The 60948-nt window shown below is 43.0% G+C and overlaps 4 protein-coding genes across 6 annotated transcripts; 2 read left to right on the top strand and 2 right to left on the bottom strand.

Moving 5' to 3' along the window:
• The first annotated feature begins 765 nt into the window (after nt 1–765).
• ppp2r5d (protein phosphatase 2, regulatory subunit B', delta) lies at nt 766–30210 on the top strand. 2 transcript variants are annotated; one of them, XM_083696121.1, is made up of 17 exons: nt 766–869; nt 1819–1902; nt 8459–8633; nt 17278–17477; nt 21261–21371; nt 21504–21596; nt 22174–22304; nt 22538–22597; nt 22682–22790; nt 22906–22959; nt 23195–23365; nt 23615–23742; nt 24353–24454; nt 24614–24686; nt 25869–25919; nt 26054–26170; nt 26524–30210. In XM_083696121.1, the coding sequence occupies exons 1-17, from the start codon at nt 843–845 to the stop codon at nt 26659–26661; spliced, it is 1824 nt and encodes a 607-aa protein (XP_083552247.1). In that variant the 5' UTR covers nt 766–842; the 3' UTR covers nt 26662–30210. The 2 variants fall into 2 exon arrangements, with proteins under 2 accessions (XP_083552247.1, XP_083552246.1); XM_083696120.1 differs by having other exon boundaries at nt 26054–26191.
• Nucleotides 29668–32513, bottom strand: mea1 (male-enhanced antigen 1). 2 transcript variants are annotated; one of them, XM_083696123.1, is made up of 5 exons: nt 32453–32499; nt 31927–31955; nt 31453–31781; nt 31027–31129; nt 29668–30778 (listed from the first exon to the last, which is right to left on the bottom strand). In XM_083696123.1, exons 3-5 carry the CDS (start codon nt 31747–31749, stop codon nt 30615–30617), a joined length of 564 nt encoding a protein of 187 aa, XP_083552249.1. In that variant the 5' UTR covers nt 31750–31781; nt 31927–31955; nt 32453–32499; the 3' UTR covers nt 29668–30614. The 2 variants fall into 2 exon arrangements, with proteins under 2 accessions (XP_083552249.1, XP_083552248.1); XM_083696122.1 differs by lacking the exon at nt 31927–31955 and having other exon boundaries at nt 32453–32513.
• Nucleotides 32514–32829: 316 nt separating this feature from the next.
• On the top strand, nt 32830–37271 carry dnph1 (2'-deoxynucleoside 5'-phosphate N-hydrolase 1). The gene is made up of 4 exons (XM_083694435.1): nt 32830–33038; nt 33245–33316; nt 35733–35843; nt 36705–37271. The coding sequence occupies exons 1-4, from the start codon at nt 32903–32905 to the stop codon at nt 36821–36823; spliced, it is 438 nt and encodes a 145-aa protein (XP_083550561.1). The 5' UTR covers nt 32830–32902; the 3' UTR covers nt 36824–37271.
• A 203-nt stretch (nt 37272–37474) lies between these two features.
• dlk2 (delta-like 2 homolog) lies at nt 37475–49810 on the bottom strand. Its single transcript, XM_083694436.1, has 6 exons — nt 49694–49810; nt 46831–46924; nt 41296–41353; nt 40913–41043; nt 40676–40810; nt 37475–39955 (listed from the first exon to the last, which is right to left on the bottom strand). Exons 2-6 carry the CDS (start codon nt 46907–46909, stop codon nt 39120–39122), a joined length of 1239 nt encoding a protein of 412 aa, XP_083550562.1. The 5' UTR covers nt 46910–46924; nt 49694–49810; the 3' UTR covers nt 37475–39119.
• Nucleotides 49811–60948: the final 11138 nt, after the last annotated feature.

Raw genomic sequence — 60948 nt, 5'->3', positions numbered from 1 at the left:
TTAGGTATAATAGGTATTAACTCCAATTGAACTGGAATCATGTCTCTATCGCCTCTTTAGTGAGCCTGTGTTATTCATGCTAGTACTGTGGACGTCGACATGACACAAAGGTGGCGTAGCCGTGCAGTTTATCTTTATGACTATCTCTAAGAGTGCCCCACGCTACAGATAGGCCTACATAATAAACACTGCTGTTGAAAACATGGTGGTGATGATGGGTCCCCCTGTACATTGTCCACCTGCCCAAGAAACAATAACATCACGGGTTGTCTTCAGGTCAGGCAAGGGACGGACCCGGCGCTGCCTGCAATCAACTCCCGATGGTAAGTGGCAGGGTTGGGGTCAGTTTCCATACCGAGAGTAGTACATTTAGAAAATATGATTAAATTAAATGTATGAATACTATATTAATGAACACAATATTAATGACTGATTATTACTGACGGGTATTATTGACGAGTCTTGACTAAAAGCAAAGGGCTACACACAAACAGATAATACAGAAATTATAGACTACCAACGTGTGTTATTTGATAAGAATTCGGAATGTGTATGATGACGTATACGAAATGTGAGTTTTCATGCATATAAAAGTATTCATGAATTGTTGCTAGGTAGGAGTACATCATTTCAGAACTCGCCCTACCCCTAATATTTTAGACCATTACCCAATGAGAAAATAAGTGGTCCGTTACTAGGCAGTAATACGAGTGACAGTCAGGCCAATGATTTAGTTCTTGGCCTAGAAGGGCGCAGGGAGCTGAAGGTAACCGAGTGGTAGCAGTCGGGTCCCGAGGAAGTCTGTCACGGAGTCACCGTGGAAAAACACCAACAGCCACAAAATGCCGAATAAAACTAAAAAGGAAAAGGTAACGTAATTATAGCAACATCATGGAAACACTCCACATACTTCAACCAAATATTTACACGACGCTGATGCTTTCTTTGAATTGTATGTTATTAACCAACTAGCTAGATGTGTAGCTAGCTATTATTGTCGTCAGGCCTAGCAAGCAGAGCAAGATGCATGTTCAAACCGTGCAACTTACAGACGCACCTAAATTGTTCACACCAAATTGTGAATTCATATTTGCTTTAGCTAGTTATTTTAGCTATGATATCCGGCGATAGACAAGCCTACAACAACAACAACAATGCGTTTAACTTTAAATTATTGATGTTATCAAATCAGTTTTTGTTTTGAAATAATGTTTTACATTTAGCTAGATTTACATTTAGTCTGTTAATTGTGCTCAAGTGGATCAGAATATGAATCATATGTAATATTCACGAGTGTGAAGCCCACATTTGTTTACCGATGATGGTGTGTTGACAGTTAGCTTGCAAGCATTTTGCTAGCCACATTTCAAATGGTATTTGTTAGATGAACGCCAGAAAGATTATCATCAAGTAGTTGGCTGGTTCATGTCGTTTGTTGTGAAGTAAAGCTAAATTGATTAAATATATGTTAAACAGGTGTGCTTCGTGTTCCGATTAGTTTTTCCACCCACACTCACTAGCCAAAATATAGCTAGCTGTCCAGTTCCATAATAATCTGACTCTCATAATAAACGAATGCGACAGTCATGGCCAAACAAATGAATGTAGACATAATAATGTATTATTTTTTGTTAGAGAACTTTTATGGTAATAACATTTAAAGATATTTTGCACGCTGTATCATGGGCTTACCCAGCCACTGAGAAAAAAACCCATCCACCTGTAAGAACAGATGATAGGAGTTGTGTATATTAACTGTGGTCCTATATGGTGGATGTTCTTTGTTAATAATGTACTATAATTGCTTGTTATTCACAGGAACCAACCAAATCTGCCAAAAGCAGCACTAAAAACACGAACGCAAACAGTGGGAAAGACACTGGAACTGAAAATTCAGATGAGGTAAGATTTGCCTTACTGGGCACATCCCAATGCTTCATAATCTGACTGTAGTTTCTGCATTTTTCATCTGTAATAATGTGCCAAATGACATCACAGTTCAGTTGATGTGATCTACAGCTTTTTAATTAGTGGTTGAAAAACTGTCTTGCATCAGTGGCAACTAACTGGCCATAGGTTTGACCCTGTTGTATTTTTAAAAATATAATTCTGTGCAATGGTAATGCGAAGCCTGTGAATGAAGCAATACGTTTATTCATTAACTTTTTACTAAGACATTAAGGTTGTCTCTGTTTTACAGTGCTGTGTCCCTGTTGCACACATGGAGGGTTTTTCTCTTGGTCTGATCACCTTCTGTGAACAAAGAGAAAAACATATTTGGGCACCATTAGGCTACTATCATACTAACTCTATTGATATAAGATGCCTTTACTTCAAACACAATATCACCATAGGCTAAGACAAAATATCTGTACAGCGAAATTATTTGGTTCCAAATACAGACTTCACTCACAAAATTATATTCCCAAATTTGTTAGGCTATACTCCTACAGCTGCATTTGTAGCCAAAAAAGTCACCGGAAAGTGTAGTGCTTATTTGGTCAGTTCATCAATCTTGCTTCTTAGAGCTTTGTGTTGATTTCTCAAAATAATATTCCCAAATTCGTAAGGCTATATGCCTCCTGCGTTAGGCTACACTCCTAGCTCCACTTTATATAATGTTTAATGATTTATTGGCGTCATCTCTAAACCTCTAAACAATCTCTACGTCAAGACCCATCATTTTCCAAGTTTCATCAAAATTGTCCCAGTGGTGTAGGAGAACAAGCGTGTGTCATACGAATGGACAGAGACCGAATCATAGTCCGCTCTCAGATTTCATGACTTACTCTATTACCTACTGTAGTGCAAAACATAATGTTTGGCCCTTGTATAGACATATGGCACATCATTGTTGAGCCATATAGGCCTGCTGGTTGGGCTCATAGCAGCTCCTTGGGCACATTGTTCAGGGGGGCTGTTATGGTGCTTGAGTTGGATCCAGACTCCGGACGTTTTATCAGGAAGGGAGCGGCTGCCTCTGTGTACAGACCTCTCTGTATGCAGCTGAGCTCTCTGCAAAGGCCTGTAAAGGCTGTAACTGCCTCGATTTACTGCCCATACAATGTATCGCTGTCAATGTGGAGGCGGAGCTGGCTTATTATGCTATGCATGCTACATTTTCCTCAGTTTCCTTATTAGTATGCCTTCCATTTTGAAATTGAATGAGACATTAATTGTAGAATTTTGCATTTGTCAGGTGACATGGCAATAGTTCTGTAAAGGTCTTCAGGAGTGATACTCAATCCTGGTCATGGAAAGCCGCAGTACTACAGGTTTTTGTTCCAGCTCAGCAGTGACACACCTGATTCAGCTAATCAAGGTTTTGAAGATCAGTTGATTAATTCAATTAGGTGTGATAGCAGTAGGCTGGGACAAAAACTTGGACCCACTGTTTTCCCCTGGGTAAGATTATGAAGAACATATTTGTCTCTGACAGAATTATATTTTGGTTTATTGCTACGCATTGTTGAAAGATATGGACTTCCCTCAACCTGCAACGTCACCTGGTGTAATCATATTCTGAAGTAAAATCAAGTATTATCAATAGGATATACTAAATAACTAATGATATAACATCAAAATATAACTATTCCAATGTAGCTAATAAAGTAACAGCAAATGTAACCATTTAAATATAACCAATAGTACATGTTTTAATACATTTAATGTTTCAAATGTACCTAACAGAATGATTAATGTGGAAATGTGTTTAACATGTTTAATGTTTGAAGTTGAGTACCTAACAGAGTGATTCAAGATTGACTAATGATTAAAGTTGAAGTGTTGATCTGTATTCAAGTTTGGTAGGGAGAGAGAGGTGAATGACCTTGGGACGTGGGCCTTATCTGTAGGGTACTAAACAGGGGAAGATGTGCCCAAATATGGTGTAATATCCACCTAAGATACTTTCCAGAACAGGGGAAGGTATGGCCAAGTATGGTGTGGGGAAGGAGAAAGAAGTCTGACAGGTTAAAAGTGTTCTACCTACGAGGAGGAGTCCAGGTCCGGAGATTAAGTATAAAATGGGATGATAAGAGCATCTCAACGGGCATTTCCATATAACCCCACGGAGGACGGATCCCTAAGAGACCAGGAGGTCTTGCCCAATCGGGGTATCCACGACCAAAGCCCTTTCTGGGGAGAGTTTAGACTTGGAAGCCCCCAGTCTGGATGGCTGTTAGTATCGGAGTAGGCTCCCTCTTAGCTGTTTGGAGACTTAGCCCTCGCCCTCTCAGTAGGTGGCATTGTCCATAAGTGTCTGTGGTTGGGACTCGGTTAAAAGGCTTGCTGGAGGTTGAATGACCGCTTCACTTGTACTGGGAAGCATGAGTTGTTGAAGCCTCTCAGCTGAGGGCACGGTGCTACTCTGGAGAAATCAGCAGGGCTCATAGAGGCACCGAGAGTATTCGGTGGTTGTGCAAATGCCGATGCTGGATGGAGCCTCTCTAAATTTATACTAAGTTAGACAGAGTAGGGACAGATAGTGTAAGATTTAATTTCTTTTAATCCTTTTATTTACTTTAATTTATTTCTTTTAATTCTTAAATTACTTTATTGCTACATTGCATTACCATACTGTAACGCCTAAAGCTTAAATAAAGTACAAATCTGCATTTAAAGAAAAATAAGTATTTTAGTTCTTGTTAGAAGTTTAGACAGAATTTAAATAGTTCAAAAACAATTCAAAAAAAGTTGTTACTTTCCTTACTAAACATAAAAAGATAGATTACACTGTGTATATTACACCAAAGGATCTGAATGGTTATTCTAGCCCGTGTATTGAAATATCCCCTTTGGATGAATTGTCCTCATTGATAAATTAAATTATTGCAACCACACCAACTGGCACTCACATAAGAATAGAGCCATCGTTAACCATTGGGGCTTTCATATGCTGAGCTCTGATTTGTAGGTCATTTACAGAGCATAACATTAAGCTGAAGCAGGGGAAACTGTAGGAAGTAGACGGTTAACAGCAGGGTGAGTCTATTCGACACCAGCCTATATACATGTATATCTCTTTAGAAATCTATTAGGGTAAGACCCTTTAGACAGAGGTTTTAACCCATTAGACGGAGGGCTGGACCGGGACTCCTGTATAGGGTCTAATACCGGGAGACAACATCTAAATGAAAGTTCTTACTCATAACCTTTACTTGGTTAGACACAAAAACAAAGTGTGGTAAATCATAAAGTGGTGTAAAATATGATTGATGGATTTTTATCGGATTTGTTATGGAAATGTAAATCATGATCATGAAGCTCTGTAGAGATTCTATTTCAAATAGCCTTGCACTGCTGTTACAGACCGTAATGACGACAGGCAGTTTACTATGATGTAATGCCCACAGATACCTAAATCGTGCTCTCACCACTGCCATGCACTCCAATTAACTAATTCTCAAAATGTGCAAAAACTACTGCATTTCTCTAGCGATCAAAATGTATGATCAAATATAGAATAAGAAACAAAATTGCACACAAAAGACACAGATAGAAGGATATTGCTAATATGATTTTTTTGCTCCTTTTTTTAGCAACAGCAGGGGTACAAGATCACACTGATGTTTTAGCCAAAGCCTTCTTCAGTGTGTGAGAATCAAATACAGAATAACCATCTCCTGTTGTCCGTCACTTCAATATTTGAACAGATTGTGCCTCTAACATGCAGGGCAGTGGTCACCCTCCATTAGTCACTGAGTTTGGTTTGTTAACATTTCCTGTTAGTATTAGCATACCTTAAGAAACGGTAACATTTGTGCTCTTCAAACATCTCTATGTTCAGAGAGTGGTATTGATGACAGGAAAAGCATGGCGCTTAGTTTGACGTTGTTGTGCAGGATGAAAAGCAATTGATTTGATCTATTTTGAATCAGGCTCAGTCATGCAAAGCCAGCTATCCAGGCCATCTCTGCTGTGCCTTGGGCAAGCCCAAACATGTCTGATAGGATGGTCCATAACATACACTGCCACCACAGCATTCTTAAAAAAACATCCCCAAATGCAGACACTATGCCGACCTTGTACACTCAAACATAAACACAAGGTTTGGAGAATAGATTTTAAAAGCAACCATCCTTTATCTCCTTTACTTCAGGGTCACTGTTTTAAAACAACAACTTTGTAGGTGAAAGCAATATGGTGAATCTAGCAGTTAGTTCTCTTTTCAAAAGTCATAAAGGAATTAGGAAAAGAAAGCCATGCAGTAGTACTGGAATATATATTGTCATCATTGTATTTGCTGTTTAGACACATTTATGCACACATGTTGTCATGACACCCGAACCATGGTAATTATAAATGAATGTAATTGAAAAGGATGAATCAGGCTAATTGCCATACAGTAGGTGATGATCTTTGCAGTCTAAACTATTGCCTTTATTGCTCTGTTTGATGGGTATTCGGGCAATCTGCTCGCAAGTCTATATAGGACTCCCCTTTGATAGTGTTGTTATTCACTTCCAGATTGATCTTGTGGTCTCGTAAGACAGGGTTAGTTGTTTTAGCTGCCAGTCGATCGTACAGATCCTCTTACCACAATTCAATGAGAGTACTACAGTCGTATGAGTATCTGAGCAGCTCCTCGCTTCAACTGTTTTCCTCTTCGATTTTCCACTTCCCCCCCAGACCTGTATATATAACCAATGTTGAATGGGGAGCCATTTGGTGACACTCTTGAGCCCCCTTTTACCTTCAATGTGCAAGTGTTGCTGTTTAGATAAGGCAAATTCTCAGCTCAGCTAGTTACTTCCATAACTGTAATGATTTCACTTAAAGGAGTACCTGTACAATTAGAAATGTGTCGAGGTCATTTAATCAGGGAATCCGCCCTGACCTTCCTCTACTAGGGGAAATCCTGTAAGCTGATCTACCTGTGATGGCAGAGCACACAGGGGTTAGCCAAAACCATCTTAAGCTGAATGTCCTATTTGAGTAATTTCCGCCTAAAACCAGACCCAAACTAAACTGCTTATAACATTAGAAATATGATGATCAGATACAAAAGAAGGATTCCATGTGATAAGTAACACCTTGATGTTTTGTGTGGATATGCTCAGATCATAGTTCAGAATAACATACTACACATAACAAGGAGATAAAGTAAACAATAATCAAATTGATAATCAAATTAAAGCATTTTAAGAGGTGAAAGACGTCAGATTTACCATGGGTGAGAGAAGGAGTGTTGTCACTGTGTTGAGATTATGATGTGAATGGGGAGCCTTTTGCACTGCCAAGATGGGGTAATTGATATGACAGGGAATACCCTGAACTGACACTCAATTGCTTCAGATTTGTTAAGGAGGAGCTGCTGAATGGTGCATAGTGTTCCTCATGTTGAGTCAAAAGTAAGCACAAGGATTGTGTTTGTCCAGTTGATTTGTGGACTTCAGTCAGTTTTTTTCAATTTCAATTTATAGTTATTATATATATAGTTATTATAGTTAGTCAGTGTGGACCACATGAGAGCAGTGAATTATTCAGTTAACCTATTTATAAGAGCAGCTGCATATCCAATAACAACCTTGTTCAAGAAGAAGGATGCCATAGGGGATTTATTTGTTTTTACCATTTGCCTTCAGTTCCAAAGAGGCCTCACATAGTGATGTGGTACTTTCATGAAATAGAAAATATTTAGCCTGATCCTGTGCGTCCATGTACGTTGCTCTGAAACATGAAATAGGACAGCAGTTCTCTAAGATGTTTTTGAAATAGGACAGCAGTTCTGTAAGATGTTTTTGAAATAGGACAGCAGTTCTGTAAGATGTTTTTGAAATAGGACAGCAGTTCTGTAAGATGTTTTTGAAATAGGACAGCAGTTCTGTAAGATGTTTTTGAAATAGGACAGCAGTTCTGTAAGATGTTTTTGCCATTCTTTTGAGGCGACATTACCATAAGTAGTGGAGATTACTTCAGATGCAAGCAAGCAAGCAAGTTTCCACTCGTTGGCAATTCCATAGGCATCTTCATATGAGCAAAGGAATACAGTAGCTGCATGGCAAAATAAGCTAACAAGTGCCACATCTCTTATTGCGTCTTTGTCTGTGTTGGAAGTAGCATTTTACTTATGGTTGTCATAAAGATGAATCTACCTCTGTTTTCTACTACACAAAAGCAGATTCTTCTCTTTGTGTGCGCTCAAATTCAATGATCATTTTTACATCATTAGACAAAGCCAATCCAATTATTTTCATGGAGTCATTTGTTGCACTCGGCATGCTGACCGACGTGTGTGTGTGTGTGTGTGTGTGTGTGTGTGTGTGTGTGTGTGTGTGTGTGTGTGTGTGTGTGTGTGTGTGTGTGTGTGTGTGTGTGTGTGTGTGTGTGTGTGTGTGTGTGTGTGTGTGTGTGTGTGTGTTGTATCCATGATATGAGCATTTTTATATTTTGGGTTTTTTCATAAATTGCTTTACAGAGAACCCAAATAAAGTGTGTGTATGCGTGTCCTCTGTAGGCCCAGCAGCAGCAAGCCAGCAAGCGTCCCAGCAACAGCACCCCACCTCCCACTCAGCTCAACAAGATCAAGTACTCAGGCGGTCCCCAGATCGTCAAGAAGGAGCGTCGCCATAGCTCATCACGATTCAACCTCACCAAGAACCGTGAGCTGCAGAAGCTTCCTGCCCTCAAAGGTAACACGCTAACCATCAGCGGCTAAACCGTGTCCTACCCATAGGCCAACCTGTACCACTTGTGGTGGCTTTTATATTCATTGATGGACACTCATTCATTATTTAATTATGGAATTGGTTCCATCCACATATATTGTTTAGATTGCTACCGTCTGCATTGGTCATTGGGCATGATAATAACTTGCGTTGAGGTGCTAGAGTCTTTCCTCGTAGGACATCAAAAGGCAGGACTGCATGTCTTACCTTGAATTAATTGCTCACATGGATAACCTATATATCAGCCTCGATCTTTAGAATAATCCTGAAATGGTAGGTTATTTTAAGTGGGAGAAGTTGGATATTTCTGTTATTATTATTATTATTATTATTATTAGAGCCTGACCGATACTGGATTTTTGGGTCCGATAGTGATGCCAATTTATGGGGGGCAAAATTCACAGATAACCGATATATCTTATTGTTTTGAAGTGGAAGAGGAAGGCATTGGTAGAGCTGGCTGTCTGTTTCACCAGCTCCGTCTTTTTTAGTTATTTATAGTAGTTTATGGTAGTTTTTATACTGTTTGTTAAAACCAACATCAGAATTTAACCACAGTTTTACTACTCATGGGGACTGTTTTTATTCCTGGTGGATTTGCGTGCTGCGAGACTGCTATTGTTTACTTTCGAGAACAGCTGATCACGTTGGCTCAGCCAGCATTGGTTGTCGGCGAGCGGCCCACTGTACTGGAGGAAATAAGGAGACGGCATCGGGGAAGATATAAACCGTATCTTCCTTCTATCATCATGCGTCCATTCCTCACCAGAGAAGCAGCACAACTCTTGGTCCAGGCACTCTTGGCCGGGCTCCCCGCCTCCACCATCAGGCCTCTGCAGCTCGTCCAGAATGCTGCCGCCCATCTGGTGTTCAATCTCCCCAAATTCACCCTTGTCACCCCCCTCCTTCGCACCCTTCACTAGCTCCCGGTAGCAGCTCACATCAGATTCAAGACCCTGGTGCTCGCCTTCCAGGCAGCAAAGGGAACAGCCCCTCCCTACTTGCAAGCAATGGTCAGCCTCCAAACCCCTGCTCGATCACTCCGCTCTTCCACCTCGGCTGGCCACTTGGCACCGCCGCCTCTACGGGGATGCAGCAGTCGCGCTACTCGGTCACGGCTTTTCACTGTCCTGGCGCCCTGCTGGTGGAACAAGCTTCCCACTGCTGTCAGGACTGTAGAGTCACTACCTATCTTCTGCCGTAGATTGAATACCCATCTCTTCAGGCTCTTAACTGGCACTCCTAAAGACCTCTTCATCCACGCAAGGTTGTACAAGTTTCTCTACTGTAAATTAAATTTAAAAATAATAAAAAAAAAAATATTTTTTTTTTATTATTCCTTCTTCTAACATTGGGACTGCCAATAGCCCCTGGTCCTAGCATACATTACTTTTTCTTATGATGACTGATGATTCACTTACTTAGACAAATGTATTGTAAGTCGCTTTGGATAAAGGCGTCTGCTAAATGCTGTAAATGTAAGTGATCTAAAGGCCCTCTTCAACGACAAGAAGAGAGCCTTCAGGACTGGTGACGAAGGAAGAATTGAAGCGGGTGCAGAAGAAGCTTAAGGAGAAGCTGAAGGAGAGCAGCGACACAGACAGGCGGAAGATGGAGGACAGCCTGCAGGACAACAACATGAGAGGTGTGGAGCAGCGTGAGGAAGATTACCGGCTACAAGCAGGCTAACGACCCGCAAGTGGCTGGAGATCTGGACAGGGCCAACGAGTTGAACCAGTTCTTCAACAGGTTTGACTCAGGGGCTCATTGTCTCCCTCCACCCAGCTCCACCAACGACTCTCCACTCCGTCCTCCTTCTACTTCTCCTCCCCCTAGCTCCTCCAGCCCTGCTCAGCTACTGGACGTGCCCCCCTCCCCTCCCGTGCCTTGTCTGGGTCCCATCCAGTACCCTCTCCTTTCCTGCTCCCTCTCCAGCTCCTCTGACTCCATTCACACCTCCCCTCCATTCCCCTCCTCCGCCAGGCCCACTATTTCCTCACTTCACAACTCTTCAGCGCCCATCATTCTGCCCCCTGACACCACTGCCACAGCCAATGACCCCCCATCACCCCCCGCTCCAGTGTCTTCATCAGTACGGCTCAGGTGAAGAGAGAGCTGGGGAAACTCTGCACCAGGAATGCTGTGGGCTGATGGTATGAGCCCAAGGGTGCTCAAAGTCTGCACGGACCAGCTGTGTGGAGTACTCCAGTACCTCTTTAACCTGAGCCTCAGTCTGGAAAAGGTCCCATCAATGTGGAAAACATCTTGCCTGGTACCAGTACCAAAGAAAAGGAGCCCCAGTGTTCTGAATGACTATAGACTGGTAGCCTTGACATCCCACATTATGAAGATCATGTAAAGACACATGAGGCCCCTGGTGAAGACATCCTTGGACCCTCAGCAGTTTGCCTACCAGGCAGACATTAGTGTGGATGATGCCATCATCTACCTGCTACACAGAGCTCATTCCCATTTAGATAAGGCTGGCAGCACTGTGAGGGTCTTTGACTTCATTTTCTTTGACTTCTCCAGTGCATTTAACCCCATACAGCCCTCACTACTTGCAGCTAAGCTGCTGAGGATGCAGGTGGACTCCCACATTGTTTCCTGGATTACGAACTATCTGACCAACAGACCACAGTTTGTACAACTGCATGGATGTGTGTTGGACTGGGTGGTGAGCAGCACTGGCGCCCCCCAGGGGACAGTTCTGCCCCCCTTCCTCTTCATGCTCTATACCTCGTACTTCAGGCACAACACAGATACTTGCCATCTGCAGAAGTTCTCGGACGATTCTGCTATTGTGGCATCCATTAGTGGAGGCCAGGAGACTGAGTACAGAGGACTGGTGGACAGTTTTGTTGAGTGGTGTGAGCAGAACCACCTGCTACTCAACATCAGCAAGACAAAGGAGATGGTGGTGGACTTTAGGAGGACTAGGGTCCCCCTGTCTCCTGTTTCCATCCAGAGAGAGGACGTGGAGGTGGTCCAGAGCTACAAGTACCTGGGGGTGCACCTGGGCAATAAACTGGACTGGTAATACAGATGTCCTGTACAAGAGGGACTAGAGCTGGCTTTATCTCCTGAGGAGGCTCAGGTCCTTTTGCGTGTGCAGGACTCTGCTGAACATGTTCTACCAGTCAGTGGTGGCCAACGCAGTGCTGTACGTGGTGGTATGCTGGGGGGGCAGCATCAAGGAAGGTGACACCAAGAGGCTGAACAAGCTTATTAGGAAAGCTGTCCTCAATGTCACCCTGGACACTGTGGAGGAGGTGGCCAAATAGGAGGATGAGGACCAAACTCCTGGCCATCATGGACAATCCCTTCCATCCCCTACATGACACTGTGGCAGAGCAGAGAAGCTCCTTTAGCAACAGATTATTACAACCACGTTGCACTAATGAGCGCTATAGGAGATCTGTTCTGCCTGCCGCAATAAGACTGTCCAACTCCTTCTCCGGCTGGCTCGATCGGGGTGATCAGAGTCAGGCTGGGGGATGTTAAATCTTACTGTTCTTACTGTATATGTTTCAGATGTCTATTTTATTCTATTATTCTGTTGTCACTTTATTTTGTTGTTGTTGTTTGTGATATGAGCTGCTGTAATGCCTTAATTTCCCCTTGGGGATCATCTTATCTGTCTATCTATCTATTATTATTATTTTACAGAATTCCTTTTTAGCAGTTTTCATGGAAAACAGTAATGACCTGAAATGATCTCTATTGATAAATACAGCAACATTTATGTGCACTGTTACTTGTACTGTGCCAAATGAGAAATATTCAGTGCATATTGATATCAGTGATTTGCTATTGAATCTAACTTGTTGTGTGTTTGATCATCTACTGAATTATTTTTGTTATGAGTTATATTCCATTGACAAAAATATGTGAAACTGTGAAAAGCATTCTTAAAACGTACTGTTAGAATACCCCCTGCACTTTCTGGTAGCCAACCACTGTAATTTCCAGTAAAGGTTTACCCCAGCCCTACCCTCCACATGATGAATTTATCAAAGTAGTAAATTCCGCTCACAAGAGTAAACAAACCTGTGTTGTGCAGTACCCAAGCTGCTTGTGACAAAAGTTTTCTATCATTCCCGGGAATGTGATGTCATTTTCATACACTTTATTGTGGCTCTCATCACACTCTTGACGTCATCTGTAGAATGAAGATGGATGCCTGTTCTTTGTTAAGCATGATTATTTATAACCAGTCAGAGGAACTGCCAAGAGAGGCAATACCCAGTCTCTCTTTCTCTCTCTCTCTCTCTCGCTCTGGCTTTGGGCTCCCCTCCTCTCATTGAGAATCCTCCCTTGTCTGGTCAGGCAGGGGGAGCGGAGCACATGACGTATCACAGGCAGTAATTGGATCAGCAGTACAAGTGTCTGCAATAAGTAGGACAGTGAAACCTCGGCCACAACACACCATGCAGACAGATAGGAGACACACTCTCACTCCTCAACCCAGCAGATCTCACAGATACGTGGCCGTATTAATATTTTGGGTGAATTGTTTAAAATGAAAATAATGGAAATGCTTAACTCACACAGACCAATTGCACAGTGCTAAGTTCATGGATTTGCTTACTTCACCAAAGTTTTGTTGGTGTAGTTTGTAGCGACACCTGTTACGATTTGCTGTTCAGATCTGACTGCACCCCTTTCCCGGTTCCATAAATGCATTCTACCGTCAGTCACATGTCACAATGGTTAGCCCCCAAACCCCTGCCCGATCACTCCGCTCTTCCACCTCAGCTGCCCGCCTGGCACCGCCACCTCCTAGTGGATGCAGCAGCCGCACTACTCGGTCACGGCTTTTCACTGTCCTGGCGCCCCGCTTCTTTCGTGTTAATAAAAATAAAATAAAAAAAGAAGTAATTTTTGCTTCTTCTAGCATTGTGACTGCCTATCGCCCCTGGTCCGAGCATTGATTACTTTATTTTATGATGACTGATGGATAGATGATTCACTTACTTAAACAAATGTATTTGTTGTAAGTCGCTTTGGATAAAGACGTCTGCTAAATGCCGTAAATGTAAAATGTAATGTTTCTGCCCCAGACCACAGTGGTGAATCAACATGTTTAGTTAAAGAATTGATTATAGTATATCAGAAGTAGCTCTTTATTGGTTTGAGTAGTTTCATAATACTAAATCCAGTAATACAATCAACTTCCTATACAGACAGTATTAATACAGGGGCTGTGTTACTGTAGTTTTAGCGGGTCTGGGTTACTTCAGTTCTGCATAATCACTATTGATTTCTCTATTGATCAGAAACATCTGGTTTATGCTGCTTTGTTATTGTAGGGGGATCTCACATAGAAGGTCCATGTTCTTTGGCTGCTCTTGACTGGGAGACTTGGGCATGGGTTTTGGATTAGGACTCTACTTCTACAAACACAAACGGATATTGTCCAGTGGCTCTGAGCTGCTGTATCAGTTTATAAGTGAAGCCTGAAGCCAGTGTTGTAATACTCGTGTCTGGTCTCAAGACCGCCGCATTTTGTAGTGATTTTGGTCTTGGCTCAGTTACACATCTTTACTCTGACTGGACTTCGTTCTGGAACATTAACTCGTCTTGAGACCTAAAGGCATCTCTGCTTCCGATTGATTTGCAGTTGATAGTAGCCTGTGTGTCAGTCATTAAGACGTTGTTATGTAACAGACATAATGTTCAGAATTGTATTATAATATTAGTATGGTGGCAATCTAAACTTGGCTAGCATTAGTTCAATCTGGAATCACAGTCATGAATTGAATAGCCCCAGGTTCAGTCTTGAATTGTCCTCCCTTTACGGCTGTCAGGACTATATCTCTGCCCAAAACTGTGTGTCACACGCATGTCTCTGCAGTCTCCCTCTCTGCTATGTGACCCCATGACCTATTCCGCAGCTCGGCTTTCAGGGGAATGATCACAGTGGAATATCCGGGGAGGTGGGATTAACCCAATTGAATGTGCTACATGAACTGCCAACTGTTGAATTTGATCATAAATAAAATTTATTATAAGAGCTAACATTTTATTTGTTTAGGAGGTTCTCGTATTGATGCATTGTATTTTTATAAATACAAAACACAGATTCTAACCTCTTAGACTCAAATTTTGAAGAGGATAAATGTATTTAGGAAGCCGCTGAGAGCATCATGTTCAGTATGAGAGAGAATAGGGCTCGACTAGGATTACTGATCCATCATGCTGATATTCTCTCACTGCAAATCAGTCCCTAGCCCGTCAGTCAGACCCACCTTTAGAGGGATGTTGGTGATTTGACAGTGTCTGGAAGTCCACATGGTTATAAAAAAAGAAAAAAAAAGAGAACCTTGTGGACTCCCCTCCCTGCTTTTGTGTTGGGTAACGTCCCTCCCCGACACCTACAGCAAAGGAAAAGCTTTGGCCGTATCTCACTAACCTCCCATTGATGAATGGGTGCCAGTCTCTACTAGCCATAGCCAGCAATGCTACAGGAGTTTTGGCACTGCTGCAGTAACACAACTCGTGAACTCCAAACTGTACCCTTTCCTGTTCTTTTTTAACTAGCCAAGACAACAAGTCCTGTATGTATTTATTTATCTATTTGTTTATTTACTTGATATCTGTTTTCTTATCTGCTGGAGATAATAGAAGTCTGTTTGACCGACTGTGTCTTGCCCAGGGGAAGTGAGCGGTACCAAGTGATCACAGTCCTCAGGGGGAGGCTTGGTCTCATGACAGTATGCGCGCACACACACACACACACACACACACACACACACACGCTTTGGCCACATGCTGTTGTGGGCTTGTTGTTTTTGGCCTCACTGAGATCCTTGTAGATAGAAGAGCACTTGCTGCTGTGTTGTAAAGTGTGACTCATACATGCAGTGCTGTATGTCTCTGCTTCTACAAGGCATGAGGACAGATGTGGCTATTTAAGTTTTGCTACTTTTTTTTTTATTTTAACTACTGTTATGGTCACTCCTTGTGTTACACTTAAGGCATATTGAAGTCTCCCTCTTTCGTTTCTCACCAAACCATTCACCTCAGGTAGAGAGCCCTGATGAGAGGTGTGCTGCATTATAAGAATGAAGTCACACACGGCCTTACGAGTCATTTGCATCTTCTCTACTTATCCCTCTTGGGAATGGGGAGACTTCACTTGCAGTCACACGACTGACACGCTGTGCAAAGGCTACTTGGTGTGTTCCGCTACTCCCTTGTCACCAACCCACCATGGATGGTTCCTCCATTACTGAAAATGAGAGGGCAAAGGGAGTGGACATTTAAATGAGATCATCTAGCTTTATGGATTGGATATCTGGAGTAAAATGCTTGAAAACCGGGCCAGTGGTTGTGTGGAGGGGGAGGGAAGAAGGCGTATAGTGTAGTGAGGTTGTTTGCTGTGAATATACTGTGCCACTAAGCAGCTTACGTTCCTAGTGGCAGACGCAAGTGGCCAAGTGGCAACCCATAGAGCAGAGTTTCCACTCTTACCAGCTATCTAGCTTCGTTGTTCTGAAGACACTCAGGTCAGGTTTAACACTCAGGTAAAGATTTGTTAAAAGCATGCAACTATTAAAGAACTATGCTAGGAGAATGTGCCTACATTATAATGTGTGTGTGGTGTGTGTGGTGTGTGTGTGGTGTGTGTGTGGTGTGTGTGTGGTGTGTGTGTGTGTGTGTGTGTGTGTGTGTGTGTGTGTGTGGGCTTTCCCAGGGATGCTGTCTCATACCAGGGTGATTTGTGGGGAGTGTGACAACCTTAATCAAATAGTGAGAAATGTTACTGTGTGGTGTTGAAGTGCCTGTTTTGTGTCGGTCGGGGCAGGCTCTGTAAGAGAGGGCCTAGTTGCTCTAGGCCCCTCGCACGGTCCGGAAAAAAATATAAATGTGTTAATAAAACTAAACTAATGTCCACCAATGTTTCCAATGTTTTTTTTGTATATTACATGTGCCTTACCAACTACATTAAATAGTAAGATGTTTTTTTTCCATGTCCTCCAATCAGTGTAGGGGGTGGTAGGGATTCAAAATGAAATAACAAAAGAAGAAATTATGCAAGCAATCCTTTCTGTAACTGAATTGCTCTCTTCCCATTTCAAAGCTGATCTGTCCTTAAAAATAAGACTTTTGGGGCACAAATCACCCTGCAGGCCTTTGACATCTTTGACACCTCTGCCCTAGGACCCACCCCTTCCTTGGTCCCATAGTGAGGAGGCGTAGACTGGAGTCCGAATGCCTCTAGAGGCCCATGTTTCTCCACTGCGTTGGTAGAGCTGTGCCACTTTCCTCAGCTCTGTGAGGGGGCTGACAACTACAGGAGACCTGTTCATTGTCAATGGGTGAAGGAGGGGGCCTGTGGCTAATGGAAACGTAGTTGCATAAGAATGTCTCTGGCTGCTAAAGTAGCTGTCAGAAGAGTACAGTAGCAGGGTTTCACACTGAGCTACAGCTGGTTACAGAAAGAAATCCAGATTATCAGTGTGTGAGCCTTGGACATGATTCAAGATTACCTAAATGATGGAATAATTGTATGATATTTTCTGTATTTCATTATCTTTTCTGTATTCAGTAGTATCTTTCCGGTTATCAGCATCTCATCCCTCCTCCTCTTTCCTCTCCTCAGATGCGCCCCCTATTGACCGGGAGGAGCTGTTTGTGCAGAAGCTGCGGCAGTGCTGCGTGCTCTTTGACTTTGTCACGGACCCCCTGAGCGACCTCAAATACAAAGAGGTGAAGCGTGCCGGCCTTAATGAGATGGTGGAGTACATCACACACAACCGTGATGTGGTCACAGAGTCTATCTACCCCGAGGCTGTTATCATGGTGAGAGACACGCACGCACACACTCACAGTGATGAGTAAATGCTGTCAAGCCTCAGTCGCATGTAAATAAAAGTGTACATAAATGCATCCCGTGACCTGCATTTTCCACAACCTCACACATGCTTGTTATAACATTAGGGGGATTCTTTTGGTCTAGTTGGCCACAGACTTGACTGTTGGAATCAAAACCTTGAAGAGCTCTTCGTAGCTCATTTATTTCTAGTATAAGTCAGATCAAGGCAAATCCCTCTGGAAGCTTTTAAGCCAGGCATCTCTCTCTCCCCCTGGGGTATTCCCTTTCTCCTCTTCAATCCAATGACAAATTTGAGCTTTGTGCTCAATAAATAAATAGTAAATAAATATGCACTGGGGGGAGTGATGGATAATTATCAGTAATAAATTAGGGCCTAGACACCTGCCCTTCCTTTGAGCTTCTCTCAATGTATGTCCAAGCATAACACAGGTCCCCTGTAATATATACAGTGCTCTGCGTAAGCAATGGGACAGTGAAAAATGTTTTCCTCTTTCAGCTTTACACTCCAAAAGTTTGGATTACTATGAGATTAAAGTACTGATTATCAGCTTTTATTTGATTTGTGTACATATTGGTTTCACCATTCAGAAAATACACCACCTTTTATGCATAGTCCCCCTGTTTCTGGGTACCCAAAAGTAACAAATTAAGCACTCATGTTTAGTATTTGGTGGATAATCCTTTACATGCAATAACTGCCTGAAGTCTGTGACCCATCGACTCCACCAGACACCAGGTATATTCTCTGGTGATGCTCCGCCAGGCCTGTACTGCAGCCATATTTAGTTGTTTGGTTTGTTTTTAGGTTTCGTATCATCAGGAAATTGTATGCATCTTCAATTGGATTTAAATCTGTAGATTGACTTGGCCAGTCAAGATCTTTCCACTTTTTGGCCCTGAAAAGCTCCCTAGTTGCTATGGCAGTATGTTTTGGGTCATTTGTTTTATTGTATGATATAGCGCCATTCCATAAATTTGCATTTGCTTGCACTCGAGCAGTCAAGATGTTTCTGTACACTTCAGAATGCTTTCTGCTGTTATCAGAAGTTAGCCAGTTCTGGTGGCAGCTATACACGCCCAAACCTAACATCCCCACACCATGTTTCACAGATGAGATGGTATGCTGTAAAGCTTGGGCAAATCCTTTTTTCTGCAAACTTTCCTCTTGCAATCACTCTGGTCTTTTTCTCTGCAGGCTTTTTAGGTATTTTTTAGCAAACTGTAACCTGACCATTTTTGAGGATAACTAGTGGTTTGCACCTTGCAGTGAAGGGTCTGTAGTTTGCCTGGTGATGTATTCTGAGTATGGCACACTCACGCCTACCTCCTGGTGAGTGTTCCTGATCTGTGAGACAGTTGTTTTGGGGTTTTTCTTAATTATGGTGAGCATTCTTCAATCATCCACGGTGGAAGTCTTCCTTGGCCTACCAGCCTGTTTGTGATTGTTGAGCTCACCAGTGCTTTTGCTTTGATGATGTTCCAAACTGTTGATTTTGGCAAGCCTAAGGTTTTGGCTATGAGCTTTTTTTTTAATGCATACATGTGAGTGAAAGACCTATGCATGTGAAAGGATTTGAGTCATAGCAACAGAAAGTTTTATGCAAGAAGGGAGAAGGTCACTGTTGCCAAGACCACCACATTCCTTCCCTGATTAGCAGCACAAGATATGTCAAACCTGCACACAAATCTGCCTGCAGATTTACATTACAAGTACATTACATTTCTCATTTATAACCACTTTCCTCTCCCTTTACAAAACCGGGGCTATTTCATCAGGATCAGTGGAAATTGTGATTGGACCCATTTCTCGGATCACTATGGTTCTCTGACAAACAGGACATTGGTGCATCAATGTATAGGAGGCCACAGCTGCAGCATGGAGCCACTCCGTCCACTTACTCTCTCTCATCAATTAATTATAAGATCTCTCAGGACAGGAGCAGGAGAAGTGGTTTGAGAGCAAGGCAGATCAGGTTCACATACTCTGATCCAGAATAGGACACTTATGATGTTCCTCCCATGGAAAGGGAACATTGGTGTGCCTTCTTAACAACCAGATGATTGAGAGTAATGACTCATCAGAGTTGGTTCACCACACACACACACACACACACAACATTTGTGTCTCTCATCCAGTGTTTTCCCTCCAATGCATAGTGTTCTCATCAACAATCAGTCACAGTCCTCTTCTGGGGTTGTCCAGTCATGCTACGAGGGGACAGAAAAGGCAACCCAGGACTGATCATCATTTAAGACAAGTTAGCCCGTTCTTGTGGCAACTGTACATGCCCAAACTATTACACCCCCTCCACCTTGTTTCACAGATGAATTGGTATGCTGTACATCTTGGGCAGATCCTTTTTTCTCTAGACTTTCTTCTTACAATCACTCTAGTACATGATAATATTAGTTGTACAGTATCTGTACATTCTGTCAACCACTGTAGAAGTCTTCCTTGGCCAACCGGGCCGTTTGTGATTACTGAGCTCCCCAGTGCATTCTTTCTTTTTTAATGATGTTACAAACTGTTGATTAGTAGTCTAAGGTTTTAGCTATTTTTCTGATAGATTTTTTTCTGATTTTTCAGCCTAATAATGGCTTCCTTGACTTTCATTGACACCCCTTTGGTTCTCATGTTGACAGACACCATTAGCAAACTCCAAAGGCAAATCCAAAGCCTTCAATACTAGACATTGACAGCTCTCTTATGCCTGCACAAATGATGTGCCGGAACACACCTGACTTAACAGAAACACCTGTCAAGCCAATTGTCTCATTACTTTTGGGTACCCTAAAATTGGGGGACTATGCATAAAAAGTGTTGTAATTTCTGAATAGTGAAGCCAATGTGCACACAAATACCATCAAATACAATCTGGCTGAGAATCATGCCTGGAACCTCACAGTAATTGTTTGCTTTCCAATCCAACATTTTGGGAGTGTAGAGCAAAAAGAAGAAAAATGCTTCACTGTCCCATTAATTGTATATCTCCCCCCTACCTCCTCCTGCCTCCCACCGTGATGCTGCTATCTCCCCTCTACCTCCTCCTGCCTCCCACCGTGATGCTGCTATCTCCCCTCTCCCCTCTCTGTGTGAATAGTCGGTAATGAGGCTGAGGTGGGGAGGTGCAGCCGGGCTATTTCCAGTCTCTCCTCTCCTCAGTGCCTTGGGGCTCTCTGCTGCAGCAGCCTGAAGTCCAGACAGTTAGCAGGTGCTGCTGGGGAAGCGCTGCGGTAGTTGTCAGGCAGAGAGGGATGCTGCTAGCTTGCAGCTCTCACAGTATTGTATCACAAATAAAGATGGTGAGTGTTGGTTAGCCATTAGTGCTAATGGCATTGCACTGAGAACTGTGTTCATAGGCTGCAATTGAAGTCTGTCAGTATGTGATTGTCCATATTACCTAACATTCAGGTTCTTCTACTAATTAACGATGAAATAATTATAATTTGCCCAACCCTAGTGGAGCCAGACATATCACTCAAGCTTAATTTCTGTCTGCAATTTTGCTAGGGAAAATATGGCGTAAAACATGTTGTTCTTCTCAGTTGTCTAGCAACTACTGCTCTAACAGTCTGGACATGACGTTACACACAGACCTCGCTCAACTGCACTGTACTATGAAAGAGGTCACTGCTCAGTGAAAGACGAGGTCTTTGTCCTTTGATTTGTTGAATGTATAATGAGTTAATGACTGTGACTTTGCTGATGTTTTTTTGCTGATGTTGACTGATGCTTCTGCCTTGTCTAGTTTTCAGTGAACCTCTTCAGAACCCTACCACCGTCCTCCAACCCCACAGGGGCTGAATTTGACCCAGAGGAGGATGAGCCCACATTGGAGGCAGCCTGGCCCCATCTGCAGGTGTGTGTGTGTGTGTGTGTGTGTGTGTGTGTGTGTGTGTGTGTGTGAGAGATTTTTCAACATTAATCATTAATCATCATAATCATCAACATTCCACATTCCTAAATGTCCTTTTTTTCTTGTCTTATCCAGTTGGTGTATGAGTTCTTCTTACGATTCCTGGAGTCACCCGATTTCCAGCCTAATGTCGCCAAAAAATACATTGACCAAAAGTTTGTAATGTCTGTAAGTACCCCTCTCTTCAGAAAACACTAAATGTGCTTCCTGAAACTGCTGAGCTATTGACATTTTGCAGTGTGTGTGTGTGAGTGAGAGAGAGAGAGAGACCCACGCCCAGCCTCCTCCTCCCTCCCACTTCGAGGAGGGACATGAGAGCAGAGTGAGAATTAGCAGGGATTACTCTGCTCCATCTGACGAGATCATGCTTCCGCCGAGGCCTGCTGGCTGTGAATAATAAGAACTGCTCACTTTCTACTCACTTTCTGGGGGCTGCCCTCAGCTCAAATATGGCCTTGCATTAGATTCTGACAAAACCTAGCGACTATCAAAATAGCATATCAATCCAATCTTGTGAAGTAATTATATCTTGTCACTTTTATAAGTTTGTGTTGCAGCCTTTCAAACAAAACTACTTGAACGTTCAAATGTTGTCATTGGACTTCTTCTCCTCAAGGGAGAGTATTAGAAGGCCCAATCTAATGCCCAGTGGACTTGTTCTGAGCTCCTGTAGTTCCTTGAATGTTTGTGTGGAGATGTTTGACGCATGTTCAAGATGTCTGATAGTGTCCTTCCCCACCCATAGCTCCTGGAACTGTTTGACAGTGAAGACCCCAGGGAGCGGGATTTCCTGAAGACTATTCTCCACAGGATCTATGGAAAGTTCCTGGGCCTGAGGGCCTACATCCGCAGACAGATCAACAACATATTCTACAGGTCACCTGAGTGTTCACCTCAGCCATGTCTTGTTAGATGTCGCACCAATGCCAATATCTATCTATCAGTGTTTGATTTATGTCTGATAGCATATCTATGCTCACAAGAACTATCACAAGAAAGAGGAACTGGTTGTCTTATGTTGAAGTTTGAATAATTATGTTGATAAAATGATGTCAGTATCTTCAATGTCTTTCCCATATAATTGATAGCTGACCTTGGTCTCGTTGCAGGTTTATATATGAAACGGAGCATCACAATGGAATTGCAGAGCTTTTAGAAATCTTAGGAAGGTGAGTACATTGTCCTCTGTCCATAACACACTCATCTTTGCCATGTTACCTTCATTTGAAACAATGATCTTCTCCTAACCCCAGCATAATCAACGGTTTCGCCCTGCCATTGAAAGAGGAGCACAAAATGTTCCTGATTCGAGTGCTGCTGCCACTTCACAAAGTGAAGTCCCTGAGTGTCTACCACCCACAGGTAAGGTAGAGTAGAGCTTCCTCTGTGAAAGGCCCATTTACACAGCATGAGGGTCGGGACTTCTATTACTTCCGACTGATGTCACTCACAACTGGCCCCTCTGCTCTCTCCACAGCTGGCCTATTGTGTGGTGCAGTTCTTGGAAAAGGACAGCAGTCTAACAGAACCAGTGAGTTTGGCCTGACCCTTTCCATTGTCATTTTTGTAAACATTTTTGAAAACTAAACATGCTTATAAAGTAAAGCCCTGCTGTATTTGTATTGTGACCATTGTGATCATGTTGATTGAATATGGGATATGCTGTTATTATGTGTTCCTTTATTTATTTATTTTTAAATAAAAAAAAATGAATCAATCAAGAATAACACACAATTGACTAATGGCAAGAACTTTGCCCACACTAGGTGATCATGGGTCTGCTAAAGTTCTGGCCAAAGACCCACAGCCCCAAAGAGGTGATGTTCCTCAACGAGCTGGAGGAGATCCTGGACGTCATCGAGCCGTCTGAGTTTGTCAAGGTCATGGAGCCTCTATTCAGACAGCTGGCCAAGTGTGTGTCCAGTCCACATTTCCAGGTACATTTGACCGTACCAGCCCAATAAAAACATACAGACACAAAGAACATCTACACAACAAATACAGGATACCAGCAATACACAGACAATACAGCATACTAGCAGTATGCAGACACACAAATGTTAAATACAAAGGCTGAAAGCTCTCAGGGGTTTACCCACTCCGCTTTATTGAGGGATTTTTGGCTAGCTCAATAAAACTGATATGTTGCAGTACTGTCTCTAATCCATTCCTAAATTGTCTTCTAGGTGGCAGAGAGAGCACTGTACTACTGGAACAACGAGTACATCATGAGCCTGATCAGTGACAACGCAGCCAAGATCCTCCCCATCATGTTCCCCGCTCTCTACAAGAACTCAAAGAGCCATTGGAACAAGTATGACCCAGGCTGCACTCTGAAGTCAATCACCTCTTAACCCATTTGTGCCGGATGCTGCGCTACGCAGCATTGCATCTACCGCCGGTTGCTGCGTTACGCACATTTGAATTTGCCGCCAGTTGCTGCGCAGCGCAGCATTTTTGATTTGTCGTAATTTTCATGAGTGCAGCATATAATGCACTGTCATTGGTTCAAATACACATGAGGTGGGTCTTGTTGATTTTTTAAAACCACGTGAGTACCCAAATGTCTTGTGGTTCGCCGAACGCACTTGTATGTCTGATTGATTTTCCGCGACACGACACGACATTCGGGTGCTCACGTGGTTTTAAAAAATCAACAAGACCCACCTCATGTGTATTTGAACCAATGACAGTGCATTATATGCTGCACTCATGAAAATTACGACAAATCAAAAATGGCGGTAAATTCAAATGTGCGCAACGCAGCAACCGGCGGTAGATGTCGTGCGGCAGTCGGCACAAATGGGTTAAGCTGAACTGATGTACCTCCACACAAGCCTGTTGCTTGTCAATGTTTGATACCAGGTCTGTCACAGTAGCACCATGTGATTGTAATGGCCCTTCCTTGGTCTTTCCTTCTACAGGACAATCCATGGGCTAATCTACAATGCCCTGAAGCTCTTCATGGAGATGAACCAGAAGCTGTTTGACGACTGCACCCAGCAGTGCAAGGCAGAGAAACAGAAGTTAGTGACAGACACCACTGCACCAGACATGCTTAGAGGGAACATCAGCAGCTCCCTTCTGGAACTATTGATTCCCCGTCAAAGCGGAATAAAATGCAAGATGAGTCATTTTCCTAGTGTGCTCAAACTCAAAACTCTTTTGTTGTTGCTGATTTTCAGAGAGAAGTACAAACTGAAAGAACGGGAGGAGGTCTGGCATAAGATAGAGGAGCTAGCCAAGCAGAACCCTGAGGTAAACCCCCTTCTGCATGGTTGTCAACATCATACATTATGGAAATACTCTAATCAAGCCGTTCCAACAAGCAGTGTCCGTGAATAAGGAAGTGCAATGTATTTGTACATAAACATTTGTAGATAGTGCATAATTGGTTTTAGTTGTCTCTGTTCAGACGCGGTCTGCTGTACACTCACTGAGTACTTTATTAGGAACACTATACTAATACTGGGTAGGGCCTCCCTTTGCTCTTTATTAGGAACACTATACTAATACTGGGTAGGGCCTCCCTTTGCTCTCAAAAGAGCCTAAATTCTTCATGGCATTGATTTCACATGTTGGAAACATTCCTTTGAGATTCTTGTTCATGATGACATGATTGCATTACGCAATTCCTGTAGATTTTTCAGGTGCACTTTCAAGCTGTGAATCTCCCGTTCTACCACATCCCAAAGCTGTTCTATTGGATTCAGATCCGGTGACTGGGAAGGCCACTGAAGAACACTGAACTCATTTTCATGTTCATGAAACCAGTTTGAGATGACATTTGCTTTGTGACATGGTGCATTATCATGCTGGAAGTAGCCATTAGAAGATGGGTAAATTGTGGCCATGAAGGGATGCACATGGTCAGCAACAATACTCAAATAGGCTGTGGCATTCAAGCGATGATTGATTGGTATTAACAGGTCCAAAGTGTGCCAAGAAAACATTCCCCACACCATTACACCACCTCCACTATGAGAAGGTGTACAGGTGTTCCTAATAAAGTGCTCAGTGAGTGTATATGTATGCAGTATCAAATGTCCCTATACGCTTCCTTCTGTATCAATGATTCTCTTTCTCTGAATGCTTCCCATAATGTCAGTGTACTATAGAACACCCCTAATGTCCTTGTACTAAGGGAAGTGGGAGAGAAACTCCTCAGTCCTCTGTTGCTACAGTTGTGTTTGAAACTGACTGTACAATAGGAGTTGTAGGCGGGGATCTTTTACTTTTAAACAGGGTCATGCTTTAATTAATTCAACTTTAGGTCCTTTTGTTCCAGACAAATCTAATTATCACAGTTCATCATCTCTTGTGACAGCTCCAAAGGCTCAGGCAGAAAGAGTTGAGCTTTTAATTAAGAAGGAGGCTGTTGGTGTGTGTCTGACAGTGACAGAGGAAATATCTGTCTCTTAACCTCTGCTTTCCCTGCAGATTACCAAGGTCTACCCTCCCCTCCGACCTGGTGTGCAACCACAAGAAGAGGTCTGCTTCTTTTCACACTCACTCCAATAAACTGCCTTATATTGGTCTTGGTGCTGTACAATTGTGGATGTATTTAATTTTTTAGAACTAATGTGTGCGTGTGCACGTGCGCGTGCGTGTCTTTCTCTATCCAGTACATGATGTACAATGAGAGTGCGGGTGGGGTGCCCTTGTACTCCATGGAGACTGAGACGCCCACTGCTGAGGACATTCAGCTACTGAAGAAGACTGTAGAGACTGAGGCCACACAGGTATCATCAGCACACCTACAGGTACACTGAACTGTAGGCACATACAATACAGCAACAGCACATCACTGCATGTAGTTAAATGCACACTTGTGTTTTGTTGTTTATCATGATTGCTCAACACTCACATGGAGATCTTCAAGAGTCCACTCATCTCAACCAATAACATTTTGAACTGACCAGAGACTTTCTACCTATGAATTTCCCTCAACTAAAAAGGGCCTACTGGTGTGTCAGATACAGTATGTGTGTTCAATGGACTAGTCTCACCCTTCTCTGTCTCTGTGTTGTTCCATAGGGGATGAAGGAGATCAAGGACTAGTCTCACCCTTCTCTGTCTCTGTGTTGTTCCATAGGGGATGAAGGAGATCAAGAAGGACAAGGTGTTGATGCGGCGGAAGTCGGAGCTGCCGCAGGATGTGTACACTATAAAAGCCTTGGAGTCGCACAAAAGAGCGGAGGAGTACCTGACGGCCAACCAGGAGGCACTCTGACCAGAGAGCAGTGACACCCTCCGCACCTAACCCCCCGCCCCCCACATCTCTCATCCAAAAGTCGCCTGCTGTACACCTGACCGCCCCTCTACTCACTTTCTCCTCCCCTCCACCTCTATCGGAGAACCCCATCTGCCGCAGAAACCAGAGCCATCGCAGAGAACAGAAAAGAACACACACACACACACACACACACACACACCTAAAATTCATATAAACACACATACACACCTAACTATAGTGGGCCAATCATTATGTTGCAGGAGGACAACAATAACACAACAATAGTATTGAGAGTAAGCATCCCTGAAGCATGATTCTTTTTTCTTTCTGTTCCCCCTTTGGGTTACTTCAGTCCCTGAGTACCTGCTGTGCTGAGCATTCTACCCACTACTCATCATTACCTATAGGGGGCAGTATTAAGGGTCCTGTCTGTCTGGAGTGAGGAGTGTGGGTTCAGTGGGGGGGGGGTTCAGTGGATCATAAGGCCTTGCTCTAGTTAGCTGGTGTCCAGCAGAGTGAATGTATGCTCAATATACTGTAGTTGAGGCTGTGGTTCTCCTCTGTAACTCCCAGGTAACAGGCATATCTAGGGGACATTGTTGGGGTAGCCTCAATTCAAAAGTGAGACAAAAGGCTCATAAGGCAATTAAACAAGAGCACAAGAAATAAAGATGTCTGCCTTTATCTTTTTAATTCATTTAATTACTTGGTATATGTCAGTCTCTTTCATGAACCTGTGTTGCTCAGATTTAAGTATAGTAGGTTATCATAATTTCACAGTTTAGAACCCTTAAGTCATGGCCTTACAGTGTCTGTTGAATAACCCTTTTCCCTGTTGGTTAGTCGTATGCAAGCATGATTGTAAATCCTAGTTGATTGGTTTATGTCAGCATCAATGAGAAATAATCACTTTAGTACAGGCGCAGCTGGTCGCATGATGAAAGAGTTGGAGTGAGTTTTTATTTTGGTCTGTTTTTGACACGTGTTTTGTAGTTCATAAAACTGATGGCCATGTGAAATTTTTCATACATTAATTGCGAGCCACTCTAAAGCACTTAAAAATCCAAAACACTGTTATTAAATATTATATAAGCTATTGTCCATGAAAGAGAATGAGTCTTGAACAAATGTCTCACTTTTGCTGTCTCTGTGAATTATACAACAGGTTAATGAAAACAAGCATCGTGATTGGCCGAGAGGTGTTCAAAGCAGTGATTTAATAACGATAATGTCACGGTTAAATCACCTATTTCAGGGCACCAAAGGTAATGGGACAATTTGCTTGGTGTTTCTGTTAAGTCAGCTATACGCTATCTGACAAGGGAATATACTGTATACTGACACCACACCTGCACTCTGCTGCGCGTCATGCATAACAATTCCCGCTCCCTGTGACAATATTGACGATAAATCACAGCCTCTGGCCTTTTTGCTTAATCATGCTGCTGTGTCAAAATTAAACTTTAGGAAATAACTGTTTGAGGTGGACAGAATGCTAGGATTTGTGTCCTTGAGATGTGTTTTTTTGGAAAGGCAACCATAGGCTGCGGCTATTAATCCGTCCATCCCTTTCTCCGTTTGCTTGAAGATTAACGTATTTCACTCTGCTTGTCTTCAGACTGATTGCCATAATTATTGCCCCAATTCATTCCTTTCACATTCGTTCATTATGTGTTAATTGTTTCTTGTCCAATGAATGATGTGGCCTCTGCCTCTTTAGTTACTCTGTAGCCACCTCCTCCTGGTTGTCACCTCCTGGCCTTCCTCATGTTTTGTTTGTGGATTTTTCTCTTTTTTTATTGATATCGAAGTCCCTGTTTAGGGTGCCTCGTTACATTGAGGAAAGGGTTATTTTACCAAGTGTAAGGAATCTTCACTAGGATAACATATCCTATTTCCTTATCTTTCCCTCTGAACCTGCTTGAGTGAATAGGTTTATGTACTAGATTGTGCTCTACTGTTTATTTCAAGCGCCTAAGCAATATTTTTTTAGTTTAACAACAAACCCATGCACTTTTGTATGGTGTATGGATGTGCGCAAACAATCCTCCTTATAGGACTATATACAGTCGGAAAAAAGATACTTGCTTTATTATCAGGCACATTATATGGGGAAAAGGAAAGCCTGCAGTTACTGTTGCAAATATTTGTGTACTGTATATGATAGTGTATATTGCTTAGGGTTGCACACCTGCCATCCCCTTTTCCTGTAAGGTTATCCCACACACCCCCTCCTCCCGATTTAATGTTTTTTTTCGTCTGTTTGTTTTCTGCACGTCGTCCATATTCTGTCGTAAAGTCTCGTCCGTTGAGCTTTCTGTCAATCACTCTGACCATTCCAACATTATGGCTGCTGGACAAACCCACTCTTGTCCTCTCACATGCTTAGTGTAACAATCGTTACCCCTCAAACATGCTGTTATAAGTCTAAGGCAGTCAAAATACACACCATGTCTAGTTGGTTATAGATTTTAGAGTTGGATTCAAAACACCTGAATGAGTGTTACTATGCTGGAGTAGCTGCAGTAAACAACCTTGTGGAAGTACTGTTACAGTAGCGATTACCCCGATACTCTCAGCCCAAAGAAATAATCAAATTGATTCATGCACTGATTTGTCCTCCAGTGACATTAAATGTGGACGAGAAATATATTCATGTACATTGTATAATACAATTAAAGTGGCAATTTCACTTATAAATATCAATAATTGATTACTGTTCTCTTACAGAACAATAATAGACATATACAGATTGTACATTCCTATTGACTACAGTATGTACCCAAAAGATGTAGCCCTTGAGACGGCAGACTCTCAAGAAATATTGTAGCATTGTTCCTGGACACTACATGTCATGGCATTGAGTTATGACAAAGTGGATGAGGTCTGCACTTGGTGTGTCCAGCAGCCAAAGACAAATTCAAGAGGACATTTTGAAACAAAAGGGTCTCTCCCCTCCACTCCCCGCCCAGATCTGACACTAATCTTAAGCTGCTTTCCAGGTCATATGTACATATGTTGTACTTTAATTAAGTAGAGCATTACATAGTATGAAAGTCATATTTTGTACAGATGTTCATGTATGTACAGAACAAAATAAAAACTCAAAAATAAAGTGGACATGTTTGACATCCATGGAATTTCTGAGTCTGTGTTATCCTTACACAATGCACTTGAATAATATCTATCACTGTTTTTGGTCTATTGGACTGAATTAATGTCAAGAAAAAAATTTTGTTACAGAGATGCTATATATATATATATATATACATATATATATATATATATACACACACACACACATATATATATATACACACACACATACATACATACATATATATATACACAAATGTATTACATTCAACAGACAATTATTAAATACTATATGCAATATGGTAATCAACACCAAGAGGGAAGCAAAACAAAAGGACATTAAAAAAACCTTGATAAAACTTAAAGGCAGGTGGCATTTGACTGTACACTAGAACGTTTGAGAAGGCATGGAAAGTCCTGGTTCATGTACAGTATAGCATTTTGTTTTCATACTCCTCAAGGCCAACAACTAGCCTCATCAGTCAATACCGATTAGTAACAATTGTTGGATTAAATTCCATTCATCTATGAGAGCACTGACTTAACTTCTTTAAAAGGGAGAAGTGGCAGATATTTGTGATGCCTCACTATAGTTAATTTGACCTCCTTTACATATGAATCTACAAATGACCCTGAGCATTTGTAGAGGGTGTTTCGGAGTAGTATCACAAATATTCAATAGAGAAAATCTGGTAGGAAACTGACAGAGGGTTTTCACAATCACACATCTCTACAGAATAGAGACACTATACCATGACAAACTCAGAGGACCTCAGAGAGATGAGGTGTTGGGGGTAAGTGTGACGGTGAAATGCAGGGCACGATTTCACATGGTGCTGTGGTTCAGCTCAGTCTCATTTGCGCTCTAGCCTCAGGCCTTCAGAGCTTTGCCGAGTCTGGAGCGTCTGCTGAACCATGTCCTTCCACTGGTCGTCTGAGATCTCCTGGGCCCAAGAGGGGATGCCCAGGGAGGGCAGGGCCACTGCTGCCATGGTCCTCTTTACCAGCTCCACGTGGTCTGGAGAACAATGGAATGCATGAACATACAGCGTGAACCAGCATATGACATTGGTAATTTGGTGTATCTGTATCTATATTTATAAGTATCTATATTTTAACAGCATCAAGACATTCACCAAAACAAGGCCACAATGACAGTGAGTGAGCCACATGGCCCATTCTGTTGAATGAAGGTTAGTTATGATCAGTCCAATGCAAGTACGCCTCATCATGAGGAGCATGGCCCATGAAGCAGGGCTTCCTCACCTGCATCCATAGGGATGGAGGCCTCGCTGCGCTGAGCAGCGGCCCCCTCTGGGTCCTCCTCCTCATCACTGTCTGGGGGAGGGGGCAGATGAAGGCCCATCGCCTGGAGAGCAACCAATGGAGTTTGATCAGTGCCTTCACAAATGGGATCAAACTGATATATCACAGTGTATTGTGATAATTAACACATGCCACTGATTGAGATACTGATGAGATACTATATGCACATTAATTCACAACAAGTCGTGACAGTCAAGTACAGCCAAGTATTCAAAAACCAAGTCAGTGTGAGACCTGTGATGTCATCAAACCACCAGACTGCCTGAGCCTGAAGATGATGATGATGATGATGATGATGATGCACAGACTTGACATTGCAGTAAGTTCTGAGTCTTCTGACTTAGAAAAATGGGAATCGGATTCTACCTCTATTCTCTCCTGAACCTCTTGCAGTTGCTCAGCTATGGGGATGCCATCCTCAGGCTGGTCCACGGGTACCCCGTTAAGTCCATCTGGATCCTGGTTTAGTGGCTGGTAATAGTAGCCTCCGTTGTCCTCCTCCTCATCTCCAACACCCCCCTCGTCTTCCTCCATGTCCTCGCCACTCCACTCTCCACCCACCACAGGCCCCCCGCCATCCGACGGCCTCTCCTGACCCAGCTCCTCCTCCGAGTTTGGCAAGATTCTTTCAGGACCCATCTCTCCTGATCTCTCCACTTCCATCCACAGACGCCGAACTCAGGCAGAAGCCCTGGCTGAGGGTGAGAATATTAGCTTCGTGGGAATCTGTTCAAGGTTCATGTGTCAAGACAAACCTTAGCCCTGATCAGGATGAGTAGTGTTCATGGGTAGGTGATCTAGGCCTATTTGTTTTGATATCATCTTTTGTTAAGTTCTCACCTGGACTGCAGCATAGGGGCGTTTTAAGTCTGTAAGAAAATGCAATTACTATTGGAACCCTGCTCTTTGAAGTATTGATGTATGTCCATTGATGATGGAAAGATCTGGTTTAAGTGAGGCCTTGTGAGCTTGGTTCTTGCAAATAAGAATGTCATTGTAGGCTACTAATATCATACACTCCCCTTCATCCAAACCCCAAGTCTGAGATGTTATACTACAGCTCCCTTTTTGCTGTTCTTAATTTTATTTTTATTTTATTTTTATTTCAGGATCAAGACAGTATGTGTGTATATGTGTATGTTTATCCACTATGGCTGATCAAATACTAGTATACTGGTTCATGCGCGAACGACGTTCGTTAGCTAAGCTAGCTAGCTAACAGTTAGCAAGCTCAAGAAAAAGGGGGAGAAGAATGCTCGTGATACATCACTTGTTTCTTTGATACTGAAGTGAAATAATACATTATTATAACCCACTGTCATGTAGATTGCTATAGTAGTGTGGAATAATACATAATTTCACTAACCTTGAAATTCTGATTGATTTTCTTTGGGCCAGATCACCGGCTGCTGTTATGGTTCCTGTATGTCACGGAAATGAAAATATACGTGAAACTAACGTCATCACGCTGCAATACATTTTACAGTCAGAGAATGCGATCTCTTTAGGTATAAGATACGATTCGCACGCATTGATAATTGATTATGGAACAATATTTACGTTGAGTATCGTTTATGTGTCCGTCGTCATTTTAAGGTCTCTTCTCAAACCTTGATTTTGTTATTTCCTTAAATTAAACCACGGGGTGGTGCCATTGCGCCATGCAAGTATTGAACTATGCATGAACATAACCCATAACACATGCACACACGCACCCTGCAGCCCGCCATTCACATATAAACTTTAGCCTGCATTTTCACTTCGAAGAGCGTTTTAAACATTTCTAAAACTAAGAAACTAAAGTGGAGAGCCAGCTATGCGCATCTACTTTTGTGGTAGTATTCGTGGAGGTAGACAGGATGTGGGTATCTATCAGAGAATTGTGAAGAACTTGGAGAAATATGGCACAGTTCTAACAGAGCACGTGAGCCAGAGTGATCTTACAGAAAAAGGTGAGAGTTAGAGTACTCGATTTCCATGTAGTTTGTTGCACAGTGTAGCAGTAGCTACCTATTATATGCTATTCAGTCGGGATCTCTGGTAAGCGAGGGACCGTTGCCAATATTATGACGATATCTTGCTTAAAACAGTACTCGTGCTTTGTGTGTTACTATGCATTACACACATTTGTTTTGATCTTACACCTTCACGTCCCTAGGTGAGGATGCAGTGCTCGACGGAGAGAAATATATCCACGACCGAGACTTGGAATGGCTTGTGACGTCTGATGGTGAGATAGCATGTCAATGTTCAGTAAAATGTCAAGTAGTCCTACTGCATTTGTCACAAGTGGAAGGAGACTGGTGCTAAGATATGGGTTAAGTAACTTGGAACAGACTGTGTGAAGCACATGCCTGACAATGAAGTCATTTAATTTCTGTTTGAATCATGTGAAATGAATGCCTGGGTGGGGTTCGAACCCCGGTCTCCCACATGGAATGCGTGGAAAAGCGTCCATGGAAGCGTCCACCATTACCATTAAGAGGACATCATCAAGGTCTGATGGTCTACATGGCTACCTCATCATGAGAGTGTGATTCCAAATACATGGAAGACTTATCTACCATTAGGCCAAGAGAATATCATCTGAGGCCTAAGGGCAACAGTTAAGTTTACATGTCAGGCAGGGCTACCTCATCTCTAGTGATTTCTAATCACCTTCACAACAGATGGTTTGTCTTACACAATTACATCCCTGTCAAGAAATTCAGTTGCCACTTACACCATTGAAATAAGACAAACATACAACAATAGACAATAACATGCATGTTATATCCATTCCTATCAATAAATGCAAAATGCAGTAAAGCCCAGGGCAAAATATACCAAGGATGAAGGGACATGAAGCTACAGTGGGGGAAATAATTATTTGATCCCCTGCTGATTTTGTTAGTTTGCCCGATTACAAAGAAATGAGCGGTCTATAATTTTTATGGTACTTTTAGTTTAACAAATAGAGACAGAATATCAACAAAGAAGTCCAGAAAAAACACATTATATAAAGTTATAAATTAATTTGCATTTGATCGAAGGAAATAAGTATTTGATCCCCTACAAACCAGCAAGAATTCTGGCTCATACAGACCGGTTATATGCCCATGAGGCACACAGATTAGTCCTGTCACTTTAGGAAAAGTACTCCTAATCTCTGCTTGTTATGGGTATAAAAGACACCTGTCAATAGAATCAATCTCTTCCATTCCAACCTCTCTACCACCATGGGCAAGACCAAAGAACATTCAAAGGACATCAGGGTAAGAGTTGTAGACCTGCACAAGGCTGGAATGGGCTACAAGACCATCAGCAAGAAGCTTGGTGAGAAGGAGACAACTGTTGGTGCAATTATTAGAAAATGGAAGAAATACAAAATAACCATCAATCGCCCTCGGCCTGGAGCTCCATGCAAGATCTTGCCTCGTGGGGTAAGGATGATCATGAGAAGGGTAAGGGATCAGCCCAGAACTACACGGGAGGAACTTGGTAATGATCTCAAGGCAGCTGGGACCACAGTCACCAAGAAAACCATTGGTAACACACTACACCGTAACGGATTGAAGTCCTGCAGTGCCCGCAAGGTCCCCCTGCTCAAGAAGGCACATGTACAGGCCCATCTGAAGTTTGCCAATGAACACCTAAATGATTCAGAGAAGGCTTGGGAGAAGGTGATGTGGTCAGATGAGACCAAAATTGAACTCTTTGGCATAAACTCGACTCTTCGTGTTTGGAGGGAGAGAAATGCTGAATGCTACAATCCCAAGAACACCATCCCCACCGTCAAAGACGGAGGTGGAAACATTATGCTTTGGGGTTGTTTCTCTGCTAAGGGTACAGGACGACTTCACTGCACTGAGGGGCCAATGGACGGGGCCATGTACCATAAGATCTTGGACGAGAACCTCCTTCCCTCAGCCAGAGAACTGTGGATGGGTCGTGGATGGGTCTTCCAGCATGACAATGACCCAAAACATACAGCCAAGGCAACAAAGGAGTGGCTCAAGAAGAAGCACACTAAGGTCATGGAGTGGCCTAGCTAGTCTCCAGACCTTAATCCTATAGAAAATTTGTGGAGGGAGCTGAAGCTTCGAGTTGCCAAGCAAAAGCCTTGAAACCTTCAGGATTTGGAGAGGATCTGTAAAGAGGAGTGGACCAAAATCCCTCCTGAGATGTGTGCAAACCTGGTGACCAACTATAAGAAACGTCTGACTTCTGTGCTTGCCAGCAAGGGTTTCTCCACCAAGTACTAAGTCATGTTTTGCTTGGGGATCAAATACTTATTTCCTTCGATCAAATGCAAATGAATTTATAACTTTATATAATGTGTTTTTTCTGGACTTCTTTGTTGATATTCTGTCTCTATTTGTTAAAATAAAAGTACCATAAAAATTATAGACCGCTCATTTCTTTGTAATCGGGCAAACTAACAAAATCAGCAGGGGATCAAATAATTATTTCCCCCACTGTATGCTCAACGCAGCATAAGAGGCAGCTATCTAGGCATTTAACATGTCATTATTCTCTCCAAATGTACACATTTTGTCTTAGCAATAGGGACACAGTTATAATATAATAGTGTGTGTTGCTATAGTTACACAATGGTTCAAGGCAAAAGTTAAACATAGCAAAACATTTCTTCTCTTTGACGTCAGTAATCATAGCTGAGGTGACACAGCCGTCTCTTGGAGTTGGGTATGAGCTGGGCAGGGCTGTGGCCATGCATAAGAAAATCCTCTGTCTTTTCCGGCCCTCCTCTGGAAAAGGTAACATTTCACCTTTTGACATTGATGAAAATGATTAGGTACTCTGACCTACACTCACTGAGAACTTTATTAGGAACACCTGTACACCTTCTCATGGTGGAGGTGGTGTAACGGTGTGGGGAATGTTTTCTTGGCACACTTTGGGCCCGTTAATACCAATGAATCATCACTTGAATGCCACAGCCTATTTGAGTATTGTTGCTGACCATGTGCATCCCTTCATGGCCACAATTGACCCATCTTCTAATGGCTACTTCCAGCATGACAATGCACCATGTCACAAAGCAAAAGTAATCTCAAACTGATTTCATGAACATGACAATGAGTTCAGTGTTCTTCAGTGGCCTTCCCAGTCACTGGATCAGAATCCAATAGAACACCTTTGGGATGTGGTAGAATGAGAGATTCAAAGCTTGAAAGTGCACTTGAAAAATCTGCAGGAATTGCATGATACAATCATGTCAATATGGCCCAGAATCTCAAAGGAATGTTTCCAACATCTTGTGGAATCAATGCCACGAAGAATTGAGGCTGTTTTGAGAGCAAAGGGAGGCCCTACCCAATATTAGTATAGTGTTCCTAATAAATTACTCGGTGAGTGTATATCCTCAGTAATGACTGGTTACGGGAATTATAGTTGTATTATACCATTAAACAAAGGATCAACATAATGTTGTAGTTTTTAATGGTTATATTCAAATCTGAATACCTGAAGTAGTAGGCTATCACAGCAGACTATGAACGTAAACAATCAGACTTGTTTATGAGTTAGTCACTACTGCAAGTGATCATATTATACTGTATTATACTGTATACTTACCTTATGACTATGTATGATGTTGTTTCTTTCCTCATGTCCAGCCCTGTCTGCCATGATCAGGGGGGCGGATGATGGCTCCCTTTTCCAGGTTCGAGACTACACAGAGGAGGAGGTGGAGGGTATCCTTGAAGACTACTTCAACAAGCTCACACAAGTCTGAGGGTCAAACTGCTTTTTGAACATGGTCATGTCTTACACAGAAAAATATTTCTCCTGCTTAAATGTTATCATGCTGTGTAATTGTCAATGTTTGAGGATTTTCCATCATAGATGTTTTGACCAAGTCTTGGGTTCAAAAAGGAGGAGGCGAGATAAGGATATGGTTCAATGCACACTTTCTACGAGTTTCTCAAATATCTCGAACCGGACCAATATTTGTTGAACATGATAAATGACTAAATGTTTTTTATAGAGATTAATTGTTTAAATGAGTTTGAATACATTTCTGCATACTGATCAAGCAAATGTCTCTGTTTACTGCACACTCATTGATTTTATGTCAGAGTTATTACAGTTAACCATTTTCACCATTCTGAATGGTGAAACCATGTATTCTGCGTGGTCATCAAGATCACATTATGGTTAAAGTAAAGGTTGCATCATGAAATATCTCCACAAACTAACAATGTACACTATTATATTATAAGTATTATATTAAACATAAACTCTCATGTTTGTGATACACTACATATATATTTAGGCTTTTAACTTAATATAAAAATGTACCCTTCTTGACACTCTACCAATAATGCACTGTTGTTGTGACATCAAGATGGTTTGTTAACAAAGTAAAACAGCCTTATGTTTTGGGTTATGATGGGGTAAAACAGTTGTATTAAGCTCATGAGGCATCTATAAGTAATATTCCTCAATAATCCACATATCATATCATACATTTATATATACAGTATATCCAAAAACAGCTTCACGAATTACAGATTGTGGCTTTGATGACCGGTACAGTATGTATTCCTAGATCAGTAGTGGGCACTGGGGGGGACACAGTTCACAACTTTATTGCACACTATTCAGTATAAAAAAATAAGACTCAAGGCAAAATAAATCATACTATACACATTCCACAAATAAATTACAGAAATAAATTACAGTTACAAATTCAAAATACTGTTGACGAAATCAAGAATTATTCACTATTAACCCCCATACAGCAGTAAACATGACAAATTCCATTTCAGTGTTGACATACAAAACATAAACATTACTATTTACAAAATAACACCAATAATTGTCCTTTAACAAAGTCAGTGTTGCAGTGCTTTCATCATATAGAAGTACATTATTGTAAAAAATAAATAAAATAAAAAGACAAAAAATACGCACAACCTACACATGAACTCGGACAATAATCTTTCTGTTTTTCCAAATTCTAAATATTTCAGAATTGTGTGGGGTGAATTTGTTCAGGGTCAGAGCCTATTTGATAAGGTAGAGGCAGATTGCAAATCTGCACTCATGTCTTTTTGGCCTAAGATCTTATATACAATGCCCTGCGTAAATAATGGGATAGTGAATAATTTTTTCTTCTTGTTCCAAACTAAACCATGTTCCAAACTGTTGATTTTGGCAAGCCTAAGATTTTGGTTTCAGATTTTTCAGCTAACAATGACTTTCTTGACATTCATTGACGCCTCTTTGGTCCTCATGTTGACAGACACCAATATCAGACTCCAAAGGCAAATGCAAAGCCTAGAATCAATACTAGACATTGACAGCTCTCTTATGCCTGCACAAATTGTGTGACGGAACACACCTGACTTAACAGAAAAACCTGTCAAGCCAATTGTCCCATTACTTTTGGGTACCCTAAAATAGGGGGACTATACATAAAAAGTGTTGTAATTTCTGAATGGTGAAACCAATATGTACACAATATGTACCATCAAATATAAGTTGAGAATCTCTACTTTAACCTCATAGTAATCGATTTAAAATCCAAACGTTTGGAGTGTAGAGCCAAAAGAAGAGAACATGCTTCACAGTCCCATTACTTACACAGAGCACTGTTTTAAGAATAGCATTACCAAATACGCACATTTGGTTGTCATGGGTGTTGCTTGCTTTACAATACAAAACTGTCACTACTCCAGTCTTAATAAATGCAATTCATGCAAAGTAATAGTATCAGCTTACTGAAGATGGACCAATGACATGTTGTTGCTCATTTGCTCATTATGCACCCCTGCTTTACCCCTGTATTCCATCATGTTAGGGCAGTGCTCATTATGCACCCCTGCTTTACCCCTGTATTCCATCATGTTAGGGCAGTGCTCATTAGCTGGGAGCATCAAATGTTTTACCAGCATTTAGCTCTTGGTCCTGCATCTCCCTAGTGACCCCACAGTCAGTTATTGAGGTAGAGCTGGGATGAAAGCATGGCTTTCCCCTCTGTGAGCAGGCTGTTCCCTGCTCCTGTGCTGAGAGGTCTGGTGGTGAACCTAAATCACCTCAGTTTTTAGTTTTTTCTTCTCCAGTTCTGTGGCCGTGGGCGTGTGCAGGAAGCTGATTTTGCACTCCTGCTCGACTGTGACTAAATGGCTCTGCAGTGGCGGGTGACGCTGTCGCGGAGGGTGCAGACAAGAGGTGGGGTCACAGCAGCAGAGGGCACAGCTGTCCTGCCAGTGGCCCCTCAGCACCAGTCCGGCTGTGAGCGCCACCACGGCCAGCGTCATGCCCCCCAGTACCAGCAGAATGATGAGCTGCACCTCTGACAAGCCAGTCGCGCTCCCCTGGGTCACCACTTCCTTTACAGAGATCTTCAGCAGCCTGTCCCCACTGCTACTGCCCTGAGAATGGTTACCAGAGAAGAGCTGGTCTGGCCTGGCTGGGGTCACTCTGCCCCATCCCCCTCCTCCCCCAGCCCATCCATGGGAGCTCCTGATGGGGGCGTGGGACTCCGGCCCCTTCCACCACAGGGGCACTTCACAGGTCCTGCCCGTGAACCCTGGCAAGCAGAGGCAGTGGAAGGTGGTGGCACGGTCTAGGCAGCGCCCTCCATTGAGGCATGGCTGGCTGGCACAGTCGTCCAGGTTGATGGTGCAGAAACGGCCCGTGAAGCCATCCGGGCAGAGGCAGGAGAAGCGGTTAATGCCATCCAGGCAGGTGGCACCATTGGCACAGGGGCGCATCAGGCAGTCGTCAATGTTGCTGTCACAGCGTGGCCCGGTGAAGCCTGCTAGGCAGCGGCAGGAGATCTCAGGGGCATAGCCCCCATTGTCCTCGCACAGCCCTCCATTCTTACATGGAGACCTGAGGGACAAAGCAAGCATAATCACTATTAACCTGTGGGACATGTCCTGAATATACAGCCTGTTCATATGGGTGTGAGCCTTAAACTGATTTTCAAGTGATTGTGGGGTAGGGATCCTAGCAAATCCCTACTGTGTAGGGGCTTACTCTGTGATACTCACTCAATCAAGCATTGATTTGGCACCTTAAGACTAATCTACCCTTGAGCTATGTTTTGGCCAGTTCAGTTTCCCTGGAAACCAATTAGCCAGTGATTTGGGGGGACTCCAGGGGAGCTGTAGAGGCCTGGCTACAGTGTGTTAGCATAGAGGTCGCTCATTGGACCGGTAATGAGACCATTCAATCACATGATTGCTCTCCAGTGGATACAAATTGACCAGGCTGCTACATGGCCTGTGCCAATCTTCATGTGTGTGACTGCCATCAGGTGACCAGCTGGGACGCAACAGAGTTAAAATAGTCACACACACGCACACACACACACGCACACACACACACACACACACACACACACAGACACACTCATCAAGCAAGCTTTACTACAAGAGATATACTACTATATTCTTCTACTATCAAACACACAGAGAGACAGCTTCCTGTACAAACATAAGCTGGTTCACAATGTGATGTGATTTGTTTCAGTGCAGACCTATTGTTATGTGTCATTTGAAACCATTAGATTAATTGCTGAAATTGATTCAAATGATAAATTATGTCAATATCACAATGACTTGCCTGGTCTTACGACAAGGTCCTGTCTTCAGCTCACAGTTCCTCCCATGAAAGCCTTCTGGACAGATGCAGGAGTATTCTCCTGAATCATTGGTGAAACAAGTAGCTCCGTTCTGACAAGGCTGCTCTTTTGCACATACGTGTATATCTGAGATGAAGGAGAGAGCAGTTGAGCATTGAATAAATACTGCATTAGCGTTTGTTCAGTGAATCAGATTAGAATAATCTGATGAACAGTAATGTATATCACCTTTGTCACAGAAGCGCCCCGCCCATCCGGGTTGGCAGGTGCACTGCCAGGGTTGGTGGCACGATCCGTGGACACAGCCTGGCATTCTCACACAGACATCACACTGCTGCCCCTCCCAACCTGGGTCACACCTGGAACATGTCACTGCCAGTTAGATTTTCTCATTGTAGCCCACACAGCCTCAGGAAAAGGCTAATAGATCCTATGAATGCCCCCAGTGGCATTTTCTAGCAATGTGCCACTCTCATCTCCACAATGGACACAGGAGGGTGCCCACACTTAACAAAACAACCGCTCCAATCTTCTGCTCTTTATCACATGCACATAGACTGTAGCTTTATTCAAATATGACAGATTTACATACATGCAGATGTTATATTTACCTGCAGACTTCATTTTCGTCGCATCGGCCATTGGTCACGTTGCATGTGCAGTTGGTAGCTAAAATATAATAAACACTTTTAGATCAAATATATGCCTGTGATTATTCCCTGATGTTCAGACTTAATGCTTTGATTAGATCTGGCTATTATCCATTGAATAGATTAATTTGCTTAGTAGTCTGTAATATGTATTTTGGTTGTTTGTAGTTTCTGCTGTAAACATTGACCCCTAGCTTAATTCCTGCAGCTGGCAACAAACAACCACTTCTACTTCATGCTTTATAAAACTCAATGTAGATCATGTCAGTTCTGCATCACTGATGTAGTACACCAAGTCCAGCATACTTTACAGGCTGTTTGCTCTTGGAGTTTGCTCTTCACAATGCCCTGACATCTACCGCAACCAACACAGTGGCTGAGAATATCAGTATGCTTGTTGTTCAATGGTTATAATGATTAAGTCTTGTTGTCAGAATGAGCCTTGCTGAATGACAGCTGTTGGAATACAAATAGAGGGGATTTTAGGGCTCCAACGGGACGTTAAGGGCACTGTGACCTCTGACCCTATGGCAGTAGGCAGTACACGTGTGGCTGGTGTGCCTTTACAACAGCTTGTCCTCCACTGGGATGATGCTTCCCAGTGCAACAGCTGGTGCTACTACCGCTCAGCCTCAGACTGACTTATGTGGGGACTGTTTCTGATGGAACAGCAGTGAAGGAATTTTAGGCAAATAATCAGATCCTTTGATCTCACTTGGGTTTTTAGTATGACTGTATCTCGGTCTGTATGTCCGTTTTATAAAGGTAACTGTGGCTGCATTGCCGAGTTATTAACCTTCTGTGAAAACTGGCAAGAAGTTTGATATGCGAGTTTGGCAAGGAGTTTGTTTTGAAGTGATAGTTATTGAGGTGATTCATCTGTTATTGTCTTCTTTTGTTTAGGCATACTAGTGCAGTTGGCTGGCCTCTGGCATACCTGTGTACTGTCTGTACTTGGCTCTGTAAATACCTGGGGGCTTGCCAGGTAGAGTGTGCATGCCGTGGCAGTGAGCACGAGGCAAGCGCGTGCAGTGGGAGGAGAGGAATGCCGTACAGTCATGTATCCACCCGCACAAACTCTGCCCAAACACTGCTGGAATTCACAATCACTCCTTGTATCACCCCCCACAGTACAGTACAGCACAACCCCTCTCATGACAGAGAATGCACTAACAGAGGGAAATTCACATGTGCTTGTATCAGCTCTCTATCTTATCATTAACTAATACAAATGTAGTCCTTAGGACATTTTCTCCTACAAATGGACTTCCTGTGCCATTGGATTTAAATGTACTTTAGGTAAACTTCCAAAAAGTATACTTGAGATTAACATGCAATCAATTGTAATCAAATATACTTATTGAAAGTGTACTTGGAACTACTTCCGCTCATTTGTATTTAGGTGTACTGACAAAAAGCATCCTTGAGACAAATGTCCTATTAATTATTTTTGAAAGTCTACTTGAATTTAATTTCCTCTCATTTGTATTTCCAAAAAGTACATATGAATTTAACACTGTTATTTTCAGTTGACCAGGCCAAGGGCAGCTCAGTCAAAAAAAAACACAAGAGATAGTTCTGCTGAAAGAAAACAAGCATAGACCAGCATGTCACCGGAAAGAACATCTTATGCTGGTTTAAGCAGTTTTTTTTCAGCAGGGTTAGAATGTCATTTTGAAAATCTAGAAAGCACATGGTGACAACAATGCAATTAATTGAATACATTCATTTTTAACTTCAGAAGAATATCACTTTCAACTTTACATATATCTTGGTTGTCTTGGGCCATGAGTAAACCATCTCAACAACAGTTTTGAACAAAAACATTTGCAGAATATCCAGAAAAAATCCTGCTAAAAGTCTGAAATTAAGTATTTTTAGAATGTAATGTTAATATACTTTTAATATTACATATTACCCAGCATTCCTTTCTCAAATGTACATTTGTGTTAACAACAACGCTTACAGTTTGGTTATTTATTGGATTCAATGCTCATTTTGAGATTGGATTATGTATTAACAGTGCTACTCTTCAGTTTTGTATACTTTGATTCCTGCTGTCCCTTAATTATGTGTATTGAATTGCTAACCATAACTGCAAATAATTAGGACCATAATTAGGACCAAGACAAGGTATGCCATTCAGCCCCGTGCACAGTACAAGTCAGAAGCCTATGGGCCTCCTCGCTTGGCAGTTGACCTGCTGCAAGAGTTACAGAGTTGCATAGTTATGTGTCATGTCCCCCTCAACCTCAATGGGACTTCATGCACTAATAAAGGTTGAATATTAAAAGTTATATTAAAAGTATGTACTGTAAATACCACTTGATGGGGTCAAATAGTATTCTCTATCATGGGCTATGATTCTCATCATGGGCTATGAAGCTAACCCCAATTATGTAATGACCTTAACCTGACAATCACAACCTTCTTGTTCTTTCTTGGAGACAAAATTATGTGTTGTGTTTATGAGAGTCAGAGCTGCATGGATTTGCACATTCACCGCAAAATTCAACCATAGCACAGGGGCAACATGTTGAGGAGATACAATAACGTTTTTTACTGGGGGCACGGTCAGGGTATTGCCCCCCGATGCCCCCCCCTGCAGCCGGCCCTGTGTGTACCGTCATTTGCTTGAATTGGAATGGCAGGCATTTTTCAGGAACACTTGGCCTGCAGTAAGCTTTGTGGCCGTGGGAACATAGTGGACCTTAAACAATGCTTGGCTTTCCCCTCACCATCAGCGGAACAGCTGAGAAGTTCTAACTGTTATCTGAGAATGGTGAAGCAGTCCAGAAAACAACAACATAAACCGTAATCTCTTAAATACAGACAGCTGGGAAAGCCAGGGATTAGCTTATGTATTCTAAACAGGGAAACTATAAAAAAGCCCACAGACAAAGGGTTGTTATAGCTGTTATAGTTTCAGAGACCTAATTTATGTTTAAATCTGTGCACTATTAAAAGCATGAATATAAGCATGAATAGCACTGAATATAGCAGGCTGGCAGACGTGACGTGGCACAATTGAGCTCTAATCCAGCAATTTGCCAGACCTGTGCAGTGTGCTGGAATAGCAGTGAGGATCTCACAGGGCAGATTGTGGTGCTACTTTCAACATTCCCTTAGATCTCATTTTATTGTAAAGATTTACTGCCTCAGGTTTTGTTGGGTAGAACTTGTATACATTTGCTGAAGAGCAGAGCTCTCCAATTTGTCACTCTCCCTAGAGGTAAGGCTACATACAGTAGATGCCTCTTTATTCCAAAACATTTCATTGCATGGTATATATAATATATAACATATAATATGGTATATTAGAGTAGACCTCAAAGCCTCCAGAGCTGTGTGAAGAGTGCTATCTGGCAGCAAACACAGATTGAGTTTAGGGGATGAAACCAGACTGCTGTCTGAGTCGAACCACAGTGAGCATCTTAGTGGGGAGAGACAAGGATAGATGGATGGGAGCCAGAGGCAGGGCCAGCCAGGCTACACACACACAGTATCATGTCCACGGGTCCACAGGGAGGTGAGCGTGGTACACAGCCGTCTGATGACCACAAGAGTGTGGACAGACTGATGAGACTCTCAGAAGCCCGGGCATGGACAGCTGCCCCTACAGCCAGCCAGAGAGCCCATGCCAGGGAAGCCTGCCTGCCCAGTCCCAGGCTCTTTGGTAGGCTATGTTTGCCAGTGCCCTCCAGTTCTGGTCTGGAACCAGACAGGCCCACAAGCTCCAATTATAGACCCAGGGCTCACAACCAGCAGTGGGCTTTGTGTCCTGGGTCCAGGACTCATTAGTCTCACTAAATCAGACTCTCCATTTGAAATTCTGGGATCGAAAGATTAAGGTCTTTTAATGTACAGTATTTCAGTAAAACTGCTCAAGTACAGAATACAGTAGGTTTATGGCGACGTATGTCAATTGTAGATTTACATTCCATTCAAATTTCTAGTCGTTAATCTTATTTCCGATTTGCAATCTACTGGGTTATTTTTACAGTCACTTGTTTACAGAACAAATATTCAGAGCACAAACAGTGCCAGGGAGTACAGTAGAGTATAAACAATGACATCTGTGTACACAGTATTAGCTCATTCTTGGAAGTACTATGCTGCGCATGTACAATATGTATCCAGGCCTTGAACTAGCGCCTTGTCACTAGCTTATGTATCACCATGATAATAATGGAAATAATGACTGGACCACCAACTGTTAAACAACATTGTCCTTTGTTTGGAGTGGTGTTCTTTAAGTGCCTGTGATTGGTCATTTAATCAGGGGGACAGGTGCTGTTGTCTTCCCCAGCCCTCCCCTTAGGGGACGTGGATACCTAGCACTCTGGGAGGGGGTGCCTGGGGGGGACTTCACTCACCGGCCACCCTAAGTCTCTTCGTGTTAAAACCAGAGGCAGCTAAATTTACTTTGGCCATGAAACCCTATCCCCCCTCCCGTCTTCCTCTGCCCACGCGGGCAACACACTGGTGGTGCCAGTTATACACGCAGGTTTGGGTTTCCTCCATTTTGATCTCCAGACGGGCCGCGTGCCTGGCGCCCGCCCACGCGCCAAGGAGTGTGGGTGCGCGTGTGTGTGTCTAAGTCCAGAACGGGGAGGTGAGGAGGGGTGGGTCGAGGGGCCTACCAGCGTCTGAAGGAGCTGAGGGAGCCGTAACCAGATCTCTACGAAATTAAGGATCATTCAATCTCGGTATCCACTCAGCTGCTTGCGGCGTTAGAAAAATATTTAGCCAGCGACGTGTGAGCGAGGATCTGCAGTCTTATCCCCTTGGCTCCGAGGCTCCTGGCAGGGCCCAAAGACACAGACGAGGTCGGGGAAGGCTGCTTGACCCTTTATTATCCTAAAGCAAACCCTTGGTTCTGCTGTATCAGAGAGGGGATTACTGTCACGCACAGGTCAGACACCTGTCCACGGACACACGTGTCACCCCCCCCCCCCCCCCCCCCCCCCCGACATACTAGCTCTTACCACATCACGCCCCCCCCCCTTCGCCCCCAAGGGTCCCCGTAGAAATTAATCACATTCCTTAACCAGACAGGAATTTCACAGCTGATTTCACAAGAGAGAGAGAAGGGGGTGGGCCTTTTTTTTTTTTTATTTTACTTGTGATATTGCGCGCCATATTGAGGGCTATAAATATGTTGGTTATTTGGTTTGATTCCAAATCTTGATACATTTTCAGATTAAGGAAGTTTGAGACTTTTGAAGTTTGAATTGAAAGGCAGTTGAATGTGGTCCAGCCCATGCCCTGCTGACATGCCCTCTCCTCCTTACTCTCCTGTCTATATAGGAGTGGGAATTCCCCACTCAAAAAATAACCGTTGAAATTCTCTTGATATTATGCTGTCAACATTTTGTATCCACATATTCATTCATTACAGAGTACATAGATTCCAAATAATCATGTGATGTGATTTCTGAGTGTCCAATGGGATGATTTAGTTTGGCCCCAACCAATTAACAGCTAATATCTTACCTTGACCCTGGCAGTGGTGGATGAGCAGCAGGCCGCAGCTCCATAGCAGCAGAAGCGTGACTGAGTCTCTCAGAGGCATGGTGGCAACAGAGATCTGAAACAGAGAAGAGAAGATTCCACCTTAGAGCCTTTAGAGGGTCAACCTTGTGATGGTGGACACAGGGACTCGAATGGTGGTGGGACATCTATCTTGGGAGCAACATAAATCTTTACCATAAGGTAAACATGAGTATGGCCACAAAGGGGTCTGGGAAGGTTACAAAACGGGAGTGTGAGACATTCCGCCTTCTCCATGCCTGCAGGGTCATTACATCTTTGCTCATAATTCTTATTCTGCTGTCATTGTTTTGATAAAGGACACTTAACCAGGTGTCTCAGTGATAAATCAGGCTGGACATGATGGAATTCCAGGACAAGTCTTGGTTCTGGAGAGAGACACCTACATCTGCTGATGCCTACAGAGAGACATGGCCAGATCAGATCTTTTTACTGTTCTGAAGTATTACTCAGCTCTGTGGCAGACAGTAGTCTCAGCTCAGAGGAGAGACTGGGTCTGCTTCCTCAGTCCACCTGTTGGACAGGACCCGAGCCCTTTTACACTCCCTCAAAGATCAAACAGAGCGAAACTTGATCACCTCAACGGGTAACATACACTCACTCAATAATTTAGGCAGCAGTGTGAATCTTTTATACTGGACATTTTCAACAAGACCGCACCACTCCAGCACCTCTGGGCCACAATACAGACTGTTTTATGTGTAACTACTTTAATTATCTTGAGTAGCGATACAGACTGTTATCTGTGTAACTACTTGAATTATCTTTAGTAGCGATAGACTGTTTTCTGTGTAACTACTTTAATTATCTTTTGGGGGGGATTAGTAATACTGCATATGAGCTACTGAACCTCTCAATCAACTGTTTCTCCCAAATCCCAAATTGTGTTTATGTTTACATTGCATAGTTACCAACAGTATATGAGTGTGATATTTTTCTCTATAGAGGTCAGCTAAACCATTCAGATATCCAGAGTATGCAATGACTCAAGTATATCACATTAACATTGCCGCCGCAGCACTTGAACTTACATTTTTGATATCCACTTGGCGGTCCTCCCTATCCAGGTCAATCTAAATGGCTTATCCAGATGATGGAGCAGTCCTCACTTTACAATGAATCTGCAAGCTGACCTTTCTATCTCTTCCAGGAATAGGGGGAGCAGAGAGATAGAGAGAGGAGGAGGAGGAGCAGGGGGGCCGCCTCTGAGGATATATACCTTTCACTTTACCCTTGGCTTGAGTTTTCATATCCTTCCCGGTAATCTCCCAATTGCCATTCCTGGATTATTGAATGGCTGTTTTGAATCCGGCTGCCGGACAACAACTGGTCCTTTCCCTGCTCCTGCTGTAGCCTAATGGAGCTCTCTCTGAGCTGCTAATGAGAGCTAACATGGGCACTGCTTTGAAGGAGAAACCTGAGAGGAGTTTTAATTCCATAATAGGAGGCTTTCTCCCATACCACATTAAATAGCTATGGTCCATTGTCCTTGGTGCTCTGGATTCCATGTCAATTATCAGCTTCACTGTCCTGGCTCAAGTGTTGACAGGAACAATATACAAACCCCAAGAAATTAAATGTATGGAGGGGTACATGCTTACAAATACTTGAACATTGTCATAAAATGTGCACTTTTTCTTGTTTTTTTTCTGCATAATATATATCTATGCAGTTAAAAATATGTTTGTAAGACATGTCTTATTTTCTCCTTTATGTATTGTACATGTTTCCAAAGTTACCCTGTTACCTATAGGGATGTGTGTAGGAGCCCTTCGTTGCTGTACATTGACAGAGAATGGCAAGAAGTGTTATGGGGTTGTTGTCTCCAGGGCTCACAGCTGAAGCAGGTGACACATTTTAACAGCAGGTACCAGAATTCCATCCTCAATCTAGCTCAGGCCTAATTTCAATATACCTTCCATACGATTACTCTGTTAGTTTTAGATAGCTTTAGATGGAGATTTATGTACTATATATGTGTGCAGCTCTCTTCATTTACCTTATGCAACTTATTTTATTTGGCTAGTACAAATGTTTTGATATCAGAAGTGAAACCAACTAATCAAAAGCACTGATGATGCATTGACCTGTATTTCACCTAACTCTAGTTCTTACTGTCCTTCATACTAAGTTGCTATAGTGATGGTGTGAGTCTATGGTCTCCTGTGATATTGTTGGGAGAAAAAATCTGAGGTGTTTTTTTTTAGACACACCATGGCACCTTTTCTTTTTTTAAAACAGTTTGAAAGACATTTCACAATTGTGCCTTTGGGATTGTTGTCTCATTATCAAGTCTTTATTGGTGTTGATTTCTGTCCACTGAAAGGGGGCCTAACTACTGTATCGAATGCTGGTAGATTCAATCAAACCCTCACTGAAGCAAACTTGCACTGCTTAGAAATTACATAATATAAAGAGGTTTGGTTGCTTTCATTCATTGATTACTGTATTATCTTACATTCTTGAGATGTGTTCTATTCCATAATGTGTTACTGATTGGTTTTGATTTAAATGATTTGATTGAGTCAATAAGGATTAAGCTGTTTGCACACAAACGCAACAAACTCCATCATTCCGAAGTTGTTTCTAGAAAGTATATCAAACATAAATTCTCCATTTGGCCTACTAAGATCCCCACACAACATCACAGAATTGGAATTAAAATATGAATATATCTTCTCCATCATAAAACGATGATGTGAGACAAACTATTTTTTTGGGGTTCTGAATCACGACAACACTGTACGTGCTAAGTAGGTTACAATTTCTCAGCATCACAATCACATAACATTCACACGTTACACACCTGAGCTGAAGATGGTCACTGTTGAGTAGAATAGGAACCCTCAGGTAGAGTGAGTATCTCAGGTACACATGCTTTAAAAAATATTTAAAAACACAAGGAATTCAGCTACATATTGTCACACACTGGAGCAGGCAGACAGCATGTAGTGTTTTGTTGATCAGACAGGCTGCCAGAGAAATAGAGGCAGAAGAAAGACAGGGAGGGATCCACCTCCCCACTTAACAACACAAACCTGCCAAGGACCAGCTCTTAAAGAAACAGACTCCACTTATGTCCACCCCTGCTTCCATGACTCACCCTCCATAAGACAGCAATCACTTCTGTCTGTCTCTATAATGGTCATCTTTCTGCCTATTCCATAATGAACTTACAAAATGGTTTCATGTGGTTGATTTCTGTTATGGTTTCTGTTATGTTAAAATATTGTAAATATGTGTTGTTGTCTTTTTTGTTGGTTTGTTTGAGCTTGCTGTTGAGCTGTAGTGACAGACAAGACTCCTGAGGTTGGAGGGCTGCTGTGCCCACATGTTCAACTGCAGGCCATAGTAAGAAAAGGATCATTTTTTCAGGGGATTATCTCGACAAAGTCACGGCTGTGTGCTTTCGAAAACAGGCATCTACATGCCTGGATGACTGCCTGCTGCACATACTGTGTGTGTGTGTGTGTGTGTGTGTGTGTGTGTGTGCGTGTGTGCGTGTGTGCGTGTGTGCGTGTGTGTGTGTGTGTGTGTTGGGTGGGTGGGAGGGTGGGTGCAAAATGGCTATAGTCCCCTTTTTGTCTCATATCAAGATCTCATATAAACATTCTGTCAATTAAATTAAAAAAACAAATGTAAAAAAGCCTGGCCAGTTACTTTTGGACATTAAAATGGACATTTGTTTCCAAATAGCCTAAGTGTGGTCGTGTCTCTCCAAAGATATCATATCCTAAAATTCTGATGAATGGAGAAGCACACTCATCTGTGCCCATCTCTGCTGTCTGCCTGCCTGCCTGCCTGCCTGCCTGCCTGCCTGCCTGACCGCCCGCCCGCCCGCCCGCCCGCCCGCCCGCCCGCCCGCGGGCCCGACTGCCTGCCTGCCTGCCTGCCTGCCTGCCTGCCTGCCTGCCTGTTTGATTGTCGACCCCGCCCTGAGGGGGGTGAGTGGAAACGGCCTTCAGCATTCCTAGTGGTCACTACGAGTATCTCGTAATGCCTTTTGGTCTTACTAATGCTCCAGCTGTGTTCCAGGCTCTGGTGAATGACGTTCTTCGAGACATGCTGAATTGGTTTTTTTCGTCTACCTGGATGATATCCTCTTCTTCTCCCCTGACGAGAAGTCTCACGTCCAGCACGTCCATCAAGGTCTTCAGTGCTTCCTTGATAACCAGCTCTTTGTGAAAGTGGAGAAATGCGAGTTCCATGCCTCCACTGTTGCATTCCTGGGATTCATTGTCTCTGAGGACAACATCCAAATTGATCCTGCGAAGTTCAGTGCAGTTGCTGAGTGGCCCACGCCTACTAGTTGTAAGCTAGTTCCGCATTTTCTGGGGTTTGCAAACTTCGACAGACGTTTTATCAGAAACTTTAGCCCTCACCTCCTCTAATGTCAAGTTTCAGTTGTCTCCCCAGGCTGATCACGCTTTCCGGAGGTTGAGGGAAAGCTTCACCTCGGCACCCGTCCTCACTCTCCCGGAGTCTCGTCAGCAGTTTATTGTGGAAGTGGATGCCTCGGACATGGGCATCGGGGCTGTCCTCTCCCAGGAGTCCCAAAGGGAAAACAAGCTCCATCCCTGTGCCTTCCTTTCCCGGAAACTCTCCTGCCGAGAGGAATCATGATGTGGGAAACAGGAAGCTGCTGGTCATGAAGGTGGTCTTGGAGGAGTGGCACCACTGGTTGGAGGGAGCGGAGCACCCTTTCCTGGTTTGGATGGACCATAAAAACTTGAAACACATCCGGACCGCCAAACGGCTCAACGCCAGGCAAGCCAGGTGGACCCTTTTCTTTAATAAATGTAACTTTTCCCTGTCTTACCGTCCTGGGTCCAAAAACATAAAGCCTGATGCTCTGTCTCGCCTGTTTGACCCTGACTCTGCCCCAAGGTCTTCGGCGCGGTACAAACGTGGGGCAGACCGCCAGCGAACTCCCGCTCCCACTTACCAGCCAGGGCAGAGGGTCTGGCTTTCCACCCGAGACCTCCCTCCGTGGGTTGAATCCCGCAAGCTGGCTCCCTGGTTTGTGTGTGTCCCTTCCCTGTGTCCAAGGTGATTAATCCTGTGGCGGCGCGACTGCGGCTTCCCAGATCCCTGAGAGTTCACCCCACCTTCCATGTGGCCAGGGTCAAGCTGGTGAAGGAGAGTCCCATGGTCTTGGGTCCTCACCAGGGACATTGTGAATCCTGACCTCATCCAGGGGGGTGTCCAGTTTCTTAGTTTATGCATGTCTTTGTTTCATGTGATACATTTTTTGTTTCCTGTTTGTTTTGTGTTCCTCACCTTGTCTCTTGTTTCAGACACTTCACCACCTGCCCTTGTGTGTTTCCTGCCTGTGTGATTGTCGAGCCCGCCCTGATTAGCTTCACCTGTTTCTCATAATCCTTCCCTGTGTATTTAGTCTGTGTGTTCCCCTGTTTCTGTGCCAGTTCGTCTTTGTACCTTGTGTCAAGCATTCCAGCGATTTTTCCTGCTGATAAGTATTCCTGTTTTTTTGATTCCCGAGTGTGTTTTTTACTTTGCCTTTTTTGCCTACCCCTTTTCAGATTATCTGCCTGCCTTTTTGAACTGCCTGCCTGTGTACCAAACCCTGCTTTGCCTACCCCCTTCCTGGATTATCTGCCTACCTATTGACTGCCTACCTGTGTACCAAACCTTTCTGAAAGTAGAGACTATTCTATTGGATTTAAGTTTTTGTCTCTGAGTGCGTTTGAGTCCTTTGCTTGAGTATTCCAGTCATTACACAATGCCTGCAATTTGGAAAATTGCTTTATTGATACTTGCTACAAACAGAGGGATTATTTAGGGGTATGACATGCATTTGTTGTATGTTTTCTAGCTTGAGTGGCATTTTAGAGAAAATACGACTAAAATATATGACTAAAACCAAATGTGGTTACATTGTCACACTTTTGTCAGCTCTAGACCCAACATAAATACGTAAGTACAAGATGTCTTTGTCTAGATGTTTCCTGTTTGGGTTTGAACTGATAAACCTTCAATACAATCACATTGTGTTCATTGAATCTCAGGAACAAAATACTTAATACCAGTGAGAGAAATTGCAAGGAGGATCTTTCAGATTATCAAGGGTTAAAATAAGTCTCCATGCCCCCTGTCCAGTAGTTGGGAGTTGAGCAGATATGAGTGCTTTCTCATAGTTGTGTTGGAGTTCCTATTGTTATCACCAAGACTAGGGTGTTGTCACTCCAGTGGGAAAAATATCTCAGACCTCATTCACATGCTATCATCCTGTCCTTTATCCCACATAACACACTCTTACACTAGGTGCCATTTAGTACCAGATAGTTAACAATTGTGCTGAATTTCTAGAGGTTAGTACCAGAAAGTAACCTTTGTTACTACATAGTTAACACCAGCTAAAACAGGGCTGTAAAATAAAGGGTTACCATTATTTATTTGGTTTCCATGGGTTTTGAAATGATGGTCTTAAACAGCTTCTCTAGTCCAAGTAGGGGCACATGGAGTGTAGTGAAGTGGGAACAAGGAAATCAATTTGTCAGACTGCTCCTCCTCAGGGCATTACAAAAGCAAAAATGCAATACATTAATCATTGTTAATAGAGTAACATACTCTGTGACATGCTCCTGCAAGTCTCCAACGCTCTGAGTGCCAGCTTTCATTTCCTATCCAAGGCAAGGAAGAACGTGGTGTGTTGGTGCACAGTGAAAACCTTGGAGTAGTTTACCTCCACTACAGTATGTCTTCTTATCTAACTTTACCGACCTGTCTTGTTACGCACAGGACTGTTGTGACAAGTGATGCTGCCACTTTTAGCATGAGTCATTGCATTCTGACTCCTCTGTCCTTCCAAGAAAATATCTATCTCACCATGCACTGTCTAATATTTTACATACTGCCTCTGTTGTTTCTTGATTGGGGGATTTGTGGAAACCCAGTGGACGAAAAGGCTTGTGTAAACTTGACTTGACCTGACATAGTCTGGCTCATCCCTCTTCTACCACAACATACCTTTAAAAGCCTCTCACATTCTGTGAGCCCTGGAAGTCAATAATCAATTAACAGAAAACCCACAGAGAACATTGATTGATCTCCACAGGGGTTACCAGCTGCCATGGCAACAGAGGAGTGATGCAGCTAACATTCCAAGCAGCATGAATGAGATTGGATTTTTCTGCGGGAGGGTCTATTATGTATTTTTGTACCTTAATTTTTCATAAAGCTGTTACAGTAGTTTTACCTACTATAGTCAATGACTTTGAAGTCTGGCTCACACAGATGTCAATGACCAAGCCAGAGAATTCTTGGGCCCTGATATCGCCAACCCCCAAGTATTTAGGATGCTCACTGCCACTCATTTTGCCAGCTCCTACAAATCATGAGGAAGCATCTGTAGAGGACAGGAGGAAGCGAGATAACTGGGATTGTGTGACTGCGTAAGTCGACAGTGGGTCAGGACTGTAGCCCTGCAGTGTTGGAATCAGAACTTGTCTGCCAGAGAGTGTCTCTGATACTGGTCTTTGACGAATTCTGTTGCTATACCCAGCATGTCTATGGCAGGTGTCTAATAAAGGATACACTGAATCAAAAACATTCTTGCTAACACAAGAGCCACTGAGAACAAGAAGTGCATGATGTTACCTCAACGTCAAATGTTCAAAAGCAGCTTTACACAGATTCTTTCACAAATCCAAATACGCACGCACGCACGCACGCACGCCCGCACGCACGCACGCACGCACGCCCGCACACGCACACGCACACACACACACACACACACACACAGACTCACATACCTGTCAAGTGTCATTCCACACCATCCTCTTTTCTGGTTCAAAAGAATGCTTTGTGAGGGCCAGCGAAAGTAGATTATAGAGTCTGTTAACCTTTTATTAGGAAGTCATGGTATTTATGAACCTGATTTACTGGCCACTGAAGTCTCCACCCGCTCAAGTGACCACATTTTATTTGCCCGTGGCTTTTGATCTTGACAATGAATCACAAGTGAGCAGAGCAATGCCAGTGCGCTGAGAATACAGATCAACTCAATATAGTAATTGTCCTCTTAACAAATCATACATTTATTTGAGATTTGTAGTGAGCTCTCAGCTCTTAGTGCTCTTTTTTTCTTTTTTACTTCGATTGAATAGGAAACCTTCACATGAAAACAAACAGAATGTATTATTGTTGCTCTTACCTCTTTTGATTAGAAACTCTGATTGGTCCTGAGTGTTGTAAATGTAGGGAAACGAGTTCCCTTAGTGTACGCTAGATGTGCTCCAGTCTATATGCCTGAAGTGGGCTCCTCTGCCCTTAAATTGTCCTGTCCTCTCACACGCTGGCCAGTTATTTTGGTGTGTGTCGAAGCTGCAGACAGGCTGGAGAAGGCTCTACTCCCACCCTCCAGACGGATGACAAGAAGACACACGCGTCTACCCCACTTCACACCCACTCTCGCTGCCCCACGCCACTCCTCTGGGTCCTGACCCTCCAGGCCACACACACTCCCTTCACTGCCTCACTGAGAGAGTGATGGGGGGGAGGTGGGCTAGGTTGTTTTCTGTCGCCAAGCACTTTGTCAGATAACTTGTTTGTGGCAGTGTTAAATTAAGCCCTGATGAGATAGCAGCTCCACGCTCAGGGGAACCTGTGGCTATTTTTTGCCCAGCGAGTGACAGAGAGGCAGAGAGAGAAAATAGACAGTAACCGCCAAGAGAAGTTGTGCCGCTGGTGGAAAATTTCTGTTTCAGAAGACGGTGAGCAATCGTCCGCACACTTGCCTACTCACATGCCTCTTGCTCCCCCTATTAAGCCAATCTCTTATCCATGTCTTCTCTAAATGACTTTATGTCACTTTGTAATGACTCCCATACAGACTGCTCAGATTGCTGAGTTGGCTCTGCCAGAGGGGTTGGGTGGATATTGGATTGTCCATAAACCAGCAGTCAGCAGACTCTTGCTGTCAGTGCTGACCAAGTTGGCCAAGTGTTTATCACTTTAAACCTCAAACAGTTTCCAAAGTAAAGTCCAAGAGTTGCAGGGTAAAAGAAAGAGGGTCTCAGTGTAACTTCCACTCAGAGGGACTCAAGCTTGTCTTACTAGCCTTGATGTTCGGAATCGCTTTTATTACACGGGTCACATAAAAAAAAGTGCCACGGTTCCCGAAGCCCTCTTAATCCGTCAGACATCTGACTACTCGCTTTCTGGCAATCCCTCTGTAAGCCCTCCAGGATAGGTGTAACCACACGACTGTTAGCTGAAACCCGAGAGAGAGAGAGAGAGAGAGAGAGAGAGCGCGAGAGAGAGAGAGAGAGAGAGAGAGAGCGAGAGAGAGAGAGAGAGAGAGAGAGAGAGAGAGAGAGAGAGAGCAGCTGAATCCACACCGGCTGCCTCACAGAGCTCAGGTAAGGTCCTCCTCACACAGACACACCACCAGGAGCAGCTGAAGTGTGTTTATCAACTTGCAACAATGATGATCAACGAACAAGATGCAATGTCAGGTACACTGAGCAGATCTTTTTTTTTTTGGTCTTTAAAGATATTTGTTTTGTAAGAAGATACCACTCTAGTCATTAACACCCTCCATCCCCCTGTGTGCAACAAGCAGGCAGCGAGAATTAACGTTCCATTGCTGGGATACTCAGCTTCTGTCACTCTGGAGGTGGGTGGTGTCCCCCCGCTGTTGCCTGGCCCTGTCCATGTCCCCACCCACACACCCCAGGCAGGGCTGGGATTGCATCCTTGGGGACGTGGCCCGATTGTAGTAATCTAATCCTTGGATTCATTGTTATGTTGGCCATAGGGCGCTAAATTTGACCGTGCCCAGTGGTACACTTTGAAATAGCCGACCGCTCAAGGGGGGGTTGAGATGTAGCCCATTAAAATGTATGGGTGCAGCTGTGAGATGCCTTCTCCCCCTAACTGCTAGTAATCTGCACACAATGCTGTGGCGTGTGTGTGAGGAGGGGGCTATCTGTCAGCATGGAGAGACCTTGATGGCGGAGGTATTGGATGACTCTCAAATATGAGGGTCGGATACCCCCCCACCCCACCCTCAAGCCACCTGGCCTGAAGTGCTTGTCTGTTTATCTTGGGATGAGAATGGGGCTGAAACGTGGGAGGGGTGAACAACAAACATTCCACACCAGTGCCAGCCTTGACCCTAGAGCAGCTGAGAGTTGTGTGAAGAAGACCAGCAACGCCAGTCGGTATCCCAACACCGCAGCTCTCCGAATAACCCACATATACACAATCCTTTTTTTTCTTCTCCACGGCATGTTTCGTGCAATGGCCGTAGAAATCCAGCATCTCTTCACTGTATGGACTCAACTCAGAGATCCTTTAAGCACTTAAGTACTCATAAGCTCATCCCAAGTGCCTCGTGCATTATGTCCTTACAGTCTTCACCATGACCAATGTGAAGGTTTTGAAAAAACGTGTGTGTCTGTGTGTCTGTCTGTGTGTCGGGGTGTCAGTATGCTTGCTTGCATGCCCCTCTGTGTAGTATGTGAGGGTTACGGGGATGGGAGCTGTCATGAGGCTTTTTGAATCATATTTCAAGGAATGGCCAAGGACAACAGTTTGCTTCATTTCAGTGTGCGTGTGCGTGTGCGTGTGCGTGTGCGTGTGCGTGTGCGTGTGACGAGGGGCAGCCCTGAGAGTAACGGGGCCACAGCAGTCTGCATGGTAACTGGAGAACCCGCTCCCCAAACAAGGAGACAAACGGTCTGATTGATGAACATTGAGTGTTTGACCTCCTGACCCCAACATGCGCCATTCCTCTCAGAGGACAAACAGAGCCATGCATGGATTCTGAGACTGTAACAGTTGAGCTCACAAACCTCCCCTTGACACAGCAAGGCAGCCCAGCAGTACAGTATGTCCAATTACTAAAGCTGTGTGTACTATTATCATCATAGGAGAAGTACCACCTTTAACCTGTTCTGAAACCAGGGTCACCATCTCCCCACTTTGACTTTCAAGGTTCTTCAGTACATGTCATACAGTATGTGCATACCTAGCAGAGAATTGTCTCATAAAGATGTCAAACGACAAGAGACTATATGTCAAATACAGACTACCAGCCTCTCATTGAAAACAGTTCACTTTCATTGTCCTCTGATACCTGCTTTTCATCCCCTGGGGCTATATCACCACTGAAAAGTGAGTAACACCAGCTTTCAGGCCTTACTTCAGCCACCATCAAATATAGATGACTCCTGTATGTTGCACAGGTAGACACTGGGCAGAGTGCAGCAGGAGTAATGTATACACATAGAGGAACAGCCTGCTCTCCTTTTGGCAGCCACTATAGTGTACAGGGTCGCAACACCCGATCCCACCCCGATGACACAATGAGCATGCTCAGACTCCATTATTTAATACCTGCTGAGAGGTGATAAGAAAAGTGTTCCATGGAATAAAACCAATCAGCCGGTTGTTGGGTGCTGAGAGCCCCAATTAGACAACCCTGTTTTTCTCTGCCCTGAGGCTGTGAGGAGGAAGGAGGAAGAGTTCAGCCTTTTATCTGAATTAGAATACTCCATGGTATGCTGCTGATGCAAACTACAGCAGGGGCCCGTGGACCGCATTACCCAGAACTCCAAATGTGTTTTAATGATGTGTGTGTCTTTGTTCTATACTGACCAGTGAAAAACATTCTGGTCAAAGAACTGCATCATGCAAACATTTAATGTATTTAAATGGTAATTATATGTGTCCAAAGATTTTACATTTCATGAATGCATCTGAGGAGGATCTTGGCTGTTATGATGAATAATTAGTTAATTAATTAATTAATAAATTTTTAGTTATTTAGGTATTATTAAAAGATTCAACACATGCATTGCAGACCTTTCCTCTAACATGGTTAATTATGGGTGAAATACATATCTGTGCTGCTGATGTCTCCAAAGGCAGGTTGCCTTGGGCAACATCTTTTTAGACTGTGCTTTGCAAGTGCACATGGTTATTAACATAATTACAATGGTGTGCAATTGCTGAGAATTGTATCGCTGAAGATGCATTAGTTCTAACCCACTCAGGCATCACAGAGACCTGGGAGGTGATGGGAGAATACTTCAGGTTCAGGACCCTATTACAAACATCATTTAGAATACTTCGGGTTCAGGACCCTATTACAAACATCATTTAGAATACTTCAGGTTCAGGACCCTATTACAAACATCATTTAGAATACTTCAGGTTCAGGACCCTATTACAAACATCATTTAGAATACTTCAGGTTCAGGACCCTATTACAAACATCATTTAGAATACTTCAGGTTCAGGACCCTATTACAAACATCATTTAGAATACTTCAGGTTCAGGACCCTATTACAAACATCATTTAGAATTTCCATTTAGCAGTCATTATAGAAAATGTAATTATTTTTAAAAAAGGAGAGGGTTGGACATAGACTGTGCCTTTCAAAATGGTCTTTAGAGTCTTCCTGTCATTCTTGACTCCATAATTCAGTCCTAACATATCCTGGGGTTCACAGTGCTCACATTAGATATTCCACTGCAGACACAAACATAGCCAGTTTGATATCTCCCCCTTTCTCTATCTCAAAGAAAAAGGTCACATCTTGCCCGACAATACCTAGCAGCACTACAGTATCTGTATTGTGAAGGGAATTTCAGTTGGTGGCTTGATTTCAATAAAGTGTGAATGAAGTCTAATCCCCGTGTTTGATGGCAGATCCTCTCTATAATCTCCAGTCTCTAATCCGGCCACTCTCTTTTATTAATTTAGCAGGAGGTTTAGCTGCTGAATCGTAGCTCATGTCTGTAGTTTGTACTAAGACTTGCGAACCCTGGTGTATTTTGCAAAGAAGTGCAATTAGAACAACTTTACTCCTTGTTAATTAAATCAGCAGGTTATTTTTTATCTCTAGACTGGGTAGTTGGCCATTGTCATTCACAAAGAAGGAGGCAACCATGCTGTGAATAAGTAAACAGAATTTAAACAGTATAGACTGTATTTTGTATAGGGTTTAGAAATTGTATTTGCCTCTAGCCATTTATGTAATACATATATAATGTGATTATGGGTTGTTTCTATTATACTGTACATGATGAATTAGTCCTATTCAATGAGCAAAAACAGATTTACAGATGGAATGAGCAATATTGGAGGGACTGCATAGGGGGCTAGTGGGAAAGCTTCCCCTCTAAAACGTCTGATTTCACACTCAAAACAAGAGAGAGAGAGCTTATTTATTATACAAGAGAGTTTAATATATCAAACAAACAAATTCCTGACTACAAAGACCATGCTTAATATCTACTAATATCTAGGACAAGTTCTGTTCCTCAACTGTTTGAGTATGGTCTTTTGTGGCACATTTTTTGACTCATATTGAGGGTTGGTTCTTAGACTATGGTCAAAAACTAAACTTAACAACAGTGTTGTTAGGTGACTTAAGAAACAGTAGCCAAATAATAACCAACATGATTAGCAAAACAACTGCACAATCAAGATAGATGGGATACTCAGAGAGCAGTGGAAGTCTGGGAATAAAAATACAATACAATAAAAACATGTACAGTATACTGTACTGTATGTGGACTGTATGTATGTGTGAAGGGATACAAATTGAGTCGGGTCATTATGCGCGTCCCTATGTTTGTTTGGAGATTTATCAGATCTGGATGTCTAATAAACTGTACATGTCATTAAGGTCATGGACTCATTGTTATTGCTTTGAGTGACTATATAAAGTGTGTGTGTGTGCGTGCGTGCGTGCCTGTGTGCGTGCGTGCGTGCGTGTGTGTGTGTGTGTGTATTTGGATTTGTGAAAGAATCTGTGTAAAGCTGCTTTTGAACATTTGACGTTGAGGTAACATCATGCACTTCTTGTTCTCAGTGGCTCTTGTGTTAGCAAGAATGTTTTTGATTCAGTGTATCCTTTATTAGACACCTGCCATAGACATGCTGGGTATAGCAACAGAATTCGTCAAAGACCAGTATCAGAGACACTCTCTGGCAGACAAGTTCTGATTCCAACACTGCAGGGCTACAGTCCTGACCCACTGTGATTTGGGGGTGCTATGCTGGGAGGGCTCAGGGATGAATA

This window comes from Argentina silus (genome assembly GCF_951799395.1).
Source record: "Argentina silus genome assembly, chromosome: X".
Taxonomy (NCBI): Eukaryota; Metazoa; Chordata; class Actinopteri; order Argentiniformes; family Argentinidae; genus Argentina; species Argentina silus.
Note: the sequence above shows the minus strand (reverse complement) of the source record. Positions and strands in the feature narration are given on the sequence as shown.

Coding starts and splice junctions, on each gene's coding strand:
- mea1 (XM_083696122.1), bottom strand. CDS start 31,749: ATGGAAGTGGAGAGATCAGGAGAGATGGGTCCTGAAAGAATCTTGCCA. Junction 31,130..31,452: donor AGGTTCAGGAGAGAATAGAG/GTAGAATCCGAT, acceptor GTTGCTCTCCAG/GCGATGGGCCTTCATCTGCC. Junction 30,779..31,026: donor CTCCATCCCTATGGATGCAG/GTGAGGAAGCCC, acceptor ATTGTTCTCCAG/ACCACGTGGAGCTGGTAAAG.
- dnph1 (XM_083694435.1), top strand. CDS start 32,903: ATGCGCATCTACTTTTGTGGTAGTATTCGTGGAGGTAGACAGGATGTG. Junction 33,317..35,732: donor ATGGCTTGTGACGTCTGATG/GTGAGATAGCAT, acceptor CTTTGACGTCAG/TAATCATAGCTGAGGTGACA. Junction 35,844..36,704: donor CCGGCCCTCCTCTGGAAAAG/GTAACATTTCAC, acceptor CCTCATGTCCAG/CCCTGTCTGCCATGATCAGG.
- dlk2 (XM_083694436.1), bottom strand. CDS start 46,909: ATGCCTCTGAGAGACTCAGTCACGCTTCTGCTGCTATGGAGCTGCGGC. Junction 41,354..46,830: donor CCACCACTGCCAGGGTCAAG/GTAAGATATTAG, acceptor ATTATATTTTAG/CTACCAACTGCACATGCAAC. Junction 39,956..40,675: donor GCTGAAGACAGGACCTTGTC/GTAAGACCAGGC, acceptor ACAGGTTAATAG/TGATTATGCTTGCTTTGTCC.
- ppp2r5d (XM_083696120.1), top strand. CDS start 843: ATGCCGAATAAAACTAAAAAGGAAAAG. Junction 22,598..22,681: donor CTTTTAGAAATCTTAGGAAG/GTGAGTACATTG, acceptor TCCTAACCCCAG/CATAATCAACGGTTTCGCCC. Junction 24,455..24,613: donor TGCAAGGCAGAGAAACAGAA/GTTAGTGACAGA, acceptor GCTGATTTTCAG/AGAGAAGTACAAACTGAAAG.